The sequence below is a fragment of the Anabrus simplex genome, chromosome 5 (genome assembly GCF_040414725.1).
Source record: "Anabrus simplex isolate iqAnaSimp1 chromosome 5, ASM4041472v1, whole genome shotgun sequence".
Classification (NCBI taxonomy): domain Eukaryota; kingdom Metazoa; phylum Arthropoda; class Insecta; order Orthoptera; family Tettigoniidae; genus Anabrus; species Anabrus simplex.
The window spans coordinates 357844530-357905562 of NC_090269.1; the positions used below are offsets into that span (position 1 = coordinate 357844530).

Genomic DNA, 61033 nt, shown 5'->3' on the forward strand with positions numbered 1-61033 from the left:
TGTTGAGTCCCCCTCTAACGCTGGTGTGGATAGCACAGTGCTCACTACTTTTTCCTGCAGAATATTATAGAATATAACAACAATAGGATACAACTTGGCATTCGTACCACTGCTTCCATCCATTGTCAAAGAAAATGGTCCATTCTGAAGGCACTTAACAACTTCAGATGATGCATTTTTGCCATTTTATTTACAATGCACGTCGTTTTTGTGCGACCACAGCTGTATTTCATTGCAACTTCTGATGTGGGAAACATAAAGCACCAGCACATTGTGTTGCACCAAAAAGGAAGTAAACAGACACTCGGCCTAAATTACGTCACTGTCAACATTTCCAGACTTAGCAAAAAAGGTGTTGATTTTCTTGTTATCTTCCATCGATTTAACATAATTTAAGTGTTTACCGCACTTCACATGATTACTTAAATCGTTTCTTCCATCATGTGTAATATTATCACACCCACATACCATGCAAAAGGCAATTTTTTTTCCTGCTTTCTTGATTTTAGTACGCACAGAAAATCAACAGAATATGATTTTTTAAATGTCTGGAAGTTCTGTTTCTTGTTGGATTTATTCATGATAATCTACAAAAGGAATATAGCGTATGAAAATGTCCGAGAACAAATGCCTCTATATCTATTGAAACATCGAAAGGAACCTGAATCACTGACCGTCACATAAAATTATAACATAAACACTCAAGGGAGTCAAACAGTTCATTAAAACATGTCAAAGCACACAAAATCTAAACCATTAAATGAACACGACGCCAACCTCTGAACAAAGAATATGCACATTAACTTACACACACATGGAACGAATGCAATTCTTCTTCTTCTTCTATACCTATAATTTAATGGGTTTCGCTAATAGCAGTATACCCAGTCACTGGAACGAATGTAATTAGTCCAACAAATACAGGAAAATGCGAAGCATGAAGTTATAACACAAAAACTCGAACACTTCATTAAAATATGTCATAACCTTAAAAGGCCAAACCATTTGTGAACAAAGAACAACACTCATATGGTCAAAGCATATACGTTAATAATTAATTAATGTTATTTGCTTTACGTCCCACTAACTACTATTTTAAGGTCTTCGGAGACGCCAAGGTGCCGGAATTTAGTCCCACGAGAGTTCTTTTACGTGCCAGTAAATCTACCGACACGAGGCTGACGTATTTGAGCACCTTCAAATACCACCGGACTGAGCCAGGATCGAACCTGCCAAGTTGGGGCCAGAAGGCCAGCACCTCAACCATCTGAGCCACTCAGCCCGGCGTATATAGGTTAAATCACAAGCGAATGAAGCGGAACAAAGAATTTGCGGAGCAGAGCCTGTCGACACCTACGATTCACACAGAAGAACTGTTATTCCGGCTTTAAATTTAATTCCAATATCGACACAAACATCACATCTCAGAGACTTACAATAATTGAAAATCTTCCACCTTTTTGATACTTTTTATTTGCTTTTTAGCAAATTATTCATTATAAACAGTACATGTTTCGTTCTCACTTGAGAATATCTTCAGCTGTTGTTAAGCTTAGGTAAATCGCTAAGTTTCTGAATACATTATTTTCAAGTACATTGTTCCTCTTAAAGACTATTTGAATATAAATTAAAATGATGTTAAAACAATGTGAGGGTTAATGGGTTGATGAAATGAGACAGGATGAATACATAGTTAGCCTGCTTAAAAACTATATCTATTCATTGGAATAGTTGTTAAAAGTTTCAACTCTGTTTCATTAAAAATGTTTGGCTTCTTGACACTGTTCTAATTCAAGGTAACTAGAATATAAGGTAGGCTACTCCGGCAGTTGAAGCTTCCATTGGCTGGAGCGCTCTAACGTCACGCGGTATGAACGATAGCGAGTAAGGTACAGAGTCGCAGTACAGCAAGCCTGTGAGTTCTCGTGCCTGTGAAACATCTTCTCAATCTTTCATCAAATAATAGTCTGGTTTAGTCCGATTCGATAAGTAACGGCACTTCCAATAGATTTAAAAACGTGAAAATGCGTTAAATTTTGTCACATGCTGAGCAGGTAGAACATCAACTATCAAATACATGACATATACCGGTTATATGATAAGAAATAAAATATTGCCATGCAACTCAAAATAATTAATTTATTTCCTGATGAAGTAAATATTTGGATCAAATGGCATAGGAAAATATGCATCATATCGACATCTTTATGGAATTATATTAAATTATTAAAACGTACGTGTCAGGAGACTTAATTACTTGATGAACCAGCCCAAAGCTTAGCCTTCTTATTGGCATATTTTCTCAGTGCTAGCTCCTTACTCTTTGCATTGAAATGCCATATCCTAATAAATGTCCTGGTCCTTACGTAGAGACAAATTATTTTGTCATGGAATACTGGAAATTTTGACTTAATAATAGAAATAAGAGTTTTCACGTTTTTGCATCTGGATACAGTCTTACCGTGAATCAGACCAAATGAAATTTTGAACTGTGCTATATTGTTTAACCACTTATGACTGGGATGTGTGAGGCCCCCTTTTGAAATAACTGAGATCCAGTAACAGGTCTCTTCTCGCACGACATTTTTGTCTCTTTCTTCGTATTTACTGTATATCGGATGACGGATGCTGTATTATTTCACGAGCTTCGAAATATATTCAGAAATATAAGTTATTAGCACATAATAATGTTAATGTTATTGGATTTTACGTCCCACTAACTATGTTTTTGAGCACCTTCACCACCGGACTGAGACAGGATCGAACCTGCCAAGTTGGGCTAAGAAGGCCAGCGATCTACCATTTGAGTTGCTACTCAGCCCAGCTACTAGCACATAACAATAATTATAGAAAATATGATTTTTCATTCAGTCATTTATATCTGACACCTTTTTACCGTATGAGCTGTAATAATGGAGATATTCAAGAGTTTATTACAAATTGTTTCAATAACCAAGCATTGCTGACGAGGAAGTATTATTATGCCATCACAGTAGCAAACTAACTGGCTATGATGGTTGTTGTCATTGTCTTTATAATATGCGAAATAATAAAAATGTGATTTGTGTTACGTCTCACTAACAACATTTACGGTTTTCTGAGACTCGAGGTGCCGTAATTTTGTCCCACGGGAGTTCTTTTACGTGCCGACAATTTATAGCGCCATACACGTTTCCATAATATGTTGACTGCATTTTAATCAGTACAGTGGTTCTACTTCAGATACTGACAACACGAACACTGTTCACGTAGTGAACCACTATAAAATTATTATGTATCCATGATCCGATATACAGTAAATACAGTAGATGTCCGTTATAGCGAGAATTCATAACAGCGAAAAATTTACTCGCTATAACGGATTGTCGTTATATCCGATTTTGTATACAAGTCGGAAAACCCTTCATGCACTTTAAAATCGGTATGAAACAGCAATCAGTTTGTTCAAAACTTGCGTTTCTGTAGATGATATCCACACTACGGCTTACTTGTTTGTTATTTTTCGTAATCCGATACTACGTGAAAGTGTAAGTTTAATTTCATTCTGAAAAAAAAAAACATAGTACCATATATCTCAGAATACAAGATGAATCCCACTTTTTCCTTCAAAAAATTTAAATTAGGCTCAAAAAGAAGTTTGTAAAATCATATGAATGCCTTGTCTTAGTGCAGGCCTACGCATTTTTAGACTAATTTTAGACCCCGAACATTGACTTTCGTCACGCCGTATTTCTATATTTTTGGCGGCTGCACAATCATTTATTTCCGCGGGTTTAAGGACTATTAACTTGACAATGGCATCATAATACCGAAGGGAATTCGTTGAAAATTTTCCGGCAATACCTATTCCATGCGTCTCTACAATAGAACGATCCATCAGGAAATTATTCTTGCTGTCTATAAAACTGTTACTTTTACGCAGCGTCAGATATAACCGGCTCCCGCTACACGCACATCTTGCTTGTCGGGTTCGGCCAAATTCAGCGGCTAGCGATGTATTGGACTAATCGCGAACGTTGAAAGTCAACGAACAAGTTTATTGCCCCACGGTATGGCCATTCCGCCCCTGCGTTTTTCGTGCATATACCTCAAAATTTCATCTTCGACTTCTTTAAAGCGTCCTTGTTGCGGACCACTGAATGAATTTTTTGTACAGTACGCATTTTCTTAGCTCTTTGTCTTCACGCTAAGGCCAAATACTGGCTTTAGTTAGGCCCATGCCGTATTTTCTTGCGGCTGCACAATTATTCTACATTTCCGTGTGTTTAATAAACATTAACTTATAATTGGCATCATAATATCGACTAGAACCCGTTGAAAATTTGCCGGCAATACCTTTTCCACGTATCTTTACAATATGACTATCCATCACGAAAATATTTCTGCTGTCTATAAACCTTAATTTTACTAAGCGTCAAGTACAATAGATGCGTTATGACTCTGCCACTGAGTAGCCATGGCTTTTCTAGAATTCGAAGGGTGGCATGCTTTGATGTCATTCTGCGGATTTGAGAAACACACAGGCTCTGTTCAACCGGTTGTTGCGGCTAGCGATGTGTGATAAAGAGGCGGTCGTTTATTGTTAACGAGTTCTGTGCGCGTGTGAAAAAAAGCAGCGTGGTTACCGCGGTAGTTGCCAGTGGTATCCATTAACTTACTGTTAGGCCGCGAATGCAACAACCCTTGAGTTTTCGCATGACATTCTGAGAAAAAAAAAGTCTTGGATTCGGAGAAATACGGTATCACTCCAGAGATTTCTGTGGCAAACACCTCAGCTTTCTTCTTCAAACTACGTCACCTAACCTAACCGTATATGTAGCCTATCATGAAAACATATTTGAAACGCATGTAGAGAAATGACCTCCTCGCGAAAAATGTACATGTAAATAGCCGTAACTAGACGCGAGAAAATATGAAATATCCTCTGAAATCAGTGATGTACTCTGCCATATCTTGAGGTGTATCACACTCTTACTTAATTTCCGTATATAACATTAAGATATCGTTTACTTCAGTCTTATTTTTAACGAGTTAACAACTGCTATCGGCCACGTTATTTACGCATTTATTACGAAAAGATGTTTTCCTCTTTGATTTAGAATTTTCTTTAGAGAACAGCAGTCAATGGGTATTACTAATAAACTCCAACATCGCCTTTGAATGCCAACGAGAGAGCTCGCAAATGCACAAAGTGAGAAAACTATACCGTACCGAAGATGATCGATAGCATTTTGTTGCAAACGTTCCAGTTTTCTTATTCAAACAGCGTCACGTATCCTAACTTAACTGTACTATACGTATGAAGAAAACACACTTCAAGCGCCAGTAGAGAAATTATACATTTCTCGCTATAAATTTTCATAATAGTCTTTCCGTAGTTTAACCAGACGCGACAAAACATAAACTAACCTCTGAAATCAATTAAGCACTCTGCCATATCTCAAGGTGTATCCCATTCTTACTTAATTGCAGTATTTAGCCTCAAAATTAAGCGGTCGTTTAGTCAGCTTTAATTTTAACGAGTTAACAACCGTTATCGGACACGTTATTTACGCATTTATTACAAAAATATGTTCTCTTTCATTTCGAATTTTCTTTACGGAACAACTGTCGCCGGATATTACTAATCGACTCCGACATCGCCTTCGAATGTTGATGAGAGAAATCGCAAGTGTACACAGCGAGGAAACGATGCCGAAGGTAATCGATCGCATGCAGTATCATCGCTGGGGTGCATAAATATCGGTAACGGAAAAGATCGCGCGCGCTTAATCGCTCGTAATAACGGATGCGCCAGTGATAGGGTTCTCGCTGTAACCGAAGGACGATACACAGTTTAATATAGGAATTTTGAAGGGACAGAAAAATATCGTCGCTATAACGGAGTTCTCGTTATATGCCGTACTCGCTATAGCGGACTTCTACTGTACGTAGAAAGAGACAAAAATGTCGGTCGGTCACTTGCTTTCTTGGCTTACGCTGCGTGAACCATCAACGATAGACCCCAAGTGTATGCGTACGAAATGTAGAGCATAGAATCCTCTACAAAAATGTCCGCGATGACACATACCTATTTCCAACCGGCTGCCCTCTAGAAACGATTTTATGCTACAGTCCGCGGTAAAAAATATAACTCCTTAAAATTAAACAAATATTTCGATATTATCCGAGTTCCTCATCAAAATAAATTGTTTGACCTCCTCCAGTATTTTATAAGGATTACAATAACCTTGTCAGGACATTATTTGCATGAATGGTTCAGAAGTTATGACCATTTTAGACTGTAGTGGTAATACGTGTCAGCAGGATGGGCCAGCGCTGTATCATATCACACGACGTCACGCAGAAGGCGGCCAGGAGAGAAACAAGTGAGCGCGATGCGGGAAGAGACCCCCCTGGTTCTAATTATTGCTGAATGTTCATTTCTTTCACTCCTTCCAGGTAGGCTGTTATTTATTTTGAGCTTGCTTAATGTGCCCTAAATTGAGTCTAGTGCGGAACTTTGAAGCTGATTGCCGGTCACTTTTTGAGAAGGGAGCTTCGTCTCAATTTCTTACTGTTGTTAGACTCCAATTCTACCGTGACCCCGGAGGGGAAATGTTTGAAGCTGAAGCTATACTAGACGTAAAGCAGCTTCAAACGTTCCCCCTCCGGGGTCACGGTAGAATTGGAGTCTAACAACAGTAAGAAATTGAGACGAAGCTCCCTTCTCAAAAAGTGACCGGCAATCAGCTTCAAAGTTCCGCACTAGACTCAATTTAGGGCACATTAAGCAAGCTCAAAATAAATAACAGCCTACCTGGAAGGAGTGAAAGAAATGAACATTCAGCAATAATTAGAACAGTGTCAAGAAGCCAAACATTTTTAATGAAACAGAGTTGAAACTTTTAATTACTATTCCAATGAATAGATATAGTTTTTAAGCAGGCTAACTATGTATTCATCCTGTCTCATTTCATCAACCCATTAACCCTCACATTGTTTTAACATAATTTTAATTTATATTCAAATAGTCTTTAAGAGGAACAATGTACTTGAAAATAATGTATTCAGAAACTTAGCGATTCACCTAAGCTTAACAACAGCTGAAGATGTTCTCAAGTGAGAATGAAACATGTACTGTTTATAATTAATAATTTGCTAAAAAGCAAATAAAAAGTATCAAAAAAGGTGGAAGATTTTCAATTATTGTAAGTCTCTGAGAATAGAATTTGATAGAGAAAATGAAGCTGATTACTTGCAAACAAACATCACATGGTTAAAAATACCAATCATATCAAAGAAAGAGTTATCGACTATCGTGGACTTGCCTTCGACCAGGACCGAGCATGCTTCGACCCACGCAAGCAATCGATTGCACGGAAGTGGAGCGATTATCAAATGTTAATGTTTCAAATATTTGTCCACAAAGTCGTAAAATGACACCGTCCATCCTTAAAACCGTAAAATGCCACAATTTCTGTAAATTTTACAGATAAACCATAAAAGCTGGAAGGTATGCCTTACTAATGACCGCTTTCAATAAACTGTATATTTGTAGAAACTGTGCATCCATCACATTTTCAAATTCATTATGTTGCAAAACCATTCCTCTATCAGGAATGTTTATCAGTTAATCAAATGATCTAAATACAGGAATTTCGTATGCAAAGCATGAGTCACAGCAGCCATTATGGAACAGTTAGCAAATGTTAGATGTTTAACACAGGCTAACAATGTTAACTTAACTCTTAGTTTACCAAATTGTTCATATTTACATTTGTTGATGAAATACAAATTTTGTTAATTTGAATATTAAGACGAACACCTTGTTAAATACTACCAAGTGTTGATGAAACTAGGCCTTAATCTTTTTGCGATACCATTCTGAATGTAATCTTCAGGAAAGCATCCTTAGTCTGTTAATAGGCGGAGATCAGTGTGGTTTTATGGCCATTAATTTTTTTTTCTGACGTTGCACATGCTGCGTATGCGAAGTTCAGTTGAGTATTTGCAGACTTATTTCACTGGTGACTGCTCCACAGACACCAGCATGTTAATACGATTCCATTCTCATCATGGATCTACCGCTTTGTGCTCAATTGTTCACATTGCTTCAAATGTGATTCTTGGGAATGGAAGACATCAAATTGTTCTGGGAAGTGATTCATAATGTCAATCATCATAATACCACTGAGGTTTTTGTACATTTATACTGTGACAAACACAATGTTCAATAAAACACTCATATTTACTGCCATCACCAACATCACTTCCACATTATTAACCATTCTTAGATGTCCTTCAGATACCCCCAAAGATATACCGTATTTACGCAAATAATCCCCGCACCATAACTTTAGGAAGGCTTATTTTGGAAAAAAAAATACCAACATTGACGCAAATAAAACCTGCACCCCAATTTCGTGCCTCAAATTTTTTTAACCCGTCAACACCCGTTGCTTGGTTAGGAGGTAATTTTTGCTGATTTTCATAACTTAAGGTCCTTTTCCTGTCTAATGAAGGAATCTAAAGTCAAACTTCCAAATTCGGTAACATAAATGATAGAAATGAGGTGTCACCTACAGGTGAGACTGGGCATTGCAGATGCTGTTAACAGAACACACACATTTTATAACAATGGCTTTATTATTGTTATTAGAAATAAAATAATTAAAACATAAGAAAAACAAGATAAATTTGATCACATATTCACTTTTATTATAATAGCAAATAGAAAAAATTACTAATAGATTATAATAGCAAACAGAAAATAAATACTAATACAGTGAATTCACTTTCAATATCATGTCCTGCTTCGTACGAGAGGCTATAGTCCTACTGACTGCTAGTGTGAAAGCTGTACCAGCAGTGAATATGAAGTCCTACTTGGCACGTGTTGCACATAATTCTTGTTCTTCTGTGGCAGAGGCCGCATCTTCTTTGGGAACATTGAGTTCTTTCATGCTGCCCAGCATCAAGATTCAATCTGACTTCATGTGGAACTCTAATATTTGTAGGAGCTCCACAGATGTAGGTTTTCTCTGGTGGTTTTCCATAAAGCCTACAGTATGCCTGGACAATAATTCTTCAGAATTGGCAGTAAGTCAAATCCTTCCCATTCTCACACACTTTTGCTATATGCCACGCATTTTGGCAAGCCGCATCTAGACCAAATGCAAATAGAGGAAACCACCATTTCTTTCCTCTAAATCCAACCCTAAGGTCGTCAACATTTTCATCTGATCGGTCGACGCCTCCCATGTATTTGTTGTATTTTTGAATCATTGACGGATACTCGACTTGAATTCATGTTCGTTTTCCTTCAATTACTCCAACTCGATTGATCTTCAGCATTGGACTAACTCCATGACAGTTTGAAGCAACAGTGACTACACTGTTGTCATGCCACTTTACAACCATTATGTCCTTATCTGCTTTATATGATAATGCTCCCCGTTTTTGCTTTCTGAGCATAGGTGTGCTTGTGAGTGGACATTTTTGAAGACGATTTTCACAGAGTGTACCCCTTCCTCCGCAATTCTTTTCAGATAGTGCATCTAGCAGTGCAAAAGTGGTAAAGAAGTTGTCAAAATACAAGTTATACGGTCCCTTCTCTTGAGGTAGACATAACATTTCCAAAACCACTGCCGGACCGTGGCCAAACACTTCTTGCTCAGGCAGCTTTGCTGACTTTGCTCCCTGATAAGGTTCAAATGTTACCAAATAACCTTTTCGCGTTGAAGCAGACCAGAATTTATATCCAAATCTCAATGGTTTCCCATGGATATGTTGCTTAGCACTATGTCTGCCATAGTACGGAACCATTGTCTCATCAACAGCTACGTGACTCAAGAAAACTTTGTCAAAATTTAGAATGAAATTGTCACTAAGCATGTCAAAATATTGTTTCACCTTAACAAACTTATCATTTTGGGGCAAGCTGGTGTTGTCACAAACATGTAGATAATGGTGAATTTCAAGAAACCTATTTCTTCGAATACATTGAGAAATCATCTCATTATGGTTATCATATTTCACTTCCCAAAACATGCGTATGTATTGTGGAGTCAAGTACCCTGTCAGCAGCAAAACTGCATTATAGACCCTAACGTCATTCGGTTCTAAATTCAAATTGTGGTTTCTTTGAAGAGCATATAAATTAGACATTGTTGTAATATATTCAATGATTTTGCCACTAAACAACAACTCAAAACATTCAACAGGAGTAAGGGTTAGAATTCTGTCAGTATCTGTCCATTCTTCAGTATCACCTCGTCCCGATTTCTTGTAAAAATATTCTTCATTATTTGACCAATTTCTCATCTTAGGTTGCACCAGTTTCTGTAATTTGCTGCTCTTACCGTAAGGTTGGCATGGTGGCAATTCTTTTTCTTCCCTGTTTGTGGTGGATTCAGAATCAGAATCAGGACCTACTTCTGACGTAACATTTGTCTCAACAATCGCTGTCAACATACGGCCACCTAAATGATTCATATCCGTATTTGCCTCGTCACCACTTTCTTCTTCCGTCTGTCCTCCGTCATCGGGAGAAATTAGTGTAAAGTCAGTAATAATGTCCAGTTCATCTAAAGCCTCTATAATCTGTGAACCTCCAACCCAGAGAAGAAACAAACAATGTGCCGTAACTCTAATACTGCCACAAAGAATCACATATAGAAAGTATAATGCCTGGTGTCACCTGTAGGTGACACACTGATTTCAAACATACCCCAACCCTCTAAAACCAATTCTACCACAAGAAAATGTACACAAATATCAATAGTAGCCTATTATCTGCAAGTCATAATACACTCAAAGGTTTAGACTCTACTGTTTCTTCAAGTTTTTTTGACGAAGAATGAGAAGTGGTAGGTTCTCCATCACAAGTACTTGTAGACATCATAGAAAACTATACTCCGCAGGCCTTACTTCTAAATTGAAGTTTCGCAAAACAAATGAGCATCGCCTTACTTCTGTTGCCAGCGCGCTACGCCCGCGAAAACAGCTGATGCAATATGACCGCGGTAAACAGCCCTTTTAAATTGTAATACATACTCAGAAAAATGAATGAATATGGATTGAAAACAAATTCACAAGAACTACATTTTCTAACAATATCTGGCACTGAAAGAGAATATATTATTAACAATAAAAGAGAATAGGGAAATAACACATCACTAACGGCTAATGGCTGGCACAGAAAGGAGGTTATGGCCTACAAAGGGAACACTCTACTGATCTCAGAGTCACGAACCCTCCAACAATATGAAAAACACACTGAATATTGAAGGAAAATGCAAAGGATCGCGAACCGTACCGAATACCACACATCGCTGAGCGAGATAGGATAACCACGTGGCGAATGTAAATATTAGAGTTGGCAACTAGGTTTCGAGATCGTGCTCAGCCGATATAAATCGATATGAATGGCAGCTTGGGATTGGTTGGATGTCTATGCTTCAGCGTATAACCACCAGACAGAGCCAAAATCTGCTAAAACGTCAATTTAGAAGTAGAGCCGTACGGAGTATAATCCTCACAACCAATTCCAATGTTCAATAAAATAACATTCACGCAGATTATCTTGTGTAAGTTTCAACAATGATTCATGAGCAGAAACAAGCTCAATAATACCTTTCAGTTTGTGACTGTTGCCTTTTAAATGCACTGTAAGTGACACTGGGCATTGACAAGTTAAAAAATGTGCGGGTATTATTAGCGTAAATACGGTATATACTTCCTGTCTACTGTAGTAGTAGTAGTAGTAGTAGTAGTAGTAGTAGTAGTAGTAGTTAGTGTACAGTATATATACAGTGGATGTTAATGCAACTTATGACACACACACCGTAGTTTCATTTTATTTGACTGAATTGGTATCATGGTGATAGTTATGAATCCTCCAATTTTGGAACTCCACACACATGGACAGGACTTGCCATTTCAAAAATACCAAATGCATTGGTAAAATTCAAACAGCAGCCATATTGGTAAAAAGCCAAAGATGATGTCTCAGCCATTATGCCCCTGAATTGCAGGATTTTTTTGGATGCCTTCCAAAAGAGGCAGAAATATCAGGATTAATGTGTGCAGTTCCAGGAACCGACTACTTTACAGGTGATGGGGTTCAATAAGGTCCCAGTATGAGATGGCATTAAGTATTTATTGACAATCCTAATCAACTTGTAGTAAGTCTAATAACTGATCTTTAACATGACTTGAAGAATCATCTATGTTAGATTTATGAAATATTTCAGTCTTAAACTTGTAAGTGAAACTAACAATAATTATCACTCTTAGAAATAAAACAACTCACCAATTTTCCTTCTTGAATTCTCAATGAAATTAGAGGTAATTGATAATTTGATAGTATTTGCCTATGGCGATGCAGGTTGAGAGCCAGGCTTGTAATTTTCTAACCACTGTAGGTAGAATATAATATTTGATTGTAAAGAAAAGCAAATGTCAGCACAGATGATTTAGTCAGTCTTCATCTCTTTATGTACAGTTCAAATATGACTATTCTTTCTGTTTTAGTGTAAGTGTGATCCCCTCTGCGTCTTTCACTAGATCTCTACATAAGTCTACAGTTTTGAACTCGTTTATACATGGCTCTGCTAACTCAAACAAGTAATAATACTTCCCACTCCGCCGTGCTATACTAGCCGCAGTCTCATCACTAGCATTACGAAGATCAGGTTTCAAACAAGGGTGCATCAAGAGTAACATGAGTGTTTCCCGGGCATAACTATTTGCTGCTGCCAGATGCAATGGTGTTTGTCCTGGAAATAGAAATAAATTTCAATGAAGACCAAATAGAAATAATAGTTCACACTTGATAATATAATAAAAATATTCTACTTTATTTTCTTAACATATAATAATCTAGATGAAATTTTGAAACGCAGTATTAAAAGGTTTTTTTTTTCTAGTTGCTTTGCATTGCACCGACACAGATAGGTCTTTTGGCGATGACAGGACAGGCAAGGACTAGGAATGGGAAGGAAGTGGCTGTGTATTTAACCCCACTGAGCATTAATTTTCCATGTGTTGCGTATATATATATCTCTTACTTCAGATAATTTTTCATCACTAAGAACATGTTCCGCCTGTTGCCATTTCTTGATGGATGCAGTATTTTTGTATCCATCTGTTGGTACAGGCCAGAGCAAAGTGTAGCTTCCATCGAAGTCCCAGTCTCATCCATGGCTGTGACAATATGTAAGCTCCTGGGGTATGGGTGGTGCTGAGTAATGACATTTGGAGCACAACTAGTGTCTGAGTGTTATGAAAGGTGTTGCTCATAGGATCAATCGTGCTGCAGTAGCACCGGCTGGCCCAGTGAGGAAAGCAATGGCAAACTACCTCACTCCTCATCTTGCCTAGTACGCCTCATTTGGGCTCTGCCATTGGTTTTTGTGGTTTCCCTATAACTGCATAGTCTTTGGTGGTGCTATTTGAGGATCCAACCAGCCTCTGGGCTGAAGACCTAACAGACAGACAGACAGACAGACAGACAGACAGACAGACAGACAGACAGACAGACAGACAGACAGACAGACAGACAGACAGACAGACAGACAGAGACAGGAACATGTTCAAATATTGTAAATGGTTTGGGGTTATCCCCGAAGTTAGCATGAATCCCACTAATGCCAGTACGTGCACCCCTCCAAATGTAGCCCAGCCTGTCTGAACGTCTTCAATTTCTTCACATTTGTGTCTGTCATTGTGGAATTCATAACTCGATTCGGAAGAATAATTGTCACTTTCGTCTTCACTTTCATCACAAACCAAGAGCATTCGCTTAAGATCACTGCTAAATTACTTTGTTTACACTTGGGAGTTTTAGCATGAAAGCCATATTGCTTTAATTGCTGACCACACGGAAAACATGTAAATGGCCACATGAATTCTACATGGAATATGATATTCCAAGGAAATAAAATGTATTTCTTTGTAGCAAAATAAGGCCAACAGATCTCATACATTTCTATAAACTTCTGATGCTTATAAGCGGTTGATGCAATCTGTAATACACACATGAACTTGGATGACATTTATAAGCGGTTCACGCAATTTGCGAATAATTACCTTGATGCTTATGAGCAGCTGACGCTGGGAAGGAGTTAATTAAGGTACAACCCAAGCATTTGCCTGGTGTGAAAATGGGAAACCATGGAAAACCATCTATATCAGGTTTCAGTAAAGAAAAGAACATTTGATGATATATAAGAAACATTAACAACTGAAATCGCAGTATGTTAGATTGAATGCTGGGTGCAACAAGGATTCCAACAGTTATAAAACAAAACTCACACATAATAGCTGATATCAAGTTCCCTTACAGATGATGGAGTGTTGTCCAAAGTACTCAACTAAAAAAAGTAAGGAAACATCTACTTACAATATTACAGTACAAGAGAATATTTAGAAGGCTGCCATTTTCTCTACCTAGATCCAAAGCACTCAACTTACAAGGTTAATATACTTGACCAGATCAATTATAACATAGACATTATACATCAAAGAACAATTCCACTAGCAATGAGCTTAGTCTGCACACTATCTGTTTGAGGCACTGACGAATGAAATGCATTCAGTCTTATACCTTATGAAATCCAAGTCCCGTTTTTCTAATAATAATCACACTGCATGATATCCTAATCACTTTGGTGTTAGTTTTGTGAAAAAAATTAGCATTCATATAAGCAAATCTAATCCTGATGTTCAATGAATGAGCTTTGTATCTTGTCTGATGAGTATTTCTGACAACGTTTCTGAATCATCAACAGCCGTGCGGTTAGGGGCACGCAGCTGTTAGCTTGCATCCGAGAGATAGTGGGTTTTACACCAGGCAAATGCCAGGGCTGTATCTTAATTAAGGCCACGGCCACTTCCTTCCCATTCCTAGGTCTTTCCTGTCGCATCATCGCCATAAGACATATCTGTGTTGATGTGACGTAAAGCAAAAATCATCAATCAACATCCTCTCCCTCTTCCTCGATGATTTAAGAGAATATTCCCTGTTCTGACTCAAATGTTAATCTATTAAAATCAGACGTGATGAAATGGAAAAGGAAATTCTAGGAAATATGGATGAAAATAAGTTATCAGAAAGTGTACATGAAATTACACAATTCTTTGTCCAAGCTATCGATATTCTGCCAGGACCTGAGCATCCTGCTTGCAGATATTATGAACTGAGGAAAGATAGGAAGGATGTACATATTCGGAGGAAATATACACAATAATCAAACCCTGAAAGGCAAACGAAGCGCGATAGAGACAAGCAAATGCAATATCAGTATTATAATCAGAGGAGAAAAGCAGTCTGCCATATTCTTGGTAATACTAGGCAAAATGCAAAATTACTATTCAGGATATAGAAAATCATTTTTCCCAGTTTTTTCTGTCAATTATAACTGCATTAGAAGTTCCTATCCAAATCAATTACTTGATCCTCAAAGAATTATTGTAGATGATATGCATTAACACATCATTTGGAAGAGGAAATTCTATCAGCAATTCAGAAAATAGCAGTTGAAACATCACCCGGCCCTGATCATGCATTAATGAGAGTTGTCAGAAGGGACATGGTTGCTGATGTAATTGCTCTTATAGCTACCCATATGTTAGAGACATCACATATACCACCCTGCTACAAAAAGCAAGAACATCAGGCAAGTTGGCTGTGCGTTTAGGGGCGCGCAGCTGTGAGCTTGCATCCGGGAGATAGTGGGTTCGAGCCCCACTGTCGGCAGCCCTGAAGATGGTTTTCCATGGTTTCCCATTTTCACACCACTCAAATGCTGGGGCTGTACCTTAATTAAGGTCATGGCCCATTCCTTCCCACTATTAGGCCTTTCCTATACCATCATCGCAATAAGACCTGTATCGATGCAACGTAAAAAAAAAAAAAAAAAGCAAGAAAAGTATTAATATTTGAACCTCAAAATTATACAATCTTGCAATGGATCATATTCTAAAAGAACTCAACAAGGAGCCTGTTGCAACAGAATATGGATTTCCCTTAACACTCAAACTTAAGCCTGTTGTTAACAGTCTTAGGCTTTGTGGATGATGCCATCATCAACGGCAAAGATAAACAAACTGTTCTCGAACTTACACAAATGGCAGTTGAAAGATTCAATGAGATTGCTATGAATATTCATCTGTCCAAGTAGTATGTATCAGCATTGTTCAAAGTAAACTCACTGGTGAAGATAACTTACGGAGGAGACGTCAAGAGCATTTCTCAGGGAGAGTCCATAAAATATTTGGGAGTGAATTTTGAGAGTATTATCACACATTTTTTTAATTGGCTTTACGTCGCACCAACACAGACAGGTCTTATGGCAACAATGGGATACGAAAGGGCTAGGAGTGGGAGGGAAAAGGCAGTGGCCCTAATTAAGGTACAGCCCCAGCATTTGCCTGGTGTGAAAATGTGAAACCACGGAAAAACATCTTCAGGGCTGCCAACTGTGGGGTTTGAAACCACTGTTTCCCGAAAGCAAGCTTACAGTTGCACGCCCCTACCCACATGGCCAAAACACTTCAACTATCAAACTTCAATTACTGATCTAAGAAACAAGTTAGATTCTAAGTATCTTGATTTGTTCATCTTCTGTATACTAGTTGTAAACAATTCCCTCCAGGCAAATTCCTTGAAGATTCAGATAAAATGATCAAATGCACACTGCCCACTGATATGCCAGACAACACGCTATACAGGCCTAGGAAATTCAAGGGACTATAGTTCTATTAAAACAACGTGCAGCGTGGTGGTTGTGGATGTCAGTCACTATGGCAACTAATACACATCTCCCGCTTAAGCCAATCTCTGGTAGTTGAGGACTCTCCCTTTCCCTAACCTCACTGCCTTAAAGGTCCCTGAGGGGGCCGGTCCGAGTTCCATGTTGTCAATTCATGGGCCTTGGCTAACAGGTTGCTTTTGAGTGATAACATCGTTATCTGTTTTGTGTGTTTCTGAAATCAGCAATTTTTATGTTAATAAGTGTATCATTATCAATACTATATATACCATTATAATATAGTGTAGTGTATATTTTAGTATTGTGCAGTATAGTGTAATATTTAACTTAATCCTTGTTATTTGAAGTACAATATGCTGCAAACAGTTCAAAGCGCCACTAAAACGACGAGGACGACCAAGAATTCATTCATCTCAATAAAAGGCAAGGGGAGGCATGGCTTTGTTATTTGTGGTTAAGCTCGCTATATGGTATGTGCATGGTTGCCCAGTTGTACTTCCTCTTAAAACAATAACCACCACCACCACCACCTGTGCTTGACATAAAAAGGGAAAACAGAGGCTTACTGATAGACGTTGATAAAGTTGTAGAACGAAAAGCAGCAACAGATAGTCTAGCTACAGTAATTAGATAGGAGATTAAAAAAACAAGAGAGAAGAAGAGCAAGAGAGGGAGAGAATGTATCACATGACGGTTATCAACACAAGGACAACTCGACTCTATGCTTCGGATTTCAATAAGAGGGAGACCCCATGACTTATGATCGCTAAATTAAAAGCCAAGCAAAACAAGCAGCTGAAGGAAAGACTTTTACCGATCACAACTCTCATCTTATATTGTACCGGCACCTATGGCAAGGCTAATTTCACTTTTTTGTCCAAAGAAAAGCATGCTCTTAGATACTACTCCCAACCTCATCCGGATTTAAACACGAATTACTGAGCAGGCCCGTCTAAATACACTGTTCTAGAAAGGTCCTGGGATGAAAATATGTAAAGGAATTTACATTACTCAATTCAAAACTGAAATAAGAATTGCACTATCGGGGATAGTTTTCCAGTAATCTGAAAATATATACAGTTCGGTCCAAAATAATATCCCCACCTACAAATTTTATTTAATGCATATCAAAATAACAACAAAGAGGTTATATTTCATTGGTTTACTAAACTTTTTTTTGTTTAAAAGTTAAATTAAGTTCTACAGAACATATTGCATCAAAATCAGCTTGCATTAATATTTTGTGTGTCCACTTCGTGCCTTTTTAAGCGCTTGAACTCGATGGGTCATTGAATCGACAAGTTTTTTGAAATTAAATATACATCAGTTAGCTACAAAAATTGATACTAGATGGCACCTACGTACTTGGAAGTTTCATTTCACTCCACCAGTTGTCTCCAGTTTGTCTTCTCTCCAATTTTCTGTCAGCTGTTGTTTGTTAAGCTGAAGTGTGTGCACTTTCTCCGTAAGAATCCAGACAGTTTTTATATTTATCTATTGTATTGTGCTATTTAAAGCATAAATAACAATGACTTTGTGTTTCCATGGTTATTCATACAAATATTTGGTTTCACAGGTTATAGGAAAGAGAAAAGACCTTTCTCCAAGGAAGCAAGGGATGGTTTTGGAACTCAAAGCAGAAGGATTCTCGAATAGGGAAGTTGCTAGGAAATTATCAATTGACCACAAAACTGTGGGAAATATATTGAAGAAACAATCTGAAACTGGAAAGTCAAGTTTGAGGTACAAATGTGGTCGGAAGAAAATCGCCAGATCCAGATTGTGCAGAGCAATGAAAATGATGGCAAAGCAAGACAGAAAAAGTTCAAGACAGATTGCTTTTAAGATTGAATAGGAGTTTGGGACCTCAACTTCCCATCACACAGTGCTAAGACACCTTTCTGAACTCAACCTGAAGAAGAAAAAACCTGCAAAAAAAGCCCTCTTAACACAAAAGCATGCTGAAGAAAGGAAAAGGTTTGTCAGTCTGTATCAACACTGGACATCCAAGGACTGAAGAGTGTGCTTTTTTCGGATGAGAAGAAATTTATTGTGTATGGCCAGGAGAGGAATTAAAGAAAGATTGTGTAGTGGAAACGAAGAAGTTGAGTGAAAGTGTAATGCTGTAGGGAGCAATTCCTGCTAAAGGAGTGGGAAAAATTAAGGTTTGCAAAGGTTCAATTACAGGGTTAAAATACTGTGAAATCCTTAAAAATGAGGTATTAAGTACAGCAAGGGATCATTTCAGTGGAGAAAATCTTGGGCCTTTCATTTTCCAAGATGACAATGCTAGCTATCACCGTACCAGGGTTGTCCAGGAGTGTTGCGCAGATCTGGGTATTGAGCGGTTATGGTGGGCCCCAAATTCTCACGACATGAACCCTATTGAGAAGTTGTGGGCAATTATGTCTGAAAAACTAAGTAAATATTTTTGTACAAGTAGAGTAGAGTTAATTGAGAAAACTGTTCAAGTCTGATACCATGAAATTCCACCTGGTACATGTGAAAAACTTGTTGAGTCAATGACACATCGAGTTCAGGCCCTTAAAAAGGCACGAGGTGGGCACACAAAATATTAATGTAAGTTGATTTTGATGTAATATATTCTGTACAACTTAATTTAACTTTTAAACTAAAAAAAGTTTAGTAAACCAATGAAATATAGCTTCTTTGTGGTTGTTTGTTTTGATATGCATTTAAGTAACATTTGTAGGTGGGGATATTCTTTTGGATTGAACTGTATCATGTGGTATCATTATTTGCAGAAAATATGGTACCATTTATTTAAAAAAATAGTTGGCAACATTAACTTTACTATTTCTGATTCTTTTTCAGACACTGATTGATATTACTGTTCAGATAGTGTGCGATGTTAACCTCAAAATCACAGTGAGAAAGCAACGAGTTCTACCAATTTAACACTCCGGTGGTCGCGCGAAGAAAATTCATGTCAGTGGTCGCGCTGATCACAACTGTGATCCATACTTACCAGACATTGTGATTTGTCTCACTTACTCCCTCCATAATGTTTTTGAGGTACTTCACTGTCTGGTTTATTCACCCATTGATTTATATTCTCATAGTCATCCACTTTGTACATATATATCAATAATTAATATAAACTCATAAAACGAAGCAGATATACGCACATGAACTGAGATTAGACACCATAATAAGAAAAACAAAGTCAAAAGAAGTCATGCTAGTGGTCGCACGGATCACAGCTGTGATCCACAAGAATAAATTGCTTTATAACGCAACAACCATCAGTCAAGGTTAGCAGACTACTGTGTATCAGTGAGGAGATGGGGCGCGAGGAAGGTACACAGATGCTCAAAGTCAACAGCATACAAAAAAACAAAAGCAAAAAAAACGAAACGGCTGGATCACTATTGTGATCCGCGTGACCACTGGAGTGTTATAATTTATTTATTTAGATTCTTCAGATATACCAAGTAAGTATTTCTGTGAATATTCTGTATTTTTGTATTTCTATTCAATATATCTGTAATTAACTAGCGTAAATACAATATTTCTTTCATATTAAAGGTCTTTCTTTTTGTAGAAAATGTCTCATCGCTGCAGCTGCAAATTTCCACCCATTAACTTTGTTACATTCGTGTGAAGTTCACCTTTTCAAAAAAATAGAAAAAAAATCACACCCATAAAAGAAGGTGTAAAAACATTATTTTGGGGTAGCTGTTGGAGAGCAGGATAAAGACCGGGCGCCACATGTGTGTTGTGCAAATTGTTATTGCAAACTAATTAACGGGTGGAAAGGTAAAGAGAATGCTGCATTGTATGCAGTACCCATGGTATGGAGAGAACCACAAAACCATACCACCACAGATGGTTATTTCTGTTTGACTAAATTTCAAGGATTTACTATTAAGAAATCAAAGCGTTACATTGTACATCCTGATTTAAAATCTGCAAGAAGACCAGTTCCATATACTCAGACTCTTCCTGTACCTTCCAAAGAAGCAAATAACAGTGATATAGTGAAGAAAGTTAAGAGGAACGGTCTTCATCCCCTGAAAGAAACAATCCTGTGTATCAAGGCCCAAGTGGTTCACCTCCACGTTTCTTATGGCAAGCAGATTTGAACGATTTTGTTCGTGACCTGGGCCTCAGCAAACAGAAAGCAGAACTTGATTCACGGTTACACTTGAGGCTGATGACATCAATGTCAATCTCATTCCTAAACTGGATCAACATTAGTAAATTGCCCTTACCTTCTATGTATGCTGACCTCCCATTTACTTGAATAAGATAATGTGATACGAAAGCTTTCTTGATTTCAGGCAAATCTATATGTTATTACATATGCATAAACTCACATACCACAGTAACACAAGTTATCATCCAAATTCACTCATTATCATCCCACAATACACCAAAGAGATGAAATGTATAAAACAATTATACTGGCTTGCAAAATAACATCTTAGTGCTGTCGAAAGTTGAAATGTGATTTTATCTCATTTTGACATACTTATTTCAATGCAGGCGTCCAACTTTCCCACCATGTATGTTTTTCTTACAAATCGCGATCATATCACATTTTTCCCCTAGCCCTGAAGATGTTATTTGTCATTTGTTGTGAAAGATATATGATTTCCAACTTGGGTAAGAACCGTCACCACAGTTGCGTGATTACGCGAAAGGCCTTGAATTTCTCAACTTCACAGGATAAGCTGCACTTACGGGGAGCGAGCCATTAGCCTCAGTTTTGCTTGCCGGTTAGCAGTGGGATTGCTGAATAACATAGTGAGCCTGTGTGTGCTTGTATATTTCACATTCCATTCAGAAGTTAGAAATTTATTTTGTGTTGAGTGGTGCAATGAAGTTTAGGGAATATTTGTCACGTGATGCCTACACCTGGGTTAGGAATATAACCGTGTGAAGTTGACTAGCATGGTGCATATTAACCCTGTGACAGCCTAATTATGGATACAGAAAAGGTCGTGAAATTCCTTGCTAATGAAAACAAAATTAAAATTTGTCAGCAAAAGGATTGGCATTTGCATCTTTAAGCACGCAGAGGTCGTGAATGTTGAATCTCACTTTTGAGTTTTGACTTGATCACTTGGGTTGGACATTGTAAATTTACTAGCTAACTCATTCCTGGTTGCCAGCGGTTTGCCCCAGTGTGCAGAAAGCTGGGCTCATCAGTTGGTATATAGCACACCCACCAAGACGCATGGCTAGTGCATACCGTGGAGGCCACTGCGTAGGCTACTTGGAGTCACCGGCAGTGCCAATGCTCTACGAGAGACTTTGTCTCATTACCAAAAATTGATGCCTGCCACATCACCATATGCTATTGACTTTTGACTTTTAACTTACGTGAACAAATAATTACAAGTCACTCGACCATCTTTCAACTTTATTTTTTTCAACATTATGTTTTAAAAATACGATTTTGAGCGATATCTTCAATATTATCTAGTTCCAACCGCTAGTCGGTCAACATTATTTTATAGCAATTTTACCACTTGTTTATAAAAAACTGTTGTTCTATTCATTTTACTTATAATATTAGTCTTTCAATGTTACTATTGTAAATACTTTCACCAATTATAAACTTCTCACTTATAGCATTGTTTTTAAAACCAACATTGTTACTGTTAATTTTCCTTCCAGTCTCTTCAAGGCTTTTTATATATTAGTTTTATCTTATTTTTATGTAAATCAGGTGCCTGATTTTATTTCAAGGTTAAACCCATGGCTGATGATTCCTATATGTAAGGCGAAACATGTATCATTTTAATTAACATGTCAATGTAGCTCAACAAAGACAAGATTTATTGTATTGATTAGGTGGACAAATTAATAAAATAACTTATTGTTATTATTTCAATTAAGTGGTATGTTCCGAGCTGTCAGCGGAGAGATGGCGTGGAATGACATTAGTAGACGAATAAGTTTGAGTGGCGTCTTTAAAAGTAGGAAAGATCACAATATGAAGATAAAGTTGGAATTCAAGAGGACAAATTGGGGCAAATATTCATTTATAGGAAGGGGAGTTAGGGATTGGAATAACTTACCAAGGGAGATGTTTAATAAATTTCCAATTTCTTTGAAATCATTTAAGAAAAGGCTAGGAAAACAACAGATAGGGAATCTGCCACCTGGGCGACTGCCCTAAATGCAGATCAGTACTGATTGATATTGATTGATCAAGGAGATCCCAGAAATTATAGACTTCTTAAAGAGTTTTTGTTAGGAAATTTTTTTCAGTGGTAGGGGCATGAGCATTTATGATGGTGTAAAGTTTGTTTGTGGTATGTAAATTTAGAATTGCAATTCTCGGTGAGACGGCTTTAAAATCCATTACGGAATCTATTATTTTCAAATTTATTATAAATCCTGTACCAAATTGGAGGCAATGTTTTATGACCCTTTGGCCTGGCTTCCCATTGTACACTCAACCTTGAGATTCAAATAGATCTTCTGTTAAATTCCTCATTTCTTGGAGCTCTACAACAAGAATATTTTGCCTATCTAATTCATCTGTGAAGTTCTTTAGCTTTCTGGTTTTCAGTAAGGAATTTACGTTGTGCATTGCAATGTAGTTAATATGCTTATGTTTGATTCTGTGTTTGTATGTTTGGTTATATGTATGTATTTTTGAGAGTTCAAATTCATTCTTGTCTTTTATGAGACTATCCACCGAATCCGATGTAGTCTTCTCCATCCTTAAGGTGTTGGATGGTGGAATTCTTTCATTAAAAACTTTTCCATATCTATCAAATGTTATCAACCTTAAGCGGAGCAAGCTCCAATTTACAACTACGGTTCTTAGCCGCTGAGGATATTTATTCAGCCACCACTAACATGTGAAACAGACGCTGTTGGGGTACCACCACTAACATATGGAAACGTCGTGCCCTTTATTGTCTCAAGATATTTATTTTCTGGCTGAAGTGGTTTTTTTTTTTTGCTAGGGGCTTTACGTCGCACCGACACAGATAGGTCTTATGGCGACGATGGGATAGGAAAGGTCTAGGAGTTGGAAGGAAGCGGCCGTGGCCTTAATTAAGGTACAGCCCCAGCATTTGCCTGGTGTGAAAATGGGAAACCATGGAAAACTGAAGTGGTTTATAAAATAATATGTTTGCATTCAATCTTCCATTCTTTTAGTTACTCAGTGCCAGAGTCTATTTCCCCATGGAAGTTGGCATAGCTAAAGCATGTGAACATTGTATTTTATTGGTATTTCATTTGCAATGTGCACTCTTGTTGCTTCTTTACCGGGGTCCCTACCCTTTTGTAACTTTGTATTTGGAATGATTATACTTTCAGAATATTTTGATCTGTTGGAAATCTTTTTGCTTCGAGTCTCTGTACTTCTATTCACTTAGAAATAGAAATATATTTATTTACTTTAAGAACTTTCAATTTTTTCATTATTTTGTAGTAATCTATTCAGTTATTTTTATGTTATTTAATATACAGTGAAACCTCATTAGTACGTTTCCGCAGGGGACGACGAAAAAATCATGTTAAGCGGGGAAACGTACTATCGAATATCCCATTAAAAACTATCCAACAGGGAGATGGTATCACTACACATTAGTACAATATTTTACATTGTTTGTGTAGTGTTTGAGGAGATAAAGGAGAGCACTAACAAGTGTGAAAAAGTCGAGAGAACAAATATCAATAATTCTCTACTGGAGCCTGTTAAAGTAACAAGAGACTATTAGAAGATGTGAAAAACACAGAAGAACAGATATGATATTATTTTGCCCTTGGGCTCATAGAAGTAGTTACAGTACCTACATATTATAGCAGATCACTTTCTTCCTAAAACAATTGTATAATGAATTGTTAGTTGAAGCCTTAGGTTTCCAACCAGTGGGTAATTAAACACTCTTTTCTGGTCACTTTGTTTGAGCATGAATTTCTCGCGAGGTTAGACTCGCCATACACGATTAAGCAATTTCAGCTGCCATCTTGAACATAAAACTTCGGTAGTACTTGGCATTGGTTCGGACAGACTCGCCGGTTAATAATAAAAACTTGCCAACTGTCAAACTAGCAATTTGTATTTTTGTATGAATGGTACACCGCTTTACCATTGCCTGCATCTTTATGTAACTTTTTAATGGAATAGGCCTACAGTATATGGAAGCCATATTACTTAACAGCACCCACAAATGACCTGTCGAAGATCTGCTATTGCTGCACTATAAACTTGTTTTAACTTCAGCTGTACCACACTGATTTAAATCATCCTATCACAAGAACAGTTATTGGCATTACCTTCAATTTATTGTGTTGAATGGTAAAAAGAAGTGAAGTGATTTTTGTCGCGTGACAGCCTACTTACGGACTAATAGGATAATCGTGAGAACAGTAGCGCGGTACATACGGTATCTATCTTGTGATAGCCTAAAAATGGATAAGAAAAGGGTCGTGAAACCACTCACTAATGAAGAAAAAATTAAAATCCTTCAAGAAGTAGATAGGTATCCACATCGTAAGCGTGTAGAGTTGGGGCAAACATTAAAACTAGCACCACCTACTTGAATACTACTGCGGGCAACTGAGACAAAATTGAAAATGCATATAAGAAAAATAGAAACTGAAAAAGAAAAAGAGTGCGCGAAGGAAAGTTTCCGAAGTTGGAAAGAATAATTTTGAATAAATAAATTTCTAATTTCAGATCGGAATGCGAAATAGGCTACAAGCACAATCAAGCGCACTAGGTTATTCAACAATCTTACTGACAACAAAGAATATTGAACAAAAAATAAACCACTTTTCCCTTTGAGAAAATCAAATGATCATAGATATGTCTCTCGGTCATGACCATCCACCAACGGCTGCACGGTTGCTAGAGTTACACTTCTGTTACACATTTTGTGGCGGTAACTTCCGTGACGCATAATTTCGGGTGACTCCCAGCCATAAGCCACGTATGTCAACAGGATAGCTATGGAAAAAGAAAAAAGAAAAGAAAAAAAAGGTGTGAAAACTGAATTCAGCGCTCCTAGCTGGAGTGGAATCTATTACTGTGCTTTAAAGGTGCATACACACTTGCAAGCATCTTGTGAGCCGAGCGGCTCATGAGCCGCTCACACTACCATGCTAACAAATGTGTACGGGGTACTGAGCCTAAAGCAGGCATGTTATGAGATGCTCACTGCGAGCCGACTGGAGTCAGTTTTCTAGGCGAGCACAAAGGGATGCTCGCGCTCAGTGTGGACGGCCAAAGAACGTGCTCGCAAGTGTGTACGGCTAAAGTGAGCATCCCGCAAGCATGGCGGGCTGGTCGGATGAGGATGTGCTTACGCTAATAGACACTTATCGGACACATTCCGTTTTATGGGACCCGAAAAATGGCGATCACTTGAAAAAGAATCTGAAAGAGGATGCATGGCGGGATATTGGTACAAGCCACGGATGAATGTAAGAAGAAAATTATTTCTTTGTTGGGATCACACCGGAGGGAAAGGAGCAAGGAGAAAAGCAGTCGCACTACTGGAAAAGGTAAGTTCTCGTGTTTAAATAAAATGAAGCTTGAACTTCCTTTTTATACTTGAAGTATTCATTATTATCTTTTTAAAGCAACAGTTGTAGTAAACAAGTAATGATATAATAACCAATAAATATCAAAAGTGAACACAGGTTGCAATTCATTATGTAGTACCTATACAATACCGTATTCAATCTATATATATAAAATAAGAGTTCTGTCTGTACATTGCTCAGAATTTGAAAAGAATGGTATTTCTGTATCGATCATGTCCACAGTAACAAGAAAATGCAGTTTTTACTTTTCCGTAATTTCTGTCTGTCTGTCTGTATATACACGCATCACGAGAAAACGGCTGAAGAGAATTTAATAAAAATCGGTATGTAGAGTCGGGGAGCGAGCCGCTACAATCTAGGCTATAAATTATTTTATTCACCCTGAGTGAAATGGTAGTTTAGGGGAAGGCCTAAAATTCAATTCTCAAATATTTATATTATTAGTGGTCATATCGATAAATAAATAAATAAAATTTCTGATCATTTATGTCTTATGCATTTTTTACCGTACCGGCTATGATAACAGAGATATTTGGATTTTTGTTGCTAAGTCCATATCAACGCCGAGCCCCGACAAAACGGATAAACAGAATTTAATGAAAATCGGTATATAGAGTCGGGGAATAAGAAACTACAGTTTAAGCTATAAACAATGTTATTCACCCTGGGTGAAATGGTAGTTTAGGGGAAAGCACCTAAAATTTAATTTTTAAATACCTATGTTCTTGGTTCTATGGAAAAGTACTACATAACAAGTTATAGAGAATATAATTTCCGATCATTTATATTTTATTCAGTTTTACCATACCGTCTATGATAAGAGTGGTATTTCAGAACCAGAAGACAATTAATAATGTGACAGCCTACACTATCGAAAGCGCGTAACATAGATCAACAATAACATTACACTGGCCGTTGTTTGTTGTAATGTTCTTTGTCTCTTATGCTGTCATTCAACTCCGATAGATGGGATTACTGCTGCATACCGAGTATAACAGCCTAACTGAATATTGGCGGGAAATAGCTGAGGAGTTAGATAACTTTCTTCTTTAGCATGCCAATCCTCTGGTTCATACATTTTCTGATACTGCTGGTACGTAACACACTGGTTCATCATAGTATGCCAGCTATTCGATACCTACTCTGACGCGCTGTTTTGAATGAGCAGTGTGCGCACTTAAGTCAGAGGCTCAGTTAGTAGTAGTAGGAGTAGTAGTAGGAGTAGTAGTATGAACTGGTCTGGAATTACAATTGAGCCCTATTCCAAATTATAGCACCAGAATTCACTAAATAACTCAAAATTCAACCTTGAAAAGAGCTGTTTCTTAGGAAAACCTTCTTCCTCTTCACTTTCATTAAATCTACATTAATTTTATTCCAAATTAGCAGCGAAGATGTGCTTTCTTCTCTGGCTTGGAGGAAAAAATGCCTCCACGTCAGATAGTTATTTCTCTCGCCAGTGTAGTGAATTGAGGTTTTCCGACTCATCGGGTACTCCCAGGAAGCCGATAAGTAAACGGGCATAGTTTTTGCCCTAGGACTATCCACTATTTGAACAATCCCCCCCGCCGAAAAAAAGACGAAGATTGTTCATGGATCACGGATGTCTGCGTCTTGCTCATTCCAGCTCTGTAGCTTTGGACTGTTAGTTCGGCAGCATAGTACTGTTTAAAAAAAATGTGGCTTTTCATTTGATCGAGTATTTCATATGAAGGCATTGCTTTTAATCGCACCATTCCTACCGATGTCATTGTAATAACCCAAAGTTCATTTCAGTTGGGAAAACCACTAAGAGAGTCTTTCTGAGAATCTATAAAGGCAGGCAGAGAGTGTCTGCCATTATAATGAAAACTCCCCAACCTGACTGTGACCGACGGTAGGCAAGGTGGCCTACCATTACAATGAAAATTCCCTAACCCAGTCTTGATATGAGAAAAGACGTTGGTGACTTGCCCGTCGTGCTTCTAGGGCAACGTTAAGAGCTATGCAACTTAATACAATCTTGCTCACAACGTTACACTACCTAACCTAGAATTCTGTATAAAATTTAGAATTCCGTAGCAAAGCACGGGTACATCAGCTAGTCATACATATTTTGTACAATTTTTTTTTTCTTTCTTTAAAGGCGCTATGAAAATTTACAAAAGCCGATGGTTTGCGTATGAAGTTTTGGGGTTCCTCAATGAAAGATATAAACCAAGACAGACGCTAAACACAGAGATTATTTGTCCTTTTCCTTATGTGTTTCAAGCGTTCGTATTTTGCCATGGCAGAGCTCCTTCTTTTGTGCAATAGTCAGCTATTTCATCTCTAATTTTTTTACATAAGCAGAAGATCTCCTAGGAACATTTCGTAGCTGTCTCATGGAAGTAATCTCTTCATTGTGTCTTTATGTTCCTTCAATAATCTCTCCGTTCGCTTCAAGGTCTAGTGAACCGGGTGGTGTGTATAAGTTAGGGGAATTAATCCTCAGGTAATTAACTACTACAGACATAACAATGATTTCGGCTTTCGGGGGCTCCAAAAGCATTGGTTTTCTTAAAACTCAAAACACTGAACTTGATATACCAAAGGTATTTTCCACTACTCGTCGACCTCTGCTCAGTCGTTAGTTGAAGATTCTTTTGTAAGTTCCAGAGGCATGATCTCCCGGGTATGGTTTAATAACATTTTTGCTGAGTGCAAATGCAGTCTCACCTACGAAAAAGTACGGCAACTTCATTTGATGACCTGGAAGTTCTTCTGGTAACGGTAGACATCTTTGCCTGGAATTCACAGATTGATCCTGAGAGCAAATGGCTCAAGCAGTGCTCGCGAGTCGCTCGGACATTTAATGTTTTCCATGAGTTGCTCATGAGCCGCTCGGCTCGCAAGATGCTCGCAAGTGTGTATGCACCTTTACTTAGCACTATCATATCTTGTTCTAGTGTAAAGTCTTTGCTGCCAATCAATGACGCAAAACTCAACTTTATCTAAGGTAACAGCTTGCCCCTCGAAGACACAATATACTCAGTGATCGAGAATTCAAGATCATTTCCTCTTATCGCGCAACTTTCTCCGACCGACCCGCAGCGAGGGCTCTTTCAATCCCTCTGCTGCTGGACTCAAGGGCCATACACAATTCAATGCCAAATGTAAAACAAAATAAAAAATTGTTTTGATTACTTTCTTTTAACTACTGCCATAGAAAAACATTTGCATGCAGGCTTCTAATATAAGGAAGGATCAAATGAAATGCACTCAGGTCCACTTGCTTGTTCCACTGCTCGTACATCAATGAGCAGTCATGGAGCGAGACAACCATATACCGTTATTCTCCAGCAGGAGTTGGTAGTTGGTATGCATTTGTTAGCTGTATGGGCTCTCAGCAAATATGGTAGAAATTCTACACTCATCAAATTCAAAATCAAAATGCTGTGACTCAATTTTTGACAGCAGCAGGCTGAGTAAAATTCATTATCTCTTAAATGCTGTGTTTGGTAGAAATATGTATCAAAGATGGCTGTGACGGATTTGGCATGCATGTTTTGGGCAGGTGAGGAAACTACTGACCTTCCATGTCCTGTGGTCTCAACAGGTGAGCTCAATACCACGATAGACAATGCTGAATAGGAGGATTAGCAGAGGAGTTTACATTTGCTTGCAACGGAGTTTGGTGTGTCATTTGGCTCAGTTCAGATGGATGCTTCTATCTATTGAAAGTACTTCCAGAGCCTTAATGACCAGCATCCAGACGTGCAACTGGCATTCACGGACAGCTCTGAGGTTGGAGAAAATGTTGGATGCTCACTCATTTGAAGATGTCAGCATCAAGATCTCGCTAACCTAATGTATGTACGTATAGCCCTTCACCATCAGAGAAGCTCTCCAGTTTGAGGTAAAATATGACAAAGGCCACCTTTTTGTGTGTACCAACTTTTAAAGCTCATTGCAGCCCACAGATTCATGTTTCCCATAACCACACTGATCCAACAGATCTAAGACCTAGCCAGGTTGTGTGGTGCTGGTACCAGAATGGCTTTCTAGTTTCATGGGGATAGCAGGAAGTGAATTAGCGGACCACACTGCAAAAGAAGCAGTATCAGTACCTCCTAGACCTGGGACGTGCTTGCTAAGGATATTTGTTCTCAATTACACTGAAACTATTCAGGCATTTACAGAGCTGGGAGTGGCTAGCTACATGAACTCTCAACAAACCGAGGACAATTAAAAGAAAAACTGTGATATGACAGTCAAGTCTTCACTGAGGAGGCTGCAGTTTCGTGCAGGAGGATAGGTCACAGATGATCTATGCACTACTACCCCTCCAGTGAGTCCACATGAAGCCAATTCTACCATGGCCCACTTCTTCACCGAGTGTATGGATCTCTTTGACCTTAGATGAAACCTTAACAAACCAGAAACTTTCGATCTCATACTAGCCAATGCCAAGATATGTTGATTTTGGCATTTAGTTTATAGGTACTAGTCTAATCCTGATCTCATCATTCCCCTTATGGGTGAGCTGTCTGATTAAGGAATTCTAAATTACAAGTGGGTAGTTACTGAGGGAACCTAATTTCCTTTTGATGTGCTGTTTTCTATTTTGGTTTTTAAGCTACACACTTCTTTTTTGCTTTATTTTCCTATTTGCTTTTGTTGAACTTTTATTTGATATATATATTTTATATATATATTTTCTTTTCCTTTTATGTCCATATAACCTCTTGGAAGGGACTGATAATTACATATGTCATTTTGCCCCTACAAAGAATAAATAGCACCATGACCTGGTTGACCATTTCCTTGTGAGCTAGCAGATGTAGAGGAGGGAAATTCTCTTTGTCAAATACTTTATATACAATCATGTTGACAGTCATTAAACCACCATATCTTATAACATAAATTACAATAAACCACATTGATAACTTTCATTTGTCACACATTTTCAGTTTTATACATTTCAAAAATTTGCAGAGTTTAGAGGAGGAAGAGGTGTCAAATAAAAACAGAAGAAAAAAAAAAATGAATGCTAAAACATTTTAAAAGAGTTATATCAAAACCAAGTACAGTCAAAACTGGTTAAGACGATCCTCTCTAGAGCGTTTCCCTGGTTATTACGTCCTTATTCCAAAGTCCCAGTCCATGTCCTATTAAATACATGTTAAAGAAACCTGGATAGCTCTTTAGTACATTCATAATACCCAACATAAGGAATTTAAATTAGTGTTCCCAGCCACGTTGCACACAAGATGTGCCAGCGACGACTAGCCTGGGTGAGGATTTTGTAGAAAACTTAATTTCATGACCCCAACGTGTCGGCCTATAGCTGCAGGGAGCGTCATTCTCAAGCCAGTCTTTGATGTGGGCGTGTGTTTGTTTGGATCATGCAACAGTAGCTTGTGTGACGTGTTGGTGCTTAATTTTACATTCGTAAGTGCACTGTGTAACAACGTACGTAAATTAGGCCTACTGTACGTACGTATACAGCCGACGTATTGGTGCTTAATTTTATGTTCACAAGTGAATTGTGTAACAACGTACATAAATTAGGTCTACTGTACTTATGCATAATGGTTTGCAGGACATTCAGTTATGGAGAAGAAGAAAGCTAGACCATTTACAAATGATGAAAAATCAAAGTTTATTGAGAAAGCGGATGCTAATCCACACATGAAACGTGAGCAAATCACCCAGATGTTGGTCATTCCTATGACAACTTTAAACATAACTGTAAGCAACGTGTATAGTTCGCATCTCTAAGAACATTTTTCCTTGATGTCTTACTATGTTGGTGTTCTTAAAATGTATGATTTCTTTATTTCATTAATTATAATTGTAAACACTTATTTCTTTGTTTTCATCGTAATCATTTTTACATTCAAACCTAACCTTAAATTTAACAGCGTAATTGTTTTTAATTTTTTTAGCACGTTTCCTCTTTATGAAGCTTTTTTTTTTCGGTCACCACAAAAACGTCCTAACCAGTTTTGGCTGTATTTAATGTCCTTTCATTTACTATCTACGTCTAAAAAGAGCTCATGGCAGCTTGTAGATATGGCCTGACAAACAATACTACTCATTACAAACATTAGTCATGACAGAAGAAACAGATGTACAGTATATTCACTATTAGACTGTTCATTATGCAGTAGTTATAATTATAATAAATGTGTAACCAAAGCCCAATTGCACTACCATTTTGAAACTTCACAACAGCACTTCAATTCACTGCGGATAGAAAAGATGTTTATTGTCAGGTCTTGAAACCTGAGATAGGTACACGTGCGCAGCAGCCATGCTTATACCTCGCACCACTTACCCCACATCGACACGACTTCTCGTCAGACGACCCTAGTACTTCAAGTCTTACAATATGCCAGAGTGCTGGACTTCTGCAATGCACTAGTAAATCTACGAGTAATTAGATAGGTCTCTTACTTTTAAGCACTCTTAAATGCCAGTGTCATGATTCAGACCTGCAATACTGAACATGGAACATGAGTGCTTAACGAATTAAACTATGTGAACAACCTTAGAAGAGGAATTGGGCCCAGTTAAAGACATTTTACAACTTTTGTGAGAAGTAACATTTGCATGTCACTGTAAGATGCGTCTCAACTCAAAGTGGATCACTCATTAAAGGGGCCCACTTATCAGGATGAGAAAGAACATCTATCCTTTTATCTTACCTCCTTTGCTGGCAGCATTCACATCTGCACCAAGTTGCAATAGTGAAGAAACACAACGATAATTGTTCCATCTTGACGCAGAATGCAATGGTTGCCATTTATCTTCTGTCTCTGCAGCAATATTAGCTCCTTTACTCAGAAGGTACTGAAAGCAGACAATTACCTTTCAATAACTCCTGAGTATTCTTTCCTTTCTTCATGTGAACGTTACATAAAAAGAAAGAATCTGTACCCCCAAAGTAAAACTATAGGTACGAGATAGTTATATAAGAATGTACATGGATATTATCAATTACGTAATGCTGCAGTATGAGTTTAGTGAATCTTAGATATACTTTATTTACAGAAACAAGCAAATTGAGCAGTATACAGTACAAGCATACATTCAAATACAGTTCTATAGTGAATCCTATACCTTACTGCTATTTCAAAAATAGTTCACACATCAGAAGTTAATCAATTAAATTGGAGGGTTTGAAAAAGAAGACAGTTTAATTTTTTAAGTGCAGTCACTGTTATCACCTCGCAACAGTGCATATTACAAGGAAAGGAAGATTTTCTTTTTTTTTTTTTTGCTATTTGCTTTACGTCACACCGACACAGATAGGTCTTATGGCGACGATGGCATAGGAAAGGCCTAGGAATTGGAAGGAATTGGCCGTGGCCTTAATTAAGGTGCAGCCCCGGCATTTGCCTGGAGTGAAAAATGGGAAACCACGGAAAACCATCTTTAGGGCTGCCGACAGTGGGGCTCGAACCCATTTTCTCCCGATTACTGCAGCTATCGAGCTCAGTAGGAAAGGAAGAGAGCTAGGGAGGAAGCCAAAATAGCAGCTGGAACTAGGTCAGAGAAGCCAAGGAACAGGGATAGGTGAGAGGCTATCCCTCCGACAACGCCCAAAAGGCCAAGGTCGGGGGATAATACGCCATCAAGTTCGGCTACAAAACCGCCTGCCAAGAAACAGAAAGAAGAGATGGTCATGTCCTTTTCAGAAAGACTTAACTTCAATCAAGGTAGCAATAATACCTATAACCTTTCCAGATGGAAAACCGAAGGAGGAAGACGTGAAGGAACTTTCATCTGCTCTGCTCTGATAGCGCAATAATGAAACCGCCCGGGTGAAAGTCTAATGGGGATTATGGTTCCAATCTGTAGCTAGCTTCAGGTAGTTTTAGTCTCCTATTTTAGATGGTGCTGGAGGTTATTCGTAAAGTGTAGATAGTTATATACAGGTTCTGTAGATGGCACGCAAATAAACATGAGATGAGCGATGTTAATAATTAAAGGCAGTTTGTCTCGAAGTGAAGTATTTCAAGTCTAACCTCAATCAGTGGGCCCTTCTAACAAATTAATTAGTCATATAACGTCAAGCATCGTGGAGATAATATTGCTGGATTGCATCGAATTCGACTTTACCCAATCGATTAACCTTGTTCAAACTTATATCGATTTTAAGCGATAGTTCCCATGATGCTACAGTATTTGTGTTGTTTGAATTCCAAGTGCTCATGAGCTTGTGCTGTAAATCTTTGTTCCTTGTGCTTGTTTATTTGAAATATATCTTCGCCAGTCCTCCTGAAATCCTATTTCCTGTTTGAGTACACATCCGGGCTGAAAGATGAATGGTTCTATTAATGTAGTTCTACATATTTCCTGTCTCAGTGCATTTAATTCTGTTATTTTTATTTTCATGTGGTACTTGGATATTGATGTGATACCCCATTCTCTTGCATATGGTGTGCTCTGCTGTTGTGCTTTCGAAGGGATTTCTTATTTGTTATAATATCAGCTTTGTGTTAATGTGTCAATCATTAATTTGAAGTTAAATGTGCTTTAAGGTGTGTGGTTATGTTCTCAGTAACAGAGTATGCCATACGAACTAGGGGTATCAGATCATTATTTACAACATAGTAAGTACTTGGAAATAAAAATATATGAATTACAATGTACTGGGCATGGAAGTAGTAGAACTGCATTATTATCGATGGGCGGGGGGGCAGGGGAAAGGAGGGGGGAGGAGCTGTAAGCATACCCGGATGTGCGTCACTGCGCCGGATGTCGCTTCTCTGCGCTATCTGTTGATAATAGCAGTAATATAGTGCACATTTTGTGCACTGTGGCGCTATCTGACGGGAGACTGAAACTACTAGCGCCGAATGTCTTGGTACCGAAATTTATTATTGAGTTTCATCTCTATTCTATTCTATCCTCTTTGAATGAAACTGCTGTCAGGTGGATGCCTTCCAGGCTTCCTTGAGTCTCCAAGGCTGGAAAGTTGAGCAATGGTACTGATCTGTGCAAATCCGGAAACTAAAAGCTGGCTGGAACAGACAGTGGCCAATTGCAACCCTTGGAAAGGGAAGAATTTGGAGGTAGCAGAAGCCAAGAAGGTGCTGAATACTGCAAAGGTCATCACCAAGTTTCCTCCTCCATTTGACAAGATGATGGTTGATGATGTGCTTGTCACGATACATCAGCATGACACCAAACTTCCAATGAAAGAGTGGAGAGTGCTAAATGCAACAACTACTGATGACACAAGGGCAGATTAGCAGGACTGGCGGAATCTGGAGTTAAGCTAATGTACGATACTACATCGAATATGCCTAGAACATGTTTACTTGTGAGCAGAAAACTAAAATGCCTTCTGTTGCAGGAACGTTGTTCAAAGGACTTAGTGGCGGCCAAGATAAAACGTGGAAATTGGGAAGGTCCCAGAGAAATAACCATACGCTCTGCATACCTTCCATATGACTCAACTACTCTGCCCCCATCAGAAGAAGTTGAGAACCTAATTTGCAATGCAAAGAAGAAAGGCGAATACCTAGTCCTTGGAGCAGATGCAAATTCACACCACACGGCATGGGGCAGCACGAACTGCAATGCAAGAGGGGAGTCTTTACTAGAGTTTATTATTGGAACTGAGTTGAGATACTAAAACTAGGAAACAAGCCTATATTTATAAATAAAAATTGTAGGGAGCTAATAGACATTACCCTAAGCACCACGCATATTGCAAACTTCATTAAAGACTGGAACGTGCTGGAGGAACCATCATAAGCAGACCACCGGCACATCCACTTTCCAACAGATGCGAGACTATGTGGGATTGAGATGTACAGAGACCCCAAAAAAAACTAACTGGGATAGATATACAGAAGTTCTAGGGAAGGCTGTACAAAAAATTCCAACTAACCTGAGAGGACAGAAAGAATTGGATGAGGCAGTGGAACTATTATAAGAGGCCATTATAGACTTATTCCATGACAACTGTCCTCTCAAAGAAAAGAAAAACACCAAAAGAAGTAAGGTAGTGGAACAACAAACTAGCTAAAATGAAAAAAGAAGTTAGGATGTTGTATAGAATATTATCTAGAAATGGTATGTGGGACGTACAGTGTATCATAGGAAACTCGCTGAGTATAATCTAGAGATACGGAAAGCAAAAAGAAAGGAAAGTCTTGGAGAATGTTCTGTGAAAAAGTGGAATCACATAATGAAACAGCAAGGCTCCAGAAGGCTCTTAAAGCAACCCATATAAATCAGGTGGGGACACTGGAAAAACCAGATGGGTCGTTTACTTAGGCGGGGAAGGACACGCTGGAGATGCTAATGGCGTATCACTTTCCTGAGGCTGAGGAGATGACAGAAGATGAAACGGTTGGAACAGAGACCGGAGCTCGAAAAGCAGACTGGAGAATAATAAAACACAACCATGTAAAATGGGCAATCGACACGTTTCATCATATAAAGGCTCTGGGTACAGATGAGATACTTCCGATACTCCTACATGAAGGACGGGAGATACTCGTCAATGCCCTGATGGACCTCTTCAGAGCTAGTCTAGCTTTAGGGTACGTGCCGAAATCATGGTCTGAAGCTAAAGCAGTATTCATATCTAAACCTTGAAGGGCAAACTATGCCCAAGCCAAAGCATACAGACCACTATGTTTAACCTCCTTTATGCTGAAAGCAATGGAGAAAATTCTGGATAAATATATCAGAAGAATGGTGCAACTGAACTCGACGTCACATGGAAATCAGTTTGCATATAGACCTGGCAGATTCACTGAAGTAGCACTCCACCAGTTGCTTTGTAAACTAGAGGAAAGCCTAGAACATAAAGAAATTGCACTGGCGGCATTTCTACATATAGAAGGAGCCTTCAGCAATACAACCTATGACACTATGATCAAAGCAGTGGAAAAGAGCGAGGTGAGTAAAACCGTCTTCAAATGGATTAAGTCCATGTTAGATGGAAGGAAGATAAAAAGCAACTCTGTTTGAAGAAATGCTGACGGTTAGGGCCACCCGAGGCTGTGCTCGGGGAGGAGTTCTTTCGCCTCTGCTTTGGAACCTCATGGTTAACAAAATCAAAGCTATGCTCAACAAACAGGGTTTCTATACACAAGGATGAGTGTTATCCAGGACCTAATGCAAAGATATATATATATGGAAGAACAGGCACTGCAGCTACGTGTAGTGTTACATAAAAATCTAACCCGGAATCCACATATAGAAAGGAACATAACCCGGGCCAAAAACTTGCTGTATGCATGTAAAAGAGCTGTTAGGAAGACATGGAGCCTAAGACCATCAATGGTAATATGGATATACACAATAATCATTAGACCGTTGATGGCCTATGCTGCAATCATGTGGTGGAAGAAAGTAAGTCAAGGGAAAATCAGCAGTAGATTGGATAGCCTACAGAGAATGGCATGCACAGCCATAACTGGGGCTATGAGAACTATGCCAACAAGCCTTGAATACTTTACTAGACCTCCCATCATTATGCAATTTCATAAAAGGACAGGCTAGAATGAGTTCATATAGATTGGCACAATCAGAGTGCTGGAATGCACAAAGACCCAATCTAGGACACTGTAAAATTAACAGAGTAATAACAGAGGAAGTTCTACACATGCCTTCTGATCATATGATACCAAAATACAACTTTGAAAAACCGTTTGAGACCCAGATAATAAAAAAAGAAGACTGGGATATCAACAAATGGAATACTGAAAAAGAAGATATAGTGTGGTGGACTGATGGCTCAAAGACTATGGATGGCAGAGGAGGAGGGATCAATGGGGCAGACACACTACAGTCTTTCAAGCTGAAATGATAGCTATCACAACATGTCTTGAAGAAAATCTGAAAATGAACTATAGGAATAAGAACATTTTCATTTTTACGGACAGCCAAGTGGCCATTGAGGCACTAGAGGCAGTTCGGAAAATATCCAGAATTGTCTGGTATTGCCACTCACTTCTTCTGAAGCTCTCAAAGTACAACATTGTCAAAATAATATGGGTATCAGGGCATGCAGGTATAAAAGGAAATGAAAAGGCAGGTAAACTGGCCAGGAAAGGGGCAGAAACACATTTTGTAGGCTCAGATCCTGTATGCGGGATTTTCAATGGACAAGTCCGATACTACATATGGGTACAAAAGAAACAAATGGAAAACTGGAAAAATACTCCAGGATGCAGGCTTGCAAAGGAACTGATAAAAGTACCAAACAAGAAGCATACTAGAGAACTGTTGAAACTCAGCAGAGAAAAAATAAAATGGGTAGTAGGACTGTTGACAGGACACTGCCATCTGAAAAAACACCTACATAGAACTGGAGTAATAAGAGACAACATATGTAGGAAATGCAATGAAGCAGAGGAATCAGCTGAACACATACTTTTCGAATGTGAGGTGCTGGGTAGAATCAGACTCTCCACTTTAGGATTACCAGGTGAAGAGAGAGAGAAAAATCCAAGAAGACCCAATAATAATAATAATAATAATAATAATAATAATAATAATAATAATAATAATAATAATAATAATCGTATGGCCTCAGCTACCATGTGCAGACATTTCGATTTGATGCCATCTGGCTGTCTGCTCGTCAATTTCGACGTTCCGTTTTACTCTAGGCCCACTAGATGGCAGACAGAGTAAACCGGATCTCTCTTGGGCATCTATGGCTGAGATTTAATGAATTTTGTCGGGTAAACACCAAATGTGTCACCAGAGATCTTTTACATGCTGACATCGTACGACATGGAGTATTGAATGGACTTTTTTCCGCCCTTCAAAAATCCGACTACCTCTGCCGGGTTTGAACCCGCTATCTTGGGATCTGGAGGCCGACGCTCTACAATGGAGAAGACCCAATAAGAACAACCTGCAGCTTTGTGAAGGGAGCAGGTATATCCTAGGTGGGAATGAAGGAAAAACATGGTAGCAGAAGATCTTAGAGGTCGACGCTAATTAGGAACTAATATTTAGAGGCCCCATGAAGAAAAGAAGAAGATGACACAGCCTGGACAGAAAAGATAAGGCACTCTTACCACATTTTGATTGATAAACTCTCAACTTAGTGAACCAATTAGCACAAAAGTTTATTTCATTAATGGAAATGGATGTGAAGGAATTTTTTTAGTTTCCCCACAAAGTTTGAAGCACTGTAACTCATAAAGCAGATGACTTAAGAGAGCTATGATTTTACATATCTCTATAGTGTCTAAGGGCTCACCAAAATTCTTGGAAATTAAAAGGGGTCAGGTTGAAAATTGCTTTTAACTGTATTGATTTGGCATGGAATGACTCTTAAAAGAGTTCAGCAACACATCAAAAAGCGGCCAAAGTGAGTAACAGAGGAAGCATGAAATCTTTCAAATGCTATTGTGTATATCGTCGCTGCCGGGACGAAACCCCCTATGTGAAATATTTTAGCTTAGAACTTTGGCCGGTAAGGTTCTGTCATCTAAGGTGCAATATTGTGTGACAGTTGTCAAGGCATTCTCGCTCTTCATAACGTATGTGCTGCGGGTCAGTATATCTCCAAAAATATTATCACATAGGAGGTTTCGTCCCGGCAACGACGATATACATACTAAAGTGAAAACTAACTTACATCAACTACATCAACATGATTGTTGTAGCATGCTCTGTGGAGTGGAGTATAGCCATCTTTATCTCTTATGTTAACACACAAGGGATCTGCCTCCACGATAGTCTTCACCACATCCAGTGCACCATTCTCTGCAGCCCAGAGGATTTCTCGATGTGGAGTAACTGCACATTTAAAAATCATAAAACAGTTAATATATCAGAAGAGAAATATTCAGGTAGGAAATCTATAAGCAATTAATTCATAGTTAAATATAGCCTCCTACTTGCTTCATCAAATTCGCAGAACTTAGATTGATATCAGCCATAAATGTTCAGGTAAGAAAGCTAAGAGGAGCAAAATATATATACCGCATAGCAAAATACATGAGAGCAGCATCTTACTGTATAAGCATGCATTGATAAAGCATACATAATAGGAAGACGAGTACAAAATTATTGGCAGTGGTCTTTGTCAGTGGAGCGCAGAATAAGAATAGTGTTTGTTGTTGGTCGTTCTTAACATGTAGACACTCTTGTGAGGTAGAGGGAGGGCGTAGATGGACATAAGATAAGAAGATAAGAGAACGTCTGAGGGAGGCATGTGGGTGTGAGTGGCCATTAAGAAGTATGAGGGAAGAGATACCAAGAGATAATCAGGCTTTTGAAGGAGGACAGGAAAGAAGGTAGGTCTCTCTCAATCATTGTACAGGATATGGTAGGCAAGAGGGAGGAGGGAAAAAGGGGAGAAGTTGTGGAAGATAGGTATGCTAATAACTAAAGGGGAAGTAAAATGACAGAGTGAGTTCACATCAAAGAAACGACAATAAGTTCCACCTTTTCAATACTATATATTGTGTGAAAGTTTTACATTACAGTTAAAACATCACAACTTTTGTACATTCGGTACCGGTTTCGACAGATTCTCTGTCATCATCAGCCAAGGATAATTGTACAAAGACAAGTATAAATCATGACTCTTATGGTATGATTACAATGGTAAGGTATCAATGAGGAATTGGTATGAGTCACTGCAGGCAGAACAGCAGTGGAACATGGGGACCATGGAATTACACTGGCCTGCGAAGATTTTCCGGCAAAAGTAATTGTAGTGATATACGTTACATATAGTGTCCTTATGTAAAAAATAATACTAGCTGCTTTGTATCACATACAGATTTGTCACAAGTCCGTCTCTTGTTTATGCTAATGGAGCTTCGTTCTTGTAAATGTGGTTTGGATTGGTTGTATGGAATACAAGACATGTCTGAGAGAAAATATTGTATGTGCTCTGTTTTGGAGGGGAGTAGGTAATCATACAGGAACACCGGAAGAACAATTGGAACAGTCACAGTTTGCGCATGCGCAATGTCAGACGTCAAAATGCCAAGATCGCTTTATCCGTAATCTGAAAATGTGTGTCACGCCTTTGTCTACAAGTCACATGCACTTGAAGTCGATTGAGTGAATAAGTGAATTAGTATGTGTTAAAATGGCAAGTGGCAGTGATGTTCGGAGGCAAAAATGTGTGAACAATCCCAATCTTTCTGTTATATATGTGGGCAGTATACAATTAAAGGCCAGAAGCGAAATATTACGCCATTTATAAAAAGCCTGTACTTGGCATATTTTAACATGAAGTTAGGTGATCAGGACAAGAATTTCGCATCCCATATTGTGTGTAAAACGTGTGTAGGAAACCTGCAGCAATGGTACAATGGGTTGTTGCCGTCAATACCATTGAGAATCCCAATGGCTTAGCGGGAAAAAGGAAATCATTTTGACGAAATGTTATTTTTGTGTATGTACAGTGTCCAGGTTCAATACGAAAAACAAAAAAGCACATTGTGTATCCCTGCCTTCCATCTGCCTGTACCACATGGACCCAATATTCCTGTCCCAAAACCACCAATACAGTTACCAAAGAGTGTGTCGTCATTTACAAGTGTGGAGGATGCTGATGATACCTTTGTACCGGATGTTGAGGATAAAACTCCACGTCTTTATAATCAGTGTGACTTAAATGATTTAGTGCGTGACCCAGGCCTCACTAAAGAAAAGAGTGCACTTTTAGGATCAAGATTAAAAGAGAGAATTTTTTTACTTCCTGGGACAAATTCATATTGTTACAGAAATAGGGAGGAAAAATTCGGGCAGTTTTTTTGTTCACTAAGACAAACTTGTGTTTTGCTGTGACATCCCTGGCTTGATTCGTCATCTTGGAACTATTTACCAAGCAAAGGACCGGCATCTATTTATTGATACCAGTAAAAGAAGTCTCAAAGGTGTTCTTCTGCACAAAGGAAATAAACTTGCTTCAGTGCCAGTCACCCATTCAACATCTCTTTTTTGAAAACTATCACAATTTATCTATGGTGTTACAGAACTGAACTACAATGAACACAGATGATTACTGTACTGTGATTTAAAAGTGTGTGGTATCATATTAGGGCAGCAATAAGGATAGACAAAGTTCCCATGTTTTCTGTGCGAGTGTGACTCTCGGGACAGGGATCGTCACTGGTTAGTATCTGAATGGCCCAAGAGGAAACACATTGTAAATTGTCCCATTAATTGATCCTCAAATTGTGTTACTGCCCCTTTTACATATTAAATTGGGAATTATGAAGCAGTATGCGAAGAGTTTGGATAGAGGCAGCCCCTGCTTTCAGTACCTCTGTTAGAAATTTCCAGGACTGTCGGGTGCCAAACTTAAGGAAGGTGTTTTTGACGGCCCCCAAATTCGGAAGCTTATGAAGGATCCAGCATCCAGCAAATTCCTGGGTACTGTTAAAGATGTCAACTACCAACAGATTGTGGAAACCATGCTGTACAACTTCCAGAAATTGGGTTGCCGCATGAGCTTAAAATTACATTTACTGCATAGTCATCTGCATTACTTTCCTACAAATTTAGGAGCATTCAGTGAGGAACATGGCAAGCGGTTCCATCAGGATCTAAAAGAAATGGAACGAAGGTATCAGGGGCGATGGGACGTCTCCATAATGTTAGATTACTGTTGGTGTCTAGTGCGAGATAACGCTACTGAGGAACACAAACGCAAATCAACACAGCGTTCATTCATATCAAAGTGCAGCAAACAACAGTGTTCTTGTAGTGAGATTCATACATTCTAGCAATGAACAAGTTACTTTTTTGTATATTCGTTGCAATTTGATCATGACCCATTAAAATTACATATATTCTCTATTATGATGTTTTCTATCGAAATTACAACAATATATAATCATTATAAAATATCAAAGCCATTTTGACAGTGCTGATATAATTATTTTATTATTATTATTGATATATACAGTCGTATCAGCACACACGTTTTTAAACCATAACCGGTTTTCGGACACTAAGGTCCATCATCAGTGTTAATATTTAAATTTAATTTCACATAAGTGTGTCGTCAAAATGAGTTAAAAATGAGTTTAAATTTGTAGCCCTGTTGACATCAACTGTAAAATGAGAAAAAAAGAAACCAAGTGTTAAAATTATGAAATCAATACATGTAAACTTACAATGTTGTTGTAAAAATTATGGACATACCATGTTAAGGCTGGCTTTCCTTCGTGCTCAGGCTGTTGGTCGAGTACTAACGAGCGTTCAGCTTTAACTACGGAACCGCACTGCAAGCACATGATGTTACGTCACCTCAAGGTTACGTAGTGAGCACCTGATGTTTACGTCAACTCAAGATTGTAAACAAGATGTTGCTTGCGGCTGTTTCATTTAAAATTTTATCTGGTTCCCAAGTCTGCGCTAAAAATATCTCAATGTTTTCACGTGTATTTAATTCAAATCCATAATTACCTTTAAAAATTAACTTCATGTCCTTTTCGATCCCTAAAAAGCTATGGTTATTGTTATAAATGTGTTCCGCAAAAGCTGAATACTTGTTGTACTTTATTGCCTTAAAATGTTCTTGATATCTTTGATTTAAGGTTTGCCCGGTTCTACCTATATAAAACTTTTTACAGTCGTTACAAGTGAGCCTGTATACTCCCGAATTAGTATATATATCTTTTTTATTGACACTGTGTGCATTATATATATGTTCTGATATTTTATTTCTGGTTCGGAAAGCTGTTTTTAGTTGAAATTTCTTAAATATATTCGCGATTTTAAAAACTTGACTTCCAAAATATGTAAATGTCACAAATTTATTATGTTCATGGATTTTCTTTCTTTTCTCATGGTTTTTCTTTTTTTCTCCATTTTCTTTCTTACGTATAATATTGTCTATCATTTCTGGGTTGTAGCCATTTGCTTTAGCAATTTGTTTTATTATTCTAATTTCTTTCACTTTGTTTTCATTACTCAAGGGAAGTTTTAGTAATCTACTAATGTAGCTGTTGTAAGCTGATTGTTTGTGGGTTCCTGGGTGGTTGGAATCTTTATTGATGGTAGTGATGGCCTGTGTGGGTTTCCTAAAAATATCGAAATCTATCCTATTGTTGGTTTTTGTTAATGTGAGGTCCAAGAAATTTAACTTTTTATCGATTTCTTTCTCCATAGTGAATTTAATGTTGCTGTCAAGCAAATTCAAACAACCCAGAAATGTTTCGGGAGTAATGAGGTCTCCATTTAAAAATACCACCGTGTCGTCAACAAAACGGACCCATAATTTTATTTCTTTCTGATATGTGTTCAAAATGGTTTTCTCAAGATTATTTAAATAAATATTGGCTAAGAAACCTGATAGTGGGCTGCCCATTGGTAAACCTGTGTTTTGCTGGTAGTACTTCCCGTTGAATGTAAAGTAATTATTTTCTAATATTAGAGTTAATAAGTTTATCGTTTCATTAATTTCTATGTGACTTAGTCTATCTTGATTCTTTAAGTTTTCTTCTATTAAGTTTATGGTCTCTTTAATAGGAATATTGGAATACATGTTGGTCACGTCATATGATACCATTACAGTTTCTTCGTTTATTTCTGTTGATTGTATTTTGGAAATAGCTTCCAGAGAATTCGATATTGAATTACTATTTTCTAGTGTAATGTGGTTTTGTAAGTGTTTAAGTAAATATTTTGATAATTGAAATGTGGGGCTGTTACGACAATTAATTATAGGTCTAACAGGGTAATTCTCTTTGTGAATTTTTGGGAGAGACTTTAAAGTTGGGCATCCGTAGTTAAAGCTGAACGCTCGTTAGTACTCGACCAACAGCCTGAGCACGAAGGAAAGCCAGCCTTAACATGGTATGTCCATAATTTTTACAACAACACTGTAAGTTTACATGTATTGATTTCATAATTTTAACACTTGGTTTCTTTTTTTCTCATTTTACAGTTGATGTCAACAGGGCTACAAATTTAAACTCATTTTTAACTCATTTTGACGACACACTTATGTGAAATTAAATTTAAATATTAACACTGATGATGGACCTTAGTGTCCGAAAACCGGTTATGGTTTAAAAACGTGTGTGCTGATACGACTGTATATATCAATAATAATAATAATAATAAAATAATTATATCAGCACTGTCAAAATGGCTTTGATATTTTATAATGATTATAATTCGTCATTCATAGGTCGAGAAACATCCAAAGCCTTTAAATTTAGGAACATAAAATTGAAAATTTTAACCATCAATGAGGACATTAAGTTCAATCACGAATGCTTAAAGCAAAGCTTAACACCGAATTTTGTTAATCTGAAAAGCAATAACACATCAATATCTTGCCAACGAGCTGTCAAAATAGCACGGACAACATGGTTAAAAAGTGAAATCAAGAGTCTACATGCAAAGAAGGACCAGTTAAATGAAGAAGCGTTTCAACTTCAACTTCAACTTATGAACACATTCAATAAACTGGAATGGACATGTCTCGCAACACACATTCACGAATACATAAGAATTAGACTTGAGAAAAAACGAAAAACAATTCAGAATAAATTAAATAAACTTAAGAACAAATATACACGTGATGATTCCAATAATTTAACTGAACACGAATTTTGTGAACCTGTTGTCAACATTTCGGACACACCTTTAACCCAAAATGAAACCAACCTATTAAAACTAGGTTACAAACACAGTTTTAAACAAAACATTAACAATGCCGCATTAAAACAACTAATAACAGAAACTGAATCAGCTATCCAAAAAGTCCCTGACAATAAAAAAGAAACTGTAAGACACTTAGTAGCAAATCAAATTGAAAACATCAAAAACAAACCTATTACAGAAAATAAAGAAAGTAGTACACAACAAAAAGTAATAACTAATCTAAAAACTAAAATCAAAAATAATAACTTGATTGTAACTAAAGCAGATAAGGGTAACGTCACAGTTATCATAAATAAAGACGACTACATCCAAAAAACAATTGATTTCATAGAAACAAATGGCATAAAGGAAATAAAGAAGGATCCCACCAAGAACTTAAACACAAAAATAAAAGAAACTCTAAAGGACACACAGTTCATAATAAATGAAAAAGAGAAACAAAAATTAGTCCTGATGAACCCAAGATGCCCAACTTTAAAGTCTCTCCCAAAAATTCACAAAGAGAATTACCCTGTTAGACCTATAATTAATTGTCGTAACAGCCCCACATTTCAATTATCAAAATATTTACTTAAACACTTACAAAACCACATTACACTAGAAAATAGTAATTCAATATCGAATTCTCTGGAAGCTATTTCCAAAATACAATCAACAGAAATAAACGAAGAAACTGTAATGGTATCATATGACGTGACCAACATGTATTCCAATATTCCTATTAAAGAGACCATAAACTTAATAGAAGAAAACTTAAAGAATCAAGATAGACTAAGTCACATAGAAATTAATGAAACGATAAACTTATTAACTCTAATATTAGAAAATAATTACTTTACATTCAACGGGAAGTACTACCAGCAAAACACAGGTTTACCAATGGGCAGCCCACTATCAGGTTTCTTAGCCAATATTTATTTAAATAATCTTGAGAAAACCATTTTGAACACATATCAGAAAGAAATAAAATTATGGGTCCGTTTTGTTGACGACACGGTGGTATTTTTAAATGGAGACCTCATTACTCCCGAAACATTTCTGGGTTGTTTGAATTTGCTTGACAGCAACATTAAATTCACTATGGAGAAAGAAATCGATAAAAAGTTAAATTTCTTGGACCTCACATTAACAAAAACCAACAATAGGATAGATTTCGATATTTTTAGGAAACCCACACAGGCCATCACTACCATCAATAAAGATTCCAACCACTCAGGAACCCACAAACAATCAGCTTACAACAGCTACATTAGTAGATTACTAAAACTTCCCTTGAGTAATGAAAACAAAGTGAAAGAAATTAGAATAATAAAACAAATTGCTAAAGCAAATGGCTACAACCCAGAAATGATAGACAATATTATACGTAAGAAAGAAAATGGAGAAAAAAAGAAAAACCATGAGAAAAGAAAGAAAATCCATGAACATAATAAATTTGTGACATTTACATATTTTGGAAGTCAAGTTTTTAAAATCGCGAATATATTTAAGAAATTTCAACTAAAAACAGCTTTCCGAACCAGAAATAAAATATCAGAACATATATATAATGCACACAGTGTCAATAAAAAAGATATATATACTAATTCGGGAGTATACAGGCTCACTTGTAACGACTGTAAAAAGTTTTATATAGGTAGAACCGGGCGAACCTTAAATCAAAGATATCAAGAACATTTTAAGGCAATAAAGTACAACAAGTATTCAGCTTTTGCGGAACACATTTATAACAATAACCATAGCTTTTTAGGGATCGAAAAGGACATGAAGTTAATTTTTAAAGGTAATTATGGATTTGAATTAAATACACGTGAAAACATTGAGATATTTTTAGCGCAGACTAGGGAACCAGATAAAATTTTAAATGAAACAGCCGCAAGCAACATCTTGTTTACAATCTTGAGTTGACGTAAACATCAGGTGCTCACTACGTAACCTTGAGGTGACGTAACATCATGTGCTTGCAGTGCGGTTCCGTAGTTAAAGCTGAACGCTCGTTAGTACTCGACCAACAGCCTGAGCACGAAGGAAAGCCAGCCTTAACATGGTATGTCCATAATTTTTACAACAACATTGTAAGTTTACATGTATTGATTTCATAATTTTAACACTTGGTTTCTTTTTTTCTCATTTTACAGTTGATGTCAACAGGGCTACAAATTTAAACTAATTTTTAACTCATTTTGACGACACACTTATGTGAAATTAAATTTAAATATTAACACTGATGATGGACCTTAGTGTCCGAAAACCGGTTATGGTTTAAAAACGTGTGTGCTGATACGACTGTATATATCAATAATAATAATAATAAAATTACAACAATATGTCAAATTTGGATTTCAAATAGCAAAAAAAAAAAAAAAAAAAAAAATGTATGTGATAGGCAAAAAATGGTTTACATATTTGAAATCAGCACACCTAAATTAGGGTAAATCACCTCTTAAACCTTTCGCCGGAGAGAATTTTTTTTTTTTTTTCGCAGGCCAGTGTTTTTACAGAGGAGGAGTGAGGCAAGAGGAAAAGGAATGGAAGGAAAGGGAAACTATAATGGACTCACCTTGCCCGCTCACCGATTTGAAACTTCTGGATCTCTTTTGTATGTGCTGTGGAAATTATTATAACATTCACCACACCGTGCGCTCTACTCTGGACTGCATTGTATGCTATCTTGTCCTGCAGCTATGACTTACGACGTGATTAACCTTGCTTTTTGCCTCTCAAACTATATTGTGTGTGGTTTCAGACCAAAGATGGGGCTGTTAAGACCAAATTTTCAGTATGTGTAAAGTAACAGAAAAATACTATGAGAGGAATGCACAGTTATGTTTATGTTTTTAAACATTTAGAGAAGGCACATAGCAGAATACTAAGGGAAAAAGTTGTTAGCTGTACTGAGGGGTAACTTATTACAGGCAATAAGAGGCATTTATGTTGGCAATCGGGCCATAGTAAGAACTGATGGTAGAACGTGGTCTTGGTTCAAAACAGTTACACGAATTAGACAAGGCTGTAATCTTTCACCCTTGTTGTTCATAGCTTACATGGGTCATTAGGTAAAGGTATACAGTAACATAGCAGGGAAGGATTCAGTTGTGGGGAGGTATAGTAAGCAGTTTGGTCTATGCCGACGACTTGGTCTTAATGGCAGACTGTGCTAAAAGCCTGCAATCCTATTATCTTGGAACTTGAAAAGAGGTGCAGCAAGTATGTGAAAACTAGCATTTCTAAGACTAAAGTGATGTCAGTAGGGAAGAATCCTAAGAGGATTGAATGTCTGGTCAGGAAGGCAAAACTGGAATAAGTAGATAATTTGAAGTATGTATTTAGGATTTGTATTTGCCCAGGATGGTAGTATACTAAGTGAAATTGAATTAAGGTGGAGCAAAGGTAATGCAGTGAGCTGCAGTTGTGATCAACAGAAGAGTTCTCAAACAAAACCATCTTTACATTGGTCGATCTTCAGGCAGACATTGCTGTTCAGGAATGAAAACTGGTTAGGCTCAGGATATCTTTTTCATAGGTTGGAAGCAACGAGAGTAATTGCTGGTGCAAATTGGTGGTAAAATGGAAGGAGGATTCTTGGAATGAAGATAATGGCTCAGTTTAACTCTTCTGCAGTTCAAGGATTATTCTTGTAAAGATTCTCTTTATGATTTCCACATACCATCTGTGTCCGACAAGAAGTAGCGGCAGCTTGTAGGCATGGCACAAGTAACAGATACTACACACATAGCTGCAAACGTCAGCCATGTCATACAATGCAAGCTCTCTGATCAACGCATATTCATTATCAAACGATTATACAGTACATGCAGTAAATGTGTAAATAAGATACAATTGCACTACCACTTTGAAACTTCAAAACAGCACCTCAGTTCGCAGGAGTCACGGAAGAGATGTTTATTGTCAGACCTTAAGACTTGAAATAGGCGCGTCGGTGGCAGCCATGCTTACCCCTCACACCTCTTACTCCACATCCATGCGACTTTTCGTCAGATGACCATAGGCCTTGACTGATACTTTGAACACTGTCTTCACACACTTCCTACAAGGTTGTATAGAATTTTGCGCTGTATTATCCGTTGCACTGTTGCGCTTACCTTTTTTCTTCGGTCAGTTTACCAAAAAATAGTTTGAGACGATTTTGAACGCATCAGTTTGAAGTAGTAATTTTGTATCCTGAAAAAATGTAGGTCCGATAACACAAATCTGTTGTACAAGGAAGAGACAAAGCTCATTTAAAATCTTACTAGTGGACCTGTGCTGCTCTGCCGCATTCCTTATAAATACATCAGATAACTCGTCTTGATACGCCTGTCGCAGTCATATGTTTTGCCTGCACTTTTCAATAGTTTTAAGAACATTTAATACCGGTAATATACTGTAGTTTATAACACCTCTTTCCACACACTATTCTCTGTGTTTCGACCATTCGGCCATATCGGGAAATTAACATTTTCAAAAGATCTTGCCCGAGATGGTGCAACACACAATTAGCCATGGCTGAATACTGGTTCGGGTAAGTAGACTACAGACTTTTTCAAGAGTTTGTCCCCGTGCTTTATTAATGGTTGTACAGAAGGCCAGTCGACTTGATACATTCTAGTCCGTGCGTACGTAGACTATTTCCTCTTAGAAGTATGTTAGTAATTAGGAACGTTCTGCCATCTGTTGAGCATATTCAGAAGCTGGGGAAGGTCAGAGAATCAAAGAGTATCTAGCAGAGAAGAGTATTCTTCCATCATCGAAGGAAGTGTATACTCTCTGGCTTCACAGGTAGTAATCAAACATGGCTGCATGCAATGACGTTACTAAGGATGAATAATCACATATATCAGAACATTAATTAAAGCGTTAGTTGCTTAGCAACCTGCTAAGTACAGAATGTATTGCGGGATAGGGAAAGCCTTCACTTGCAATTACTGGAGTGATCATTTAATGATTTGATTTTATGATTGCTCAAAGTTGGCTGAACTTAGAGACCTATCAATATCTCATGATTCACCGGAAGGTAATTCCGGAGAGATTAAAACAGAAATGAAGCACATTGGTCCAGTAAAACAGACAGACAGATTTTCCAAAGCTGTTTTTAGTAAACTCTTTTAATATATAGATGACGCAAGACAAGCACAACGAGTCACATGGTCAACATATAAGAAGAAATCTCTCGATAAATGCCAAATTCAAACATTATGGTTCAGAGTTAAACCTGAAGCAACTTATGCAAGTGAAATTCTGTTTAAGTTGAATACCAAAGCAACAACGGATAAAACCCGAAAAATAGACAGAAGGATCATCAGGACAATCATCAATTAAAAACATCAAGTAAATGGACAATGGAGACTGCTGTCTAATGGAATAGTCTATCGGGAAAATGAATCAATTGTGGACACAATGTGAAAAAGGTGAACTGCCTTTTTCGGCCACATAGTAAGACTACCAGAGACCAGACTACTGAAACAATTATTCAATTTCTTTTGGAAAAGTAAAACCAAGAACAACTGGTTCGTTGAGGTCCAGAATGATTTAGAAGAGCTGAATATAACAATGTAACAAATTGCAGTGAGAAAAGAGAAGAGGATTCTGAGAAGTAGAGATACAAGACTAAAATTAAAAACAGTCATACGAAAACAGTACACCATTACAGATGAAGAGAGGGCGGCCAGATCAGAAAAAATGAAGTTCTGGGAAGAGAAGAGGAAGTTGAGAAAACTTTACAACTAATATTGTGAAGACTGTACTGTATATGGATTGATTTCAGTGCTCCAATGTGGGCGTTAACTATGTAAATAAATAAATAAAAATAAATAAATAAATAAATAAATAAATTATGCAAGGACCAAATCTCAAAAAACCATGCTTTAAGGCCCTAAAACCAACAGTTTTTGAGATATTGGCACCACATGCCACCACTTGAGGTCAAAGTGCTAGAGAGCAGAAATTGATAGACTCACAAACGAGAGAGTTGGAAGCATTATAACTTCTGCTAGGGCAGATTGTGTAATACAGTCAAACCTCTTTTGTGGACACCATCTGTTCCATGGAAAAATGTACATTATGAGAGGTGTCCACTAAAACAATGCTGTAAATATTAATCAAACATTTTAACAGCAAAAAACATCCACCTTAAATGTAAGCCCACACCTTTATTTTGATTATTCTACACAATTTCCAACTTAATATTTGCGTGGGAGATATTACAAGTGATTTTACAGCCTTTACATTTATTATAGCTTCGGAAAGTAATTATTTGGCTGGGTGGACAAATTTAGCACATTTTTTTACTTCAATATTCTCAAAAAGGGAATAACGGCCCAGGGTGACACACAAATTCTTTATTCAATTAACCTCAACTTTCAGGTTATTTGAGATTTCTCGTGTTTCTTCTTGTAACATTAGCTCACACTCATAGTTTCTTTGCTCAGACAAATTTGAACCACTCGTATACTGCAATATTCACTTCTGCAAAAACTGACTCCCACTTTCTTTTCATTTCTCGATTCCTATTTTCCTCCCAGACACTTAAAATGTCATTCTTATTCTTCACATTTTTTTTCTTTTTTTTTTCCGCAGTTTAAATTTTCAGGGAGCTTTTCTCACTGAAAGTCCTTTCACACTACATTTTTTCTTGTCTTGAGATTTACACCCTCATCCCTCCTGCTCATGTTTACTGGACAATTGAAATGCTATGGTATTTCTGCCTAAAAAATTAGCACATGAAGACATCTCGCGGCCGGATACCGGTGAACGAAGTCCTGGAGATACCTTCGATCAACAGAGGCATCTGTGTTCACGTTGGGTCCACGGAGTAGATCTAGCCGTATATCCGGTTGTGGAACTAACCACAGAGGTACCTCGTTAGAAGTCTGCTCAAGACAACCACCAAGAGCCACATCTAGTTCAAGACACAAGCTATCAACTCGAAACCCAAGCGGCCATGTAGCATTTGGCCGGTCTTGATACCTCTGGTGGTATTGGGTACTAAAGATGCATCAATAGCTTGGATGTAGCAGCATTTTGCGAATTTTGGCAATATATGCGAGGAGTAACTGCTGCCTCCTTATTCGTAGTTGTAAGCTGAAATATTATCACATAGCAGTTTTTCTGGGTGTAATGGCACTGTAAGTCTGTGGTCCACTACCCTGTGGAGTTCCTCCTCACTTTAAATCCACCAGGTTTTTCCCCTTACAAACTCAATTTGCAAGTTGGAGCATCTATAATGCTACTGTGGAATCTGATATCTCCTAAGCTTTGTAATGGCACCAGGCTAGAAGCCAAGTCTTCACATAGTAATGTGATTGAAGCAATCATGTTCATGTGATGTAGTGCAGAAAAAGCAGTTTTCATCCCCTCCATTCCTTTGATTCCCTGCAACTACTATTATCTGTTCAAATGACTGCAATTTCCCATTAAAATATGCTTCATGATGACATTAAATAAAGCTCAGGGGCAGTCTTAAAAAAGTTGCTGGTGTGGATTGAAGGAATGACCGTTTTCCCCATGGTCTGTTATACATAACCTGTTCACACGCAAGCTCTCCTGAAAGCTTTGTGATTCTGCAGCCAAAGGGGCGAACAAAAAATGTAGTTTACACAGAAGTTTTTTTTTGCTATTGGCTTTACGTCGCACCGACACAGATAGGTGTTATGGGGACGATGGGACCGGAAAGGGCTAGGACTGGGAAGGAAGTGGCTGTGGCCTTAATTAAGGTACAGCCCCAACATTTGCCTGGTGTGAAAATTGGAAACCACAGAAAACCATTTTCAGAGTTGTCGACAGTGGGGTTCGAACCCACTACCTCCCAAATACTGGATACTGGCCGCACTTAAGCGACTGCAGCTATCGAGCTTGGTTGGAGGTTTTATAAAACAATCTACACTTCAATAACCACCTTGGAGAACATGATCTGAAAGGCAGTAGAATTCAACTGTGACTAACTGTAGGCAACGGAGCTTGCCATTATAATGAGAAGTCCCCAAGTCGAATGACTAGCAGTAGGCAAGGGGGCCTGCTGTTATAATGAAAATACCTGAAATCGACTGCGACTTCAACAACCACCTTGGACAACATAATTTGAACGGCAGTAGGCATGGGGATCTGCCTTTATAACTACGCAATGCAATCGTGACTGGATGCAGGCAAGGGACTTCCATAGCTGAGTGTGACCGGTAATAGGCAAGGGGGCATGCCATTATAATGAAAATACACCAACTCGATTGTGACTGGCAGTAGGCAAGACAGCCTGCCATTACAATGAAAACTCCCCAAATCGATTGAGACTTCAACAACCACCCTGTACAACAAAATTTGAACAGGTCTGCCTTTATAATTTTTTTTTTGTTTAAAGGGGCCTAACATCGAGGTCATCGGCCCCTAATGGTACGAAATGAAAGAACAAAAATGTCAAATTCACCCACTGACCAAAAAAAATAATGTCATGAAGAATGAATGGATGGACATGAACCCTACACAAAACAAACAAACAAACAAAAACAGTGGATCAGACACAAAAAAATATCGTGAATAATAGTATTACTGACCAAGGGACCACTTATAAAGCACAATGATGCTTGATGTCAATAGGGGTGCAAAATCCACGACTAAGGCCCCACAGAATGGTACATGTCGCGAGTAAAGTAGAACCATGGTATTTGTCATTTTGGGGTACTAATCAAAAGTAGCAAAGACTCACGATGTTCCACACAAGATGGTACTACTCACAAGTATTGCACTTCGTACAGGTAACGCAGGCCTATGGTGTTTCGCACACAATGGCGCCACTTACAGCCAACGCAAACCGGTGAGTTTCCTCACCTAGGTGTACTAGTCACGGGTGCCGGTCCCAAGGGCCCCGTGGTGTTCCTCACATAGTGAGTACTAATCACAGGCAACGCAGACCTACGGTGTCGCTCATATAGTGGTACAACTCACAGGCTATGCCCAGACCCGCGGTGTTGCTCACATGGGTACGCACACGGGTACTGGAAACCCACAGGGGAACCAACTCTCTGCTGCTACTAATCACAAACCCATTTCGTACCAAATATAGTGACACAACTCGCAAGTACAGGCAACCCATGGTGTTCCCCGCGTGATGGCACGAATCAAAGGCAGTTTCATGGTTCCAATTTAATCATCCCTTGGTCGCCCCTTTCAGTCGCCTCTTACGACAGGCAGGGGATACCGTGGGTGAATTCTTCGTCTGCCTCCCCCACCCACAGGGGGTGTGTGTTTGGTCCGCGAGAGGTATTTTATTTCCCTCAAGTCCGCCGGCAAGCCGGTTAGGACCCCCCTATCCACCACCTGGGACGTGCCACGTGGGAGTATCACCTCCCCCCCTGCACGCCTGTGTAGCAGGTTCGTGGCCTTTATAATGAAAACTCCCCAACTCGATTGTGACTGGCAGTAGGAACCAGCACCACCTTGTCATTATAATGAAAGCTCCCCAACTCAAATGTGTCTGGAAGTAGGTAACGAAAATTTCCAAAATTGATTGTGACTTGCAGTAGACAAGGGGGCCTGCCATTATGATCTAAACTCCCAAACTCGACTGTGACTGGCAGTAGGAAATAGGGCCTGCCATTTTAATGAAAACTCCCCAACCCGGACCTTACACGAGAAACGATGAATGGCGACCAACGAGCAATGCAATGTAATAAAATCTTACAACGCGTATAGCATTTTGCCTAGAATTCTGTATACAATGCTGAATTTCATAGTGGAGCACAGGTACGCGAGCTAGTAATAGAATATACCTGAAAAAGAAATCATTTTATTATTTACAAAATTATATGATAGTTTGTCTTTGAAGAGACATCTTCAGATTCAATCCAATCACAGTTTTTCAAAAGTATTTTTTATTAATATCATTAAGAATGCAATGTGGGATATATGCCAAGAAGAAGATGAATATTATGAACAAGTGTAAAAACATTCATATTAAAATTGTGTGTTCAATGCTCTTAATAAATGTGGAAATGATTTTTCATCTTAGTGCACTCGATCTATAACTTCCTTTTCTAAATACCCCTTCTACTGACGCATCCCTGTATGCTACCCATTCTCTGTTTATTTTATGCCTTGTTCCGCTCAGCATAATTTATGCATAACATAAAACAAAGATCGTAAATTTTCTAACCCCTCATACTTTGCTTCGCTTGGCATATACCAAGCTGAAGATAATACTTTATGCTGAAAATGATAAAATTTTTCTTGTGGTTGGGGGGAGGGTGTGCGGGGGGAGGAGGAGGTTAGGAATCCAACATGGTGTGGCACATACGTCATAACATGCTACACAAAGGAGAGGTTACTTATAAAACCACTGGTTTGATTTGGTTTGATTATTGACTACTAACAAGAGCATTGGTCTGGATTGGTTAAACCATTGGCTAGTGACAAGACCATTGGTCTGGATAGGTAGGCCTATACCACATAACATTTGTATTATTTCAAATCCATTATAATGTTATAAAACTTGTGGCACAGTTACAGGAATTTTACCAAATATACCCTTTTTGGCCAAGCATTTGAACTTGCAGGCATGTTTCTGCCACATAAAAATTAATTTACTTCCCCACACTAGAACTTCCAGATTTTGGCACAAACTCCATAACAATATAATCATTTAATTGACACATACCTTAAAAAAAAACCCAGTGAATTCCACTCGTGTATTAACAATGCGGATAGCGCAGTTGCATCTACCACATGCCATTGACACTTTACAGTTTCATTATTTTCACGGAATGTGGCACCCATGGCCCACAAATGATGTGACCTCTATCAGAAACAAAAGCAAACTGTTCTCCAGCCAGTAGGAACACAGAAAATGGTCACATTTAACAGACTGGCATAGTCTCCATTTTAAACTTTCTATAAGAGTAAGAATACTTCTGAGGGTGAGTTGGTGGGACCCTGGACAGCATAAAGGAAAGATCTCTCCTCTTTGCTACCTTCTGAGGGTACAGGACTCTAGTATCTCCTGTGACAGTTTTAGTTAGTGATAAGATCATTGGTTAGAGTCAAGACCATTGGCTAGTGACAAGAATATGAGGAAATATGATACCACGATAAGTCATCTTCAGACTCCAGGTTTCATTATTTTCGTGGAATGTGGCAACAGTGGGGCACACATTATGCAAGCTCTATCGGAGACAACAGGGACTGCCCTACAGACAACAGAAACACAGGAAATGGCTGCATCACAGAGCTTGACATAGTATCGGTTTTTATTTTTCTATATAAGTACCGGTAAGAATATTTCTAGGGACTGGTTGGTGGGTCCCCGGCAAGCATAAAGGAAGGATCTCTTCTCTCACCTATTTTAAGTATTGTTTTACACCATTCTTGCATGATTTTCACCTTCCTAAAAATGCAAATTACCCAGTAAAGTACAATCAATAATTTACATCATTTTGGAAAGATTTTTCTCCTTCCTAAACATGCACCCCCATTAGTAAAGTGCTACCCTAAAAATGAACCAATGGTACCTATCTTCTATCGTCTTTATGCGGAATATCAAACAATAGTGACAAAGAAGGATGAGAGTCGAATACAGGCCGCCGAAATGAAATTCTTGAGGAGTATGATACAGAAGAGTAGAAGAGACAAAATAAGGAATGAGAAAATCTGGGAAGAAATTGGAGTGGAAAAAATGAATGATAGAATAGAGAAGAGCCGACTAAGATGGTTTGGGCACGTAAAGCGAATGAGCGACGAAAGAATGCCAAAAAAGGTGATGGAAATGCAAATCCAAGGAAGGAGAGGCCGTGGACGACCACGATTGAGATGGAAGGATACCATCCAATGCAGCATTATAGAAAGAAACCTGGACTGGGACACAGTGTTGGAGGAGGAGTGGTGGAAAGACCGAAGAAAGTGGAGAGGAACCATATTTGCCCCTACCCGGCTACAGCTGGATAAAGGGAAATGATGATGATGATGATGATGATGATGATGAGTGATAAGTCTTCTAACCATTTTAAGTTGAAAATAAACCACAGGTAATACATCTTCTAAGTTCTTTAAAGTAAAATAAACCAAGGGAAGTTTTTCTAACCCCTTATGATGTTAAAAAAACAATCTCACAACCTGTGTTAAGGTCAACAGTTCATAGTAAGCTGCTAAAAACATCCTCCATTCTCATCACAGTGTTCTCTTGCAGAGCCAGTCTTGTACTGTTCCTGAAATTGTGCCCATAATGTACAGGTGATTTCATTTATTTCCAGATAAGAACTAAACATGGCCAATGAGAGAGGTAAAAAAAAAGTATAGTACGCGCACCTTTTCTTGAGCCCTGGTTCCCATTCGTTACTATGGAGATCCGGGCTCAAGAAAAGGTGCGCGTACTATACTTCTCTAGTGTTGCATTTTTTAGTTGCTACTTTAATGGAATAAATGTTATAAGAAAGTATTGAAAAAAATCTTGCAAAAGCCTTTATTTAACACAACCTCATGTTGATATATTTAATCCTAGTTCAGAAGTGATATGCCATATCATGGGCCGTATGTTGCATGACGAATCTCCATGAAAGACATCATAAAGTGTTTCTAAATAGGCCCTTAACCCTTTGGTAGGCTCTAAATCAGGACTTCATTTTCCACCTTCTAAATAAACCTTTATCCACTTTGGCAAGTACTAGAAATGAGAAGTACATTTTCTATTTTACGACCATGTACAAGTAAACTAATGATAAATAAGTGTCATTCTGCAAAGGACAGTCTATAAAGAAATAATATTCAGCAATATGCCACGAAAATAACTGAGAAATAATTCAGTAAGCCATCAGGGACATTAAATTATTATCCCTTAAATATTGACAGGAATCTCAACCTATTTTTGTGAGTTTGACATTAAAAGTTACCATGCGGTGTAGGATCTTCTTCGACATCTTGGGCATCATCATCCCAGCTACTTACAAATGCCGGCGGCTCTAATTCAGACATGGTTCCAGAGATTCATAAATGGAATTATGTCCGACTATTAACATTCGCCATTTTTAAACAAACTTCTTCTTCTTCTTGGTTAGTTTTTAGACATCGTCGTAAGACGCTACGTCCAGTCACTGGTTTGCGGGATAAGTAATGTCTGGGAGAGGTACCAACATTAGAAGAAATTAGTACACTACGAGATAGTAGGGTTAGCTATGTAATGAAGCTAATTACAGCCGGAAATAATGAAACTGAGGAAAATACCAATAATATGGAGGCTAAACTATCAAGGCATAACACAAAAACACTGGGACACAGGGTTCTAATGCTTCACGTCTGTGTGGTCTGCCACGACGTCTTACTACAAACGAACTAGACCGGACCACATATAGGGGTGGGATGCGAAAGTTCGTACCTATAGGGAAGGAAAAGGTTACAATTGGATGTTACAGGTAACTAAAAAATTGAGTATGAAGGCTACAACGCGAAAAGACGGTTGGAGCACTAAACACGAAACATTTAAAGGCAGTTGGTAACCCGCATGAAGAAGCTTAGCTATGAATTCGCGACGTCGATGTGCATTTGTCTGCACTGAAAAAAAGAAGTGATGTACAGTACCTACTGCCCGACCGCATGGGCAGAAGTTACTTTCGAGAAGAGGCAGGCGATAGATATGAACAGGCTGACAGAAGAATCTCAGCATGTAATGATTTTAACTTATGCTTCCATGGGTCGTTCGGTCCCAGTTCTTCTATTAAATCTGCTAATTTTTTCAAGGCGGTTCGACAGTGTTCATTAGAAAGAACGTTTGATTTACAAGGTAAAGCCATGACAGAGGGAGATGCCGGTAGTGGTGCGTGGGGATCCGTAGGTTGCCCTTGAGGACTTGATTTCCGTGATATAGATGCAGTCTCGGTAGGAGTAGCAGGTATCAAACGCACCATTGGAGTGCCAGAATGTTCTGAAACCGATTTCGGATTACTTATCAAATTCAGATATGATGCCCTGTCATAACCTGGTGTGACAGGTGGGCGGGGAGGGTTCCGAACTACCATAGTAAATTTACGCTTTCGAGGGAGAGTTTCTTCCGATTGGATCTAGTGGGTAAAGGAGGGAAATGTTGTGGCATCGTAAGGGGGTTAGATATGGACGCTAATGGGGCAAAAGAGTTTTTTACTTCGAAATATGATTTGTTTTCCACACTCATAATGCGTTTAATTTCCTTCTGTTGTTTGTGGATTTCACAACATTCAGCCCCCGCAGGGTGATTTTCTGCACAATTAACGCATTTAACTAGTAGATGAGTGCAATCTTCGGTAGAGTGATTTAGTGAACATTTTCCACATCGCGGCTCCCTGGAACGACAATTAGTGGCGGTGTGGCCATACCGCTGACATCGTTTGCATAATAAAGGAGAGAATATAAAGGCCTGAACCTCTAAAATGACTTTAAAAATGGACACACTTTTCGGAAGTTGTTGACTTTCGAATACAACCTTCACAGTACCTGTAGGGATATATTCAGTTTTTCCTTCTTTGGATGAACGTCTATTTAGACGTTGTACTTTCACTACAGGATATGGTGAGTCTAAATAAGTGAGAATGTCGGATTCGGAAATAGTAGTGTCTACTCCCCGTATTACCCCTACTCGCTGAATATTCGAGGACGGAATAAAAGCTGTCAATTTCTTTTCTGTAAGAATGGGATGAGAAAGAAAGGCGTTTGCAGCCTTACTAGACATGAAAGTAACTTGAATTCTATTTCGGCCCTTCCTATGGATGGCCTTGACGTCACCAATTTGCCTCTCATAGAAAATCCGACCCAGAGTCATAGGGTGAATATGTCCTATTTTATTTTGAGATACAGTCGATTCGACAAATACTATGTAAGGGCCAAGATGAGTGTTAGAATAGGTAGGTACAGGAACGTGCGGACGCTGATCCATGTCACGTATTGAATCTTGAGAACTATCTCGTTGGGTATCGGTATTACTAGCGTCCATGTGTAAGTCCTCACGCACGGCATCTTTACCAATATCAGGAGGTCGTCCTAAAGGTTGTTTGTTGTTGCTTGTTGTTTAAAGGGGCCTAACATCGAAGGTCATCGGCCCGTCCTAAAGGGCCACCTCCACTATCTACAGACATAGTATTCCAAAAGGGGATTACACTAGACTAGCACCGGAACAAACACAAAAGAAAATTTACTAG

At 38.2% G+C, this 61033-nt stretch overlaps 1 protein-coding gene across 1 annotated transcript; it reads right to left on the reverse strand.

Annotated features, from left to right (window-relative positions):
- Window positions 1-12123: 12123 nt before the first annotated feature.
- LOC136874909 (ankyrin repeat domain-containing protein 49) lies at window positions 12124-58897 on the reverse strand. The gene is made up of 4 exons (XM_067148613.2): window positions 58760-58897; window positions 39889-40049; window positions 32972-33116; window positions 12124-12761 (listed from the first exon to the last, which is right to left on the reverse strand). Exons 1-4 carry the CDS (start codon window positions 58839-58841, stop codon window positions 12499-12501), a joined length of 651 nt encoding a protein of 216 aa, XP_067004714.2. The 5' UTR covers window positions 58842-58897; the 3' UTR covers window positions 12124-12498.
- Window positions 58898-61033: the final 2136 nt, after the last annotated feature.

Excerpts from the sequence above, each read along its gene's own strand:
- LOC136874909 (XM_067148613.2), bottom strand. The coding sequence starts at position 58,841 with ATGTCTGAATTAGAGCCGCCGGCATTTGTAAGTAGCTGGGATGATGAT. Across the intron at positions 40,050-58,759 it reads AGAAGATCCTACACCGCATG|TTACTCCACATCGAGAAATC; the intron begins GTAACTTTTAAT and ends TTAAATGTGCAG. Across the intron at positions 33,117-39,888 it reads ATCATGTTGATGTAGTTGAT|TACCTTCTGAGTAAAGGAGC; the intron begins GTAAGTTAGTTT and ends GTCTGCTTTCAG.